The sequence below is a fragment of the Diospyros lotus genome, chromosome 4 (assembly GCF_014633365.1).
Source record: "Diospyros lotus cultivar Yz01 chromosome 4, ASM1463336v1, whole genome shotgun sequence".
Classification (NCBI taxonomy): Eukaryota; Viridiplantae; Streptophyta; class Magnoliopsida; order Ericales; family Ebenaceae; genus Diospyros; species Diospyros lotus.
In genome coordinates this window covers 32660951-32733039 of record NC_068341.1, presented here as the reverse complement: position 1 = coordinate 32733039, position 72089 = coordinate 32660951, and the positions used below count along the sequence as shown (strand labels likewise).

Genomic DNA, 72089 nt, shown 5'->3' with positions numbered 1-72089 from the left:
ATAAAAATTATATATTAAAATTTCAATAAAATTAAATTATTTTATCGTTAATCTGTGACAAGAAGCTACCCGTGGCTAATCAGCGACGGGGCTTCCCATCGCAATATTATTTGTAAAATAAAAAAAAATTATATATTAAAATGTTAATAAAATAAAATTATTTTAATTCCTAATCTGTGATGGGATGCCCGTCGCTGATTAGCGACGAGGCAGCCCATCACTAATTTTTTTAAAATAAAAAAATAAAAATTATATATTATAATTTATGTAAAATTAAATTATTTTAATTCCTAATCAATGACGAGGTTACCATCACTGATTAGCGACGGGAACCCCATCACAAATCAGCGATGGGGTTTCTCGTCACTAAATTAATTTTTATAATAAAAAATAAAAATTTATATTATAATTTAAATAAAATTAAATTAAAAATAAATTATTTAAAATCATGTAAGAATCTAAAAATTAAAATAATAATAATTAAAAAAATTAAAATTATATATTAAAAATAAATTATATTAAAATTTAAATAAAATTAAATTATTTTAAATATAAATTTTTTTAAAAAATTCATTAATTAAATTTAATTAAATATAAATAAAATTATATAAATTAATTTTTATATAAAAAGAACTAATTAAAATATAAATATTAAGCTTTTTATTTAAAATTATTATAATATATATTAACAAATAACTGCTTAAAACACTGCTTTTACAAAAAAAAAATTGTATATTAATTAAAATTGTTATATATAATTAATATTTATCTTACAAAAAAATTATTTTTTAAATTTTTTATGAAATTTTATAACATTATATTTTTATTTTTATTTTTAAAGTTTGTATTTAATAAATATCTAACTAACTAACAATATTTATAACATCATATTTGTATTTTAATTTTAAAATACAAATAAAAACTAGTTAAAATATAAATATTAAGTTTTTTATTTAAAATTATTATAATATATTTAATAAATAACTACGTACAACACTGTTTTAAAAAAAATTATATATTCATTTTATTTTTTATAATTACTTAATATTTCATTTACAAATGTTGATTGACATAATATTTTTTACACATTTTTTAAATAAATCATCAATAATATATACATAATACACAATAATATATACAAAATATACAACTATAGAAATGTAAAATAAACAATAACATACCTGCAATAAATATAAATAATAGAGACATTAAAATAAAATTGACATATTAATTAAAAATAATAATCTATAACTAACATAAATATTTTATCTTAGAAACATTCAAAATATATCTAAGAGTTCAAATAATAAAAATAAAATATAAAGACAAAAGCAAAGAAAAATACCTTATAAGAAAAGCTGTGATGCTCGATTAAACTGTCAAACATAGATTTATCGTGACAATAAGGGAGAGGCAGAAAGGGAGAGTGCAACAGAGGGGGAGGGAAAAGACAGGTGGGGATTTAAATAGGGGGAGGAGAAAGACTAGTGGGGATTTAAATAGGGGAGGGATTTCAATTTTGCGTCGAGGGAGACGTGTGGCAAGGAAAGGGGATGCATGGCAGGGAAAGGGGAAGGGTGGGTGGGTGGGGTTGGGGCAGGGACGGGGGACACGTGGGGGGGGGGGGAAGGGGACACGTGGGTGTGGGAATTAAAATAAATTTAAAAATGTAAATAATAATATATTATATAATAAAATATAATATTTTATATTATATTATAAAAATGAAAAATAAATATTATTTATTTTAATATTTATTTTTAGAATATTAAAATATAAATAATTTATATAATATAAATACTGATAAAAATAAATATTTTATTTATAAAATATAAATATAAAAATCATAAAATATAAATTAATTTTAAAAAATAATAAAATATAAATACACCAATAAATCAAATATAAATTTAAAAATTATATTTCTCATTGATCAAAATTATTTTTTTGAATCTTTATAGCCCCTTATTTATATTTTTGATTTTGCAGTATAAATGTTGAAAGCACTTGATATTAATTGTTAAATTTTTAATTTCATTTTTACTCGGTATGACATGTCAAATATTATCAAATGTACGATCTCTGATTGTGCTGATATTGGTGTTCTTCGTAAATTTTGGTCGATTGATTCATACATATAGAATTATAGAATATTACAAACAAAAATAAATTTAATATGGGTATTACTCAAAAAATTTGGTGCATCAATTCCAATGATAAAAAAAATTTCTTCTAGGAATTTCTATATATTTTTTAAGAAGTGCTTATTGATTTGTATACAGAGCATATATCAAAATTACTTAAGTAATATTATGTGTATATATATTTTTCCTCTAGGATGTGAATGATCCAACTGATCTCTGCAATCTCATTTAAATTTTAAAATAATAAAAAAATTAATTTTAGTTAATTATATGATTCAAATGTTTACGATAGATTTTTTGTATTGAATCTCTATCTATAAAATTATTGCAATGTTTGTTATTTAGGTGAATGAGAATTTTTCTTATTTTAAAAAAAAATGTTTACTTATAGTATTTGTTGGATCTATGATTGAACTTACCTGAATCAACAAAAAAGATGGCAATAAGATTAATAAGAAGAAAAACTTACATGAGATATATAGTGCGTAGTATGTATGCTCATATCAAATTAAAAAAGTGTCATATGTAATATCACATCTTAGTCTTTTAATCACTAGATGAGTGAGAAAATTGGTATTATTAAATATTAATTTATTATCAAAAAAATTAATGATACATCTGAGAAAATTTTCTATAAGATGCATGGTTTCATTTGGACCAAAAAATCATTCAATAAAAAATTATTATATGAAAACTTGTATTCAATTATATATAATCTTTTTTGTCACATAATCATATTTTGATTAGATGATGACCCCAACCCACATAAATAATGTAGTGAAAATTTTCTTCATGTTGCGCGCTACCTATATCTCCTTCTACACTTGTTTTATTTAAAGTGGATAAGATTTTGAATAATATAATTTATCAAATTGACAAATTATTTCTCATTTTCTAATACACTATTTTATACCAATTTGTTAAGTGATCATGATTTATATATATTCAGTATACAACTTAACTTGGTGGAAAGATTTATATATATTCAGTAAAAAATTTAATAAATTTTTTTATTTTATTTAATTTTGTATTTTTTAACTACAAAAATGTTTCGTTGCTAAATAATTAGTAGCCTTGTAGCATATAAAAAAATAAAGTGTGGAGAGTAAAGTTGTATCCTTATTGCATTTCTTAAAATTAATAAAGTTTTGAATCTTCTTTAGTTAAATATTGTTGGTAATTTGTTTTGATCTTTAAGTCTAACCTTAAATGTGGGATGACCAAACGACACTCTCGAAATGCTTTTGTGTATTATGGAAGTTATACTGTAACGACCCGTTAGGGGGTCTGGACGTTTTTGGGTATTTTATTTTGGGTTCAAAAATTTTTGTTTTAATTAATTGAGGTTTGAAAATATTTTTCTTTGCTTATTCAATGAAGAGTAAGTGGAAATGAGAATTTGATAGTCCATCTAAATGGAATCCAAAAATGTGGGGAAAGTCCAAGTAGATTGGGCCATTGAGATGTGTTTTGAATTTTAATTATATTATGAATGGGCTTGGATTATGATAATTTATTTGGGTTAGTAAGTTGGGCCATGGAATGGCCCACAGCATGGGCTGAGCCCAATTAAGAAATGAAATTTGAAATTTTAAAAGGAAATCATAATAAATTAAATTGGCTAGTAAATGTCAATAGTGCCCTTGGTCTTCCATTTGACCATTGTAAAGGTGAAAGGTAATCAGGTCATTTCGACCAAGTTGCAAGTGCAGACTGTGCATTTCCTTCTTCATGCTTCAGCTGCATCGGCGACCTTTAATTGCTGTGTGCATGCCTTTCTCTTTTTGCAACTCTTTCATCCTTCTTCTTCTTCTTCTTATCTCTCTTTTTCCCTCCTGGTTGTTGGTATTTCGTTTGGGTTGATAGTAACTTCAAGAATGGAGGATTTTTCTGCATAGTGAAGTTATCAGGCAAGTTCTTCTTGCACTCTCTCTTAATTTTCAGTGCGAGCTCCCTTGTTATTTATTCTCTCTTGCAAGTTCCCCTGTTAGTCTCTTAATTTTAATCACTATGAGGGGTTATATATATAGACATGTAAAATATATATTTATACGCTTGTTGCTGCGTATGGTTCACTTTCTGCTAGAGTTCATTGAGTCTTCATATCTGGGTATTTGTTGGAGTTTTCTTGTGGTCTCAAAATGGGGTTTGTTTTCACCCCAAGCTTTCTTTGTGAATGGCATTTTATATAGCTAGGTGAGGATGAGAACCTCTGTTCGTTCTGTATCCAAAGAAGCAGTGTTCAATGTATATATATATATATGTGTATATCACCTCTGAATGAGCTCGCAAATCCAAATGCTTCTTATATGTATATGTGTTGTGTTTGAATGTAAAATGTCCAGTCCATTCGAATGATTTTTTTGAGGTATTTGGAGGTCTCGCATCAAACAGCAAAAGCTGAACTGAAAATAAATATATATTGTTCACCCATATATGAGACCCACTTGTAAATACATATATACAACATACGTAACGAGCTGATACCCCTCAGAGATTTGTAAAGCTTATTAGAGCATGCCCTGCCTAGCTAATCCACCATATATTTATGCTTAAACAGTCATTCGAATGCCCCTGTTATGTTCTGTTCGGCAAACCCAATTATATATATATACACGTTCAGTTTCATTGATATTCCAACGAGCTCGTTCCAGTTCTTTCCGCGAGCTCGTTCTAGCTTTTTGCCTCGAGCTCACACCTATATGCTCTCTGACCGTAAGCTAAATCGCGAGCTCGTTCCCGTGAGCTCATTCCTCAAACTCTTAGCCGCGAGCTCTTGTCACGCGCCTAACCTCAAGCTCATTCAGCGAGCTTTTACCCAACCCCTTGACCGCGAGCTCGTTCAGCGAACAAATGCTCACCTCATGACCTTGATCTCGTTCGCTTGTCCTTCCTACGAGCTCTCCCAAGCTCTCTCTGTAAGCCGCGAGCTCATGACCTCGAGCTGGTCCCGAGCTCATCCCGCATGCCTTTGAATGGGAGCTATCAGCTCTCACCCTATTTATTTACCTTTCCTTAACTTAAGTAAATGTTTTCATTTTCTTTAATTTATATTTTACTTTCATTTACTTTAATACATAAATATAAATAAGAAAGTACCCCCATTTGGATTCAATAAAAATATCAAAAAAATCAAAATCCATAAAAATAAAAAGTTAGAATTTTGGTTTTAGTACAAATTCACAAATTTGCAATTTTACCACCATTGAAATACATAGTTTCCGTTTCTTGAAAAATTCATTAAAAATTATTTTTTTTTCAACAATGAATGCTAGTTATCAAATTACCGGGAATTAGTTTTTCAAAATGAAGACATTTTTAAAATATATTCTATTTGGTCCATTGCCTTAGAAAAATTTCAGGTTTATGTTGGTCAGTAATTTCGCGTGGTGTGGTCATTTAATTGCATGGGGACTAATCATAAATTTGAGCTATGAGCACGAATGCAAGTAAATGCATACTATCACTAGTTAAATGAAATCACAACAATCATATGGTGGGAAAAATAGTTATTAAATTTATAATATTCCTCAGTTGGTGAATCGATATTTAATATTAAATAACATCTCTCAGAGAAGTATTCTTGTGTTCTAAATTACATTAAGCATTTCTGTGTCATAAATTACATCTTGAATGTGGTCAACGTTATGAAGTAAGATATGTTGAATTTATCTGATGATGAAAAAATACCCGGTATGGGTAAGTAATGTTGAAAGTATGAATATCGCGGAAACAATAATTTAAATACATAAGGTTGGCAAATGCATACATGATGCATACATGTACATGTTACATCTATATATGTTTTGTGCGCCTACTATTTTGTGCGGAGGGAGAAAGGGTACCTTAGAGCACTTGGCACGGGACGAGGTGGTCATAGCCCGGCAGGTTGACTCTATATTTATTTGTGAGGTTTTATGAAACTTATGCACTTTTGCATGCATTGATTTATGGCTTGAGAGCAAGGAAAATTGATATTAGTAATGAAATGATGCACTCTTGCATGTATTGATTGATGGCTTGTGAGCCTGTGAGAATTAATAATGACATTGAAATTTTATGCACATTTGCATAGTGATACATGGTGACATGATATATTGAGTTAAATTGATAAATTCATGAATTATGAATCTTGTATATAATTGTGGAGTCCTTGATTACTCTTCTTGGTGTCATCATATTCTTGGATCCTATGTATTATTCATTGTTTCTCGAACTTGCTGATCCTTGTGGCTCACTTGATCTTCTTTGTCATTTCAGGTAAAGGAAAGACGGTTATTGAGGGCGAGTCCAATAGGACTGCTGCCAAGGGATAGTGGTGTACGGAGACGCGTTCTAATTTTAAAGATCCTAGTTAGTGATTTGGCGAGATTTGTAATAATGAGAATTTATTATGTTATTGGCATTTGAGCCTCTTATCATTTTATTTGTCCATCGAGCCTAGAGTTATGAGATATTGGGAATGTAATTGAACCTTGATTTAATTTCCGCTGCTAGAAATGAAAAGAGTTGTTATTTGAGTTCAATTTGTTCTATATCATCTATGTAAGGACCTTCTTTCGAATATTCGGAAGTGGGACCTACATATACCTACATTTATTTAAATAATTTTAAATTTTAAATTTCTTAAAAAATTTAATTTTTTTTAATTATTTAACGACGAAATATTTCAAGGCTAAATATTCCTAATTTTATTTTATTTTTTTAATTATTTAGCAACAAAATAATGAATTCAATTTTAATTATTTAACAACGAAATATCCAATCGCTAAATAAATTTAATTTAATTTTTATTTTTTAATTATTTAGTGACGAATATCCGTCACTAAATAAATATTATTTTAATTTTATGTTTTAAATTATTTAACGACGACTTAAATTGTCTCTAAATAAATTTTATTTTATTTTTTATTTTTTAAATTATTTAGCCTAATTATTTAGCAACAGGTAATCCCGTCGTTAAATAATTACATTTTTTTTATTTTTTTAAATTATTTAGTGACGGGTCAACCCATCGTTAAATAATTTCATTTTATTTTTATTTTTTCAAATTATTTAGCAACGGGTCAACCCGTCACTAAATAAATTTTATTTTATTTAATTATTTAGCAACGGGTCAACCCGTCGCTAAATAATTTTATTTTATTTTTTCAAATTATTTAGCGACGGGTCAACCTAGACATGACCAAAATTGAACCGGACCGGCGGTTCGAACCGGACCGGCGGTTCGAACCGGACCGGCGGTTCGAACCGGAACCGGATCGGCCGGAACCGGACCCGAAACCGGCCGAACCGGAACCGGACTGAACCGGCGAAATTCGGTCCGGTTCCGGTTCAAGGTTCTGGGGAACCGGAACCGTCGGTTCCGCGGAACCGAAACCGGAACCGCCGGTTCCGGTTCCGCGGTTCCGGTTCCGCGGAACCGGAACAACCCCCCCTCCCCCGTGCAGCACCCCTCCCCCCCACCACCCCCCCTCCCCCCCCCAACGGTCCAAAATTGGACCGTTGGCAGCCAACGGTCCAATTCCAATTTTATTAATTTTTTTTTTAATTTTATAATTCCTATCTATATATACCCCTCCCTCCCTCACTCATTTTTCACACTTTCTCTCTCTCTCTCTCTCTCTCTCTCTCTCTCTCAAGTCTCAAGCTATTATTCTCTCAATTTTGTCTCTCATTTAATATTTCAATTTCAATTTCTTCAATCTTCTCATTTTGTTATTTATCAATTTATTCAATTATATTGTTAATTATTTATTACTTGTTACTATATTATTTTATCATTATTATATTTTTTTATTATCATACTTTTTTCAAAAAAATGGTAAGTGAAGGTAGAAATTTTGAAAATGTTGAAAATGTTGAGTTTGAAACTCAAAATTTTCAAACACAAGAGAGTGAAACTCAACAAAAGGGAGGTGAAAAAATTTCTACTTCTGATATTTTTAATATTCATTTCAAGAAAACACCAAAAGGAGATGGTAAATTTGATGTATCTTGTAATTATTGTAATCAGGTATACAAATTCAAGCAAGGAGGTGGATATGGTACTTTCGCCCGACATTTGCAAACAAAGCACCCGCTCAAGGTTGGATTGAGCCGCGATCAAACACAAATATCCGAGTTTGCTACCTCTTCAAACTCTCCTCAATTATTTCATTATAATGAAGCTAATTGTAGGTCTGGTTTAGCTGAAATGGTAGCAATTGATCATTTATCTTTTAGTTTTGGTGAAAAATTAGGTTTTACTCGATTTTGTCAAAACTTTGTTAATCCTAGTTTTAAATCAATTCCTAGAAATACTTTGAAAAGGAATTTGTTAAAATTGTTTAAAAACTCAAAAATTGAATTGATAACATATTTTCAAAACAATAATATTAATGTTTCTATTTGTAGTGATATTTGGAGTGATCATTGGCAAACTCATTCATATATGGGTATTACTTGTCATTGGGTTGATGAAAATTATGTTTTACAAAAAAGAATTCTTGCGTATCGATGTTTTAATGAAAGTCATAATGCTGAAAATATTTGTAGATTAATTCAACAAATTTTACAAGAATATAGATTAGTTAATAGAATTTTTTCAATTTCTTTTGATAATGCATCGGCTAATACTGCTTCTATTAATGAATTGAAAAGAATCTGCCAACCAAATTTTGGTGGAAGATTTTTTCATGTTAGATGTGCATGCCATGTTTTAAATTTATGTGTTCAAGATGGTATTAAGTCACTTAATTCTTATTTAGATCCAATTAGAAATGTTATTTCTTATATTTGGGTACACCCTCGAACTGCAAAAGCATGGGCACATTTTTGCACCTCCAATGGTCAAACCCCAAAACGTTTTTCAAAAGATGTCCCTACTCGTTGGAATTCAACTTTTAAATTACTTAATCAATCTTTTGAATATAAAGATTTATTGTGTTCTTTTGCAGCAAATTATATTCCACAATATCCTATTTTTCCAACTATGTGGAATGTTTGTAGTTCAATTTTGAATATTTTACGAATTTTTAATGATGCTACTCATACACTTAGTAGTGTTTATAAACCAACTTCACATCAATTTTTAATAGAAGCAATGAATGTGGCCGGTGTATTAATGGAAGGAATTAATGTTGAAGAAATTTGTCATGCTGTTTTAGAAATGAGAGAAAAATGGTTACGTTATTATCAATTTATTCCTGAAATTTTTCTTGTTACTATGGTATTTGATCCTAGGTGTAAATTTGATGGTTTAATTGAGTGTTTGTCTAACTATTATTCGTTGTTAGGATTAGAAAATAATGAAGAAATTGATGTGAATATTATAATTTCTAAGGTTAGAACTTTATGCAATCAATTATATGAAGCATATGTTATTGCTCCTAGTAGTGAAGAATCATTTCCATCCATGGCTTCGCATTCCTCTTCCTCCCAACCAATGAAATGGGGTCATAAATTTTTAGATCAAAGGAGGAAAAAACCTAGATCGAGCTCACATTCGGAGCTCGAAACTTATCTAACCACAGTTTTTGAGTTTGGTGATGATACAGGTTTAAATTTTGAAATTTTGGAGTGGTGGAAAAGGCACAAGGAGACATTTTCAACTCTTGCAATTATTGCAAGTCAACTTCTTGCAGTTCCAGCTTCAACTGTAGCCGTTGAACAAACATTCAGTAGTGGAGGCAACATTTTGGACGAAAGAAGATCAAGATTGGCTCCAGAATCATTGGAAGCTCAAGTTTGCCTCGATAATTGGGAAAGAGCTAACATGCGACGTCAAGAAGAACTTATCCATTCATCATCATCTGACGAATGGGTTAATGATGGTTCAACAACGGCGACTTCCGACTCCAATGAAGATGCGTAGGATCCAAGTCCATATTTTATTTTTTTTCACATTTGTAAAAATTAATTACTTGTATTACATTTTTGTTGTAATTATTTTTTAATGAAATTAAGTCTAATTCTATTTTTTATTTTTTATTTTTCACATTTGTAAAAATTAATTACTTGTATTACATACTTGTTTAGTTGTTTTAATTATTTTTAATGAAATTATTACTTATATTTCTTCAATTTTTAGTAGTGTTTTTTTATTAAAAATATGGTTGAGAATATTTATATTTACAATTACATTTAACAATTAAAAATCGAAACCAAACCGAACCGAACAACGGAACAAGGACCAAAATTGAATACAACAATATTTAAAAAAAATTAAAAAAATTCAGTTTGAACCGGAACCGGAACTGTTGACCGAACCGGCTCAAACCGTTGACCGAACCGGTCCAAACCGTTGACCGAACCGGCACGAACCGGAACCGGAACCGAACCGTCCCAAACCGCCCTTGGGCGGTTCGGTTCAGGTTTAAAGATTTCTTGAACCGGAACCGGCGGTTCATGAACCGGAACCGGCGGTTCATGAACCGTGGCCATGTTTAGGTCAACCCATTGCTAAATAAATTTTATTTATTTTTTATTTTGTTTAATTATTTAGTGACGGGTAATCCCATCGCTAAATAATTTTATTTTATTTTTTTTTAAATTATTATCATAGCTATATAATTTTATTTTATTTTTTAAAATTATTTAGCGACGAGTAATCCCATCTCTAAATAATTTCATTTTATTTTTTATTTTTTTAATTATTTAGCAACGAGTAATCTTGTCACTAAATAATTTCATTTTATTTTTATTTTTTAAATTTATTTAGCGACGGGTCAACTCATCGCTAAATAATTTTATTTTATTTTTTTAATTATTTAGCAACAAGTATTTCCATTGCTAAATAATTTCATTGTATTTTTATTTTTTTAAATTATTTAGCCACAGGTCAACCCGTCTCTAAATAATTTCATTTTACTTTTATTTTTTTAATTATCGCTAAATAAATTTTATTTTAATTTTTGTTTTGTTTAAATATTTAGCGACGGGATTACCCATCACTAAATTATTTTATTTTATTTTTTATTTTTTTAATCATTTAGTGACGGGTAATCCCGGCGCTAAATAATTTCATTTTATCTTTTATTTTTTTTAATTATTTAGCAACGGTTAGTTCCGTCGCTAAATACTTTCATTTTATTTTTTATTTTTATTTTTTTAATTATTTAGTGGTGGGTAGTCCTGTCGTTAAATAATTTCATTTCATCTTTTATTTTTTTAATTATTTAGCAATGAAAAATCAGTCGCTAAATAAATTTTATTTTATTTTTTATTTTTTTAATTATTTAATGACAGTTAATCTCGTCGCTAAATTTAACATTTTAATAAAAAATATTTAAAATATTTAGTGATGGAATATTCCGTTGCTAAATTTAAAAATTTGGCGACTGAATTTCGTCGCAAATCCGTTGCTAAAATTTTCGTCGCTAGACCATCTCTAATTAGTGACAGAAAAATTCCGTCACTAAATCCGTCACTAAATAATGAATTTTTTGTAGTGATTCTGTAAGTGTTACAAGCAGATATTAGTCCAATCCAGGAGAGAAACACTGAATTGCAGTAAAAAATATCATTAAATACTTGAGAAGAACTAAAGATTTAATTCTTATTTATGGAGAAAGAGAACTTAAAGTTGAAGGTTACACAAATTCTGATTTTCAATCAGACGTTGATGATAGAAAGTCTATATTTGGATATGTGTTTACTTGTAAAGAATGAGTATTTAGTTGGAAGAGTTCCAAACATGATACGATTGTCGATTCCACTACAAAAGTTGAGTACATTGCAGCATCAGATGCTACAAAGGAAGTTGTTTGATTCAATAAGTTTGTGACAAAGCTTGGGGTGGTTCATTCGATTGAGTCTGTCGTGCCATTGTTTTGCGACAACAATAGAGCTATAGCACAAGTTAAGAAACTGAGGTCTCACCAAAAGTCCAAACATATTGAAAGACATTTTCATCTCATCAGAGAGTTCGTTGGTAAAGGATATGTAAATGTGCAGAGGATAGACACAACATAAAATGCAGCAAATCCGCTTACTAAGGCTATAAACTAGAAACATCTAAATTCTCATCTAGATAAGTGGGGTATGAGATACCACGTCGAATGGTCTTGGTGCTAGTGAGAGATTATAGGATATAAGCATATATGCATGCAAACTGACACAACCCTCAAGTCATAAGGTGTTAGTGGGAGATTATAGGATATAAGCATATATGCATACAAACTAACACAACCCTCAAGTCATAAGCACAACGTATGGGACCTACAAAAATCTCATTTCATTCATTACATAAAAGATTACATTATGCGCATGAAATGAGAAACTAGATATGTGTTGGATATGAGCCCTTGAGACCAATTCTAGTGACACAAAGGAACTCGATCTTATAATTCTTTAAATATTAATTAAATGACAAGTTTATGTTTTTATTTAAATTGTAATATGATTTAAATTAAATATAATATCAATTAGTATAATAAGGAGTGGATACCATTCTTAAGTTTTAAGAATATGAGTAATGGTTAATCCATGGTTTGTTATGCTATAAACAAGTTCGTAGCTATAAAGTTCCTAACCTGGATAGTAGCAACTCGTAAAGGCTAGCACATCGTCTTCCTCCCTGTTTAGTATGAGATACTAAAAGTAAAGATTGGTGAGTCTTGTGCTATTTTATATGAGATATAGAAGAAAGATGAGTGGGTGCTTATTGCAAGAACGAGCTCACTAAACAGGACTGTTAGCACTGAATCACATGAATTCTTTCTCTCGGGTCAATAATTCAATGTTAGCTGCAAATGTGCAACTAGTTCTTAGACATGAGATGATGTAGATATCTATGGATTAATGGATTAGGATATCAACAATATTATATGGTTGTTCTAATAAAAAACAATTATACGTATCTATGTGCTTAATTCAGTGGTGCATGAGGTATGTGTGCATTAGACATGAAATCTATCACCTCAAGATTTACGAGGAGGATATCATATGCGATCCGATAATCACTTGACGATAAATCATTGGCTAAGGTAATATGACAATAGAATGTGTATTCCATAAGTTTTATCATATTAGTCAAGAATGATTTTGGATTTGGTCATGTGACGAGATTAAGAAATTTGACCCGTTATCCATGATCTGGTATCTTATTGGAATATAGGATGATAGAGGGACCGCATTACATGGAATCACAGTAAAATGTTCACTATACCTGCTTCATATAAAATTAGGTAGCCATGACATATTGCTAGATGTCATTCATGATTTATGAGAATTAATAATAGATTATTCTCGTTACCAATTTAATTATGAACCTAAAAAGTTTAACCTAATAAGAAATCACTTTTAAAGAGAAAAATGATAAATTAGTAATTTTAAAAATTATTAATTTTGGCACATTTATTTATTACATAGATAAGAATAATTAAATAATTTTATTATGCATAAAATTATTAAGATTGTTCATAATTGGACTGGGTTTAATGCTAGCACATTAAGCCCGACCCAATAATGCTTACGGTTTCTTTATGGATTGTTATAAATAGGACCATAAATCTTGAATCAAGAAACCAAATATCAAAAAGAAATTTTTCAAAAAAAAATTCTACTTTTTCTCTCAAGACAATCTTGGATTAAAGGTGATTTCAGGTGAATTGACTCAATATTCTACGCGTGAAGGATTTTACAACAAGTGACTTAATGGTGAAATCAGATTTTGTCAACATGTATTCTTTCATTTTATTCTTCGTTTTGAAAATCGTAAAATTTTGAAAAATGTGATATCTGAAAATAATTTTTATTCCGCTATGCATGATCAAATCTAATCCAACAATATGCTACAGAAACCTAAGGCGTAACCAAAAAGAGCCCAAGCCATCGGTTGTGGAGGAAATGAGCTAAACGCCGATCTCGCCTTCCTTGATGTCTTGGGTAATGATGTTGATATCCCTTAAGGAACCAATCTACTCCAACTCTTGAGTTATGTTAGGCTCTTGCATATATGCAATCCATGGCCTAGCGAGATTCGACAAATTGTCTTCCTAGCTGCACCTTAGAAAATTCACAAGAAAGCAAGGGTCAAGATCATTGTACTACCGCCAATTCGAGACATCTCTGATAGAGACCTCTTTAGTGTAAACTAGCCCGAGGAATGACTTCCTAGGGAACTTCTCTTCCAAAAAGGCTTCGAGTTAAGTAAAAGCCATATTTCATAAAGCCTAGAGAATATTCTTACTTCTTCTTAAGCATTCCTTGGAGAATTGCTACTCTTTGATGGCCACTGAGCATATCAATGTCACATCCACCATCTTTAATCAATGTTCAACATCATCTACTTGCCTTTGAGAGTGTTAAAGTTGAGTGTGAAGCTGCTCCAGTTCTACCATGGCTTGGGTATGCTCTTGGGTCAGAGTAGTATTTGATTCCTTGAACGCTTCAATTATTTGTTAATGCTCTTTTTCTTTTCTCGGCTCGCGTGAGGGCTACTCAATTATAAGCATTAACAATAACCATCCTCTGAACACCCTGTGAAAACACAAAATATAGAATATCAGTTCAAGTTAAAAGTTCAATTCTCAACTTAAAATAAAGTAAGAAGGCTTACCTCCACCAAAAATCGCTCCGTGATGTCCATATTTTTCGAAGCTTGCCTCACCAATTCCTGCTTATTGTAAGGTAGAATTGATAAGTAGGTTAATCTTGCTCTATCCTTCGGGGTTGATATTGTGTCAGTGTTGACTAGCCTGGGGCAAATTCTAACTTGCTCCCTTCTTAGTCAGAGATGAGGTATATGGATTTTGCCATCATGAATAGAAGATAGTGTGAAAAAAGTGGTGGTTGTGTCGACAACTCCAAGCTAAGCACCTTTCTCGACTGATGTTCCGTTAGTCGGGGAAGGACAAAATTGCAAGTGGCCAGGTGCTGATTGTGGTATTTCTCCAAGGCTGCCACATTAAGCCTTGAAATTGTCTCCTCATCTGTTGCGACTGCAAACACATCTTCCTCAAACCTCACCTAAATGCTGGGGTCAAGTAGAGAAACGAGAGGGGGAAGAACTGCCCTGACCAAACCAAAGGTCTTGTCTAATGGTTGTGGAGACAGTGGCAGTTGAGGCAGTTGAATGGGTGGTAGGTCAGCCAATCTTGTTGGCACAGGGTCATTGGAGGTGCCAACTTTTCTTTCAAAGTTGACCCCCATTTTCTTATTTCACCTAACCAAGGGGGCTACCTCTTTTCCTTAGCCCTCGATAGCATGTTGACCTGAGGATTAACCTTATTGCTCCTGCTGCAACTGTTATTGTTGTTGTCGCTATTAGCATTCCTTTTCTTCTCTCTCATAAGCTTCGCGAACCAGTTGCTCCTTCTCCTCCATCCTTTCCATTGTAGTAGCCTTGAAGAGCTCCATTTCTGCAAGCACCAAAATAAAATCCTATCGATATTTCCATAAAAAAAAAAATAAAAAAGGAGAAAGCCACGGAAAAATTTGAAGATGAAAGTAGGAGGAAGCAAGCATAAGATAAAAAGATGGGAGATGTGAGCACCATTGGGATTCGCTTCCCCCTCACTTTCTCCCTTTTCTTCTTCTCATTCTTTGCCTCCTTCCTTACTATTGGAATTTTCCTTTTCATTTTCTTCTCATTCCTTTCCTTATATGGGAACATCCCCCTTGGATGTCATTGATTGAGAAGGGCTGGCACAATCTCTTGGTGCCACTTGTTGTGATGATATGACATTATCCCCCATAAGCCAATCGACATCCCTCAATCGCTCGTTCATGAGTAAGTTACTGAGGACGATCGCCCCTTCTCTCAAAATTCTATCAATATCAAGTTGGTGCTTCTTCGAGGCAACCCTAATGTTTGGCACCTTAGGCATGTCTTCCTTTATCTTGGTTGAGCGCTAGAATTGGGGAGCTTCCTATTCTATTGGAGGTCTCACCACTAGACATTGAGTTTCAAAATCGTCAATCTTTTTTAGGTTCTCCACAAATAAAGACCCATTGCTCAACACCTTTTGCATTGTGACGAAATATTTTTGGTCTTTCATCGTCCTAGGGGAAAAGAAGAAACCAAAAAGTCCAGTGATAGGGTTCATGTCTCGTTCCTTATAGAGGACCTAAAACCCCATGAGCACTGCCCAATCGTTGTAGTCCAATTGAGTTGGTGTTAGTTCATTCTCACCTAAAAACTACATTCCAAAGAGGCGGAAAAGAAGTCATAGGCCCATCCTTAAGTTGTCAATGTGAATATCTACTCCTTCCCCTCTGACGGTTGGCATATTTTCCCCCATTTTTTGGCCTTCTTAGTTTCCACAAGGACGAAATATCGAACGTCCTACTAATCTCCATATCATGGTCGTTTAAAACTTATCGCTGGCACCGAGAAGGCACTAATGCCTTAGCCCTAAGGCTCTTCCCAAACGCTTGGGTGAACTTAACTCGGACCATCGAAAATTACCTTAGTTTATTAAAGGTTCACAATCCTTCAGGAATAGGTTTTCGAGGTAGGTCCTCGAAGCAAACCCTTCCAAGTCAAATGGGTGAAACAAGCAGGGTCTTTGGGGCTATCAAAAGCTCTTCGCGAACAATTATTCAAGGAAATCTAAACATGTAAGACCTTTGGGTTCTTGGAAGAAATTAGTGGGGTTTCACATGTGGTCCCCTCTTTACTATTTATAGCCAAGTCTTTTGAAATGAAAAATAAGGCTATAATCATTACATGTATGACTTTTTGGGGTACAAAATTCACAAGTCTTTTGCAGCATTCAATGCTTGATAAGTCTTCTAAGAGCTTGATGACCAATGAGTCTTTGAAAATTGGAAAATTTCTTCTACATCTGGACTCTTCAAGGGACTCAATGTCTCAAGGCATTCTTTTAAGTGAGTTCTTTCGCAGGAACTTGGAGCAAGTCCTGACTTTTTTAGGGTGACTTCCCCGTATCTCTGAGTACTCTTCCCTTTGACTTTCAATAAAAAAACAAGAGTAGGGGAACCATTGTTGTAACTTACCCTCCAGAGCAGTTCCCTTGGAGAAGTCTTTAGGGAGAATCCTTAGGGAAATGAGATTATCCTTGGAAGCCCTTCTCTCAAAAGAGCTTTTTGGGGCTAATCCCCTAGAGACCCATCCCACTTAGTTGAGTAATCCTTTCGAACAAGCCTTCGGGGAGACTTGTCTTCCATATTACTTTATCCCACGTTGTTGTGCACAACACGACCTACCTCTCTTTGGGCTTTTTCTTTTGGGGGATCATTCTTCTAGAGGGTTTCTTACTAGGGTCCTTCCAAGCTTAACCACAGAACAGTCGCATATGACCAGGAGAGTTGTGTAACTAGAATTTGATTCGCTCATCCCCCGCATGTGCGTGTCATGTGTCCTAGTCATCCCTATAAATACTCCTCGACCTTTCACGGTCAAGATTCCAATTCCGATCTCCCGATTATTAGTCCAAATACTTCATGCATCTTTAGGCAACCCGAACGACTTTTCCGCATTGCTCTTCGAGAAAATCCTCATATAATTAGACCACCTACTGCATAGAACATCACACTGCATCTGCATACTTTCTCCACCATAGCAATGTTTGACTTAAATATCGGAAGGCCCACATGGGAGAAATTCCCACGTGCCTTCTAACTGCCTTTTGCCTTGTAAACCACATATCTGGAGCAACCTCTTCAGGGATATTTCTCTACTTCCCCTAGTAGCAGATTGAGCATTCCTACAACTATGTTGGCTTTTTTCGGACAAGCTTTTGTATCCACATTTGGCCTTCTCGAGTGTTTGCTGAGTTTTCTTGAAATAAATAAATGTCAATTGATGTAATCCAACAACAATTATATACAATCAAAAAACCATATCTCACTCAAATTGAACATAAGAGTAGAGTATGTCTCATCCAATTAGAGTTTTGATTTAGGTTTGATTTTGGGGGAAGGGGTTAAATTTTGATTTGGGGTAAACTTAACTCCATTGAGAAAATATAGATGTCTTTGGAAGTCGTTCAAACGACGTTGATTATAAGGGCTAACGTGGCTCTATATCCTGAAATACAAAAACTTATTTGATTATTTCAAATTCAACAAAGCCAATTTAACTCCTAAACTAAAATGCAAAGACTAATTTAACAATTCATTAATTTTGTTTTAAAGGTAAATTTCATAGACCACTTTTGAGGTTTGCCTAAGTTGGACCAACTACCCTTATATTTTTAAAAAAATGTCTCCAACCTTACTTTAGTTTTATAAACGAGGATCACAAATCCCTTTATTAACAAATGCTTATCAATTTTATCGTAAATTCTCAAAATGCTTATCTCCATTATTATCATAAAAATCAAAAATTAAAAAAATGAAATAAAACAAAAGTTATAGGTGGCCAACGAGGCATGACCATCATCAGTCACCTACTTTCTAGGTCAGAACCTAGAAGATTTCTTCGGGTTTGGTCGACTAGTTTCAACCCATATTTCTTCTAGATTCGAACAAACCTGAACCCTATAAATCCAAGTCCAACAAGGTTTCTTGAGCCTTAAAGCACCCAAATTTTGGGTTCGCTTGGACCCAAATCTTAGAAGAGAGAGAGATAGGGTTTTTGGCACAACTCTATTGAAAACACAATTGAACTCAAATCAAACCTAGTTGGAAACCCCATTTCTAATGGTTGAGAGCTAGTGAGTAGAAGGTTTTGTCAATCGCAAGTCATCCAAGATGAAAACAACTATCACCATCGAAATACATGAGATTGAGGGAGGGAAGAAAGAGAGTGCAAACGGTTGCTTAGGGGGTAAAATGATCAATTTCAATATTATGTTAGTTATATGAGAAATTTATATGGGGGGGGGGGGGGTAAAATGATCAATTTTTATATTATGTTAGTTATATGAGAAATTTATATTATTTTTAGAAATATGAAATAATAAATGTAATTCTAACAAATCTGGAAATGGTGCTTAAAATTTACCCCTTCCTTCTATAATTTCCAATACAATAAATGGGCGAAGATACCCCCCGACAAGTAACTTCATAGCTCAGGGAAAATCGAAGTAAAAAGAAAAGAAAACTGCGGTGGTTCCTCAAGAAAATGACTTCTTCGTCAAAGCAAGGGATAATGAAAGCTGATGATTGCCCCGCAGAAGGAGAAAAGAGAAGGATGCTTCCTCTAAAGCTGGTTCGCTCTCTGGTTTTGGGGGAAACCATTACCACTCGCCCTTTCCTTTCCCCCCAAAATCGCCATATCCAAGACCTTCCCCACAGCGACAGCGACGCCGATTCACCCAACTCTTCAATAACCCCCAATGCCCACTCTCACAGAAACAGGAAATCGAAATCCAAAGCCAACGCCAAAACGCCATTGTTGCTCTTTATGCCCGCCAAAGAGCTCGTCACCGACACCTACAGGCTCGCCACATTGGCCAGAGACATTGGCATGGACTTGCATCCGAACCCATCTCTCTCTCACATCATCTTCTCGTGGCCATCGTCTTCCCAACCGTCTGCTTCTTCGTCGTTTTCGTCGTCCTCGTACCCGTCTTTCTGGTCGTCGACGTCGCTCTCCTCGTCTTCCTCGTTGTGGTCGCTGCCCAACGACGCTGTTCCCCTACCCTTCCCTTCCCTCGCCGCCGCTTCCGTTTCTCACCTACGCTGCTTCGTCGGCCTCTCCAGAGGATTCTTCAAGTTGGTTTTCTTGAAATCGAGCGTCGCCCCAAGTGACAGAATCGGTGGACAAGCGAGTAACTGGGATTGTTGCTCGGTTTCCTTGATTTCGCGGCGGGGCGGGGATCGAATCGAGTCGATGGATGGGTTCTCTCGTGCTCTGGCCGGGGTGGGTTGGACCCTGTTCAAGACCACGAACAGCCCATCTCTGGATTCTGGAAACAACCGAGTTTGTGGGACGAAATCGGTTTATCTGTTCAGGAAGGTGGATTCGAATCGGGTTCGGATCAAACAGGGAAGTGGGGATGGTGCTACTGCTTCTGGGGAGTGTAGAATTAGGGAGCTGAGGTTGCCCGCTTTGGATTTTCGGAATGCCCCTTTGAGGATTTTGCAATATATCCTTTTGATGACCGGTGATATCTTCTATCTTGCCTAATCTGGTGTGGTTCTCTCTCTCTTTCTGTACATATATTGTGTTTGTTTTGTTTTCTTTGAGGTTGTTCTTCTTGTTGGTAGAACGTTAATTTGGTTGTTTTTTATTGGTATTTTGGTGCGAAAGTGAAATGAGAGTGGGGCTTCCTTATTTATTCTTGCCAACGTTTAAGGTTCAGGGCTGTAGTTTTGAGGAATCTAGTACTTCAAAGAAAATTATCAACAATAATTGTTCACTAATTTAAGTACTTGTAATTCATCTGTTCCAAATTGGCTGGAACTGATCCAAATCGCTTCATGGAATAGGAGGAGTAAGGCTTGGCGTGATGTTTATAGAGTCTACTAGTGTCGAAGTATTCTAGGAGAATTCCCTTATCACTCCTTACACGAAATTTCCCTAATGGTTGTATATATCTCAATATGTAGCACCTGCTTCCAAATACACCCCCCCCCCCCCTCCCCACTACATTTCAAATTAGGTCTTTTACAATTCCCAAATCTTACAAGGAGTTTGATTTGTTTTGGGTATTTAGATACTTGCAACTCAGAAAATACATGATGATTTTTTTAGTCAGGGTTTTGGGGGCTGAAAATACATGATGAGTATATAAATCATGATGACATTCAAGAAACTTAGAACTGTGAAACTCTCTGCTATGCTTTGATCAAACCCTTGCAGCGACGCCTTTCTCATTCTAAGCTTCTTACATAGGATTTCCAAAACTTTTGATTTTTTCTTTTAGAAAGTGACCCCATGTATGCCTACACAAATCATCAACTATGAGGAAGGTGTAGTGCCTGTTTTCTTTGTTGTTTTCAAGCCATTTTCAATTTTTAATTTTTCAAAACACTGAAAACATGTTTACTTTGCTGTTTTCAAAAATAAGAAAAAAATTTGTAAAAGAAACTCAAAACAACATAATGTTGTTTTGAGTGTTTTTAGCCAAAACATGTTGAAAAATCCAAAACACGGACCCCCCCCCCCCCCCCGGTCCCCTCTCTGTCTCTCTATGCACTCACTACCTACTCCACCATCTCCTCGTCCTCTCCATTCTCTAGGCGGCCAACCACCGCCGCTGCCATTGACGACCAAGGGCTTTGGTCATCACATCTACATCACCATCGCCATCGCTTGTATCGTGCCCACGCCCAGCCAGCCTCGGCCTTGAGAGAGAAACCCACTATCGTCGTCGCCTGCAGTCTCCCTTGCCAACATCGCTCGCACCCACCTTGCCGGCCACAGAAACTTGCCCCGCTGCTCGCACCGTCGTCGCTCCTGCCATCACTGTCTCTCTCTCTCTTCACCTTGCTTGACCAAAAATTGAAAACGTGTTTACTTTGCTATTTTCAAAAAATTTTGTAAAAGAAACTCAAAACAAGTGTTTTTAGCCAAAACATGTTGAAAAATCCAAAACACGGGCACCCCCCACCCCCCCCCCCCCCCCCGCCTCCTCTCTGTCTCTCCATACACTCACTACCTACACCATCTCCTCGTCCTCTCCATTCTCTAGGCGGCCAACCACCACCGCTGCCATTGACGACCAAGGGCTTTGGTCATCACATCTACATCACCATCACCATCGCTTGTACCGTGCCCACGCCCAGCCAGCCTCGGCCTTGAGATAGAAACCCACTATTGTCGTCGCCTGCAGTCTCTCCTGCCAACACCGCTCGCACCCACCCGATCGCCCCCACCTTGCCGGCCACAGAAACTTGCCCCGTTGCTCGCACCGCCGTCGCTCTTGCCATCACCGTCTCTCTCTCTCTCCACCTTGCTTGACCAAAAATTGGGTTTGGCTGAAAGTTTGAACTTAGATCTATGGCGATTCGGTCGTTGGATCTTGCTAATTTTTGGTATGTTGGTCGATGGGGATGAGGGTGTCGAGTGGTTGTCTCCGATCACCGGAAATCGGGTGGTGACTAACAGTGCATTTTTCAGTTTTGGCCGAAAATTAAAAATTAAATCTATAAAAATCCAGCTGTTAAATTTGGCTCATTTTTGTGTATGTTAACCCCCTTGGTTTCGTGTTTCTAATGATAGGCTTTGATTATGGGAATCTTCAACCACTGGTGGCGACGGTTGTGGCTGGTTTAGGAATAATATATCATAAAATAATTTTTCTCAAAATTCTAAAGTAAACTCGTTTTTTAATTTTCTGTTTTGAGAAATGGTTTTTTAGAATAACAAAAAGAATGCGTTTTTAAATATCTCAAAACAAACAGTCAAAACACAAAATTGAAAATGAATTCAAAACTCAAAATTGAAAACTGAAATACTCTTCGAACACCACCGTATTTTTTTTCACCTAAACTGTCAATGCTACTGGATCTCATCAAATCTATGCGTATCAACTCAAATGGTTGATTTGTGGCACTTAAAACAATTTTCTTACAAGAATATTTGATTTAATTTCCTAATTGACACTGCCACACAGTCTCTTTTAGGAATTTCTAATCTAGGAATCTTTTTGACAAGTAATTTCGTGGACTGCTTAGATATTGTATTACAATTCACACATTCTGACCTTTCATGCTTGTAGGTCTACTTATGACGAGAATGCAGAATTGCATAACACAAGTAATGGTGCAATACAGAGGAAATTATATGATGATCTAGGACCAGTCATGTTAAGTTTTACGTCATGAATTGATGACCAACCTTATAGAGCTAATAAAATTCAGACTCATCCTGCACTGCATTCACATATTTGACCGAACTATTGCTATTGACATTTAAGTGTTTAAGCATAGAGGACGTCATTCAAGTCTGTTCTTCCCAGGTGAAGTGAGAGAATATATCCCTCTATTCTACTAGATTGTCCATCACCAAAATTGACAAAAGCTCCATAACTTTCTACAGTAGTATCACATGACTTTTACATAGAGCATCCACTATCTAAATACTTGGTATTTCATTTATAATCCTTGAATGCAGTCAATGCAGTGTGAACTACATATGCTCTAAGGTCCTCTTTCCTAACCCAAGCAACTTTTTTTCACCGGAATATTTTTCTTTGAATAATTTCAAGATCTTTGAACATCTTTCTTCAAAGAATGTTGAATTTTCTTAATGCTTTGCTTGGATTTTCTCTCCCTATTCGAATTCTTTGGACCATTCTTAGATGACCTATGTTAAATTTCTAGATCAATAAGATTTTTGGTTGTTAATCTTCTCCTTAATTTAGGGCATATAGGTCTAATATGTCCAACAGTTTCATAATTATGACGCTTAAAAACAAAAGGAATATTTTGCGCCTTGGCATGAGCCCGAGTTACCATGATTTTGTTAACTTTGAAATTGAGCCAGTGTAGTGAAGACCCTTCTTGTCTAACATAGACTTTGGGATGCTCAAAAGCTGCTCCAATTTTTTCAATGCTGAATTGGAACTCTTAGTTGCGAGATTGAGTTGTTTAAATCCACTTAGAGTTTATTAACCTCATGCCTGAGGAGTTCCTTTGAGTCCTCCAAGGCATGAATCTTCATGTCTTTAGTGACAAACTTCTCGATCATAGTACAATTGCCAGTCAAATATAGAAACCTATTATTGGCATACTTCAAGTTGAGGTTTGAGAAGATCCGGCTCTTTCTTCAACTTTAGAGCAAACTTGAGATTTTCTATCTTTAATTAGGGGCTTCTAATAATCAAACTATCATAAGTAGTTAGCATGTGTTGATTCCAGCTACCAATAGAATTTGGTGAAGGGACAAACATAGTACGACTATGAGAATCATTATCCGATTGATTGTTGTCAAAATCATCTCAAGGAGCATTCAATACTTGACCTTTATGTTTCAACCTCTCTGAACATTCATTAGCAGAGGACCAGTTTGGATCAGCTTTTGTTTTTCAGTTTTTAGTTTTTGTTTTTATCATTTTGTCAATGAAAATGGAAAATGGCCTTTTGTTAATTGGTTTTGTTATTTTTCAAAACTTTGAATATAAGAAAAAGGTATTTTCATAATTTTCACTTTGTTTTCATTTTTCTTCCCTTACCTACTTCCTCACCTCCAGCAAACATGGAATTCAATTCCTTAGATGGGACATTTTCCATGTATTTTTCATGCTATCAAACACACTCTTAATGTCATTCATCTTCATCATCATCATCATCATCATCAACTGCACATCATCCAACCAAATTAGCATCTGTGGGACAACATTGATAATATCAATTAACTTCTACAAGTCACATTAACAATACAAATCCATGCAAAAGAACAATGTGAAAAAAATTTACCCTCGATACCCTTCTAACACAACCCTCCAAGGAAATGTTGAGATAAAGTTACATCTTCATATGAAAAAGCTTCATGAGTTGGCGGTGAATAAAGATAATTTATAAAGTTGTGTTCTATCACATAGTTGATATTGTGAAACCAACTTGTATAACATGGAAACACAACACTGGAATTTAACGCTGTTAAAAATGTTATTTAAACTACATCACGTAATAACTATCTCTTTGCCATTCACCATTTTCTTCCCCTCCCCAACACCTCTTTTCTCTATCTAGTTGGTCTCATAACATGAGTCACTTTTCAGGCAGATTTGGTGGTTTAACTCATTTGTTAGATTTTATTTGAGAGAGAGTTGACATCTGGTGAAGAAAAATGAAGCCAGGAAGAGTGTTTTTTGTTTCAAGTAAATTGCCAACTGCATTCCTACAGTCCCTTTGGTCGATTTCCTTGCCGATTAGAGATTTGAAGATTTTCATGGCTTCCAAGGAAATAAAACAAAGCAGAAGTCAAAAAAGAAGAGTGTGCATTCTTTCTCTCTAGATTGGCCCAAGAGAAGATTCACTAAGCTTTTGATGATCGTATTGATTTTGGTTTGCAATGGAATTGACAAAGATGCTAGCAGGCTAACCTTGCACCAGCAGTATCAATTACTGTTGTTCAAAGACAAGGAGAGGTATTTGAATGCCTCAATTGATGTTGGGGTCAAGGACTCTGACAAAGAATATTCTAGTTGACGTTTCCAATTAGCCTACAAAAGCAGTGCATTGAGATTTTAGAGAGAATAGGAGTAGGCATCGAAATCCATCTCTCTAACTTGGGAGGTGGATAGGCTTGTTGGCTGATATGGTTTATGTGCGATAAACCATTCAAATGGGGGTTGAATTGGATAGGTTTGCTAGGAAAGCGAATAGGATTGCTGGACTCCTAGTTATTTATTGGATTTTTTAGTAGGTTTTGGCTCTTGAATTAGTAGCCTCTAGAGGTGGGAAAGTTGCAAAGAATGATGAATGATGTTGAAAGTTGCAGAGAAAGAGACAAAGTAGAGGGAGGGAGGGAGTTTTAGATAAAACTGAAGTTTTTGTTGCTTATATACACGTTATTAAGAACATTTTGGTGGGATCTCAAGAAAATTGATAGGATTCCTATTAAGTAAAGGAATACATTGCTTGAATTTCAACTCCAGATTACAAGGAATGAAAAATAGAAGAAAAGAATGGGCATTTGAGAGGCCCAGAACTCTCCTAAAGAAAGTGGGAAATTGTTGTTGAATTAGGCTGTAGGGCTCCCAAGTAACTTCCAATAACGGTAACCCCTTCTATTGAATTAGAACATCCAATCCACGTAAGTTATTGCCTATTCCTGGCCTAACTCCCAACACCGCCTATGGCTCTACTAGCATCTCTAGATTTGCACTCAGTTAGCGGGGAATCTCCACATTGGCTTCAACGCCCCTCTTGCCTCACATAGTTGGGACACATGGAAGACGGGGTGAATAATGTGACGGTAGGGTCAACTTGTAGGCTACAAGCCTTACCTCCTTTTTCAATTTCGAATGGACCATAAAATCTAGGAGCTAACTTCTCATTTGAACTGGTAGCCAATGTTTTTCTGCGATAAGGCATTAGCTTCAAATCGACTAAGTCCCCTACCTTGTACTTCACTCTCTTCTTTTCATATATGCCCCCTTTTTCATTACCGTTTGGGCTCTTAGTAGCTGTGCCTTCAGTTCTTCCAAGATTTGATCTTTTTCAATCAACTATTGCTCAACCACCAAAATAGGAGTGGATCCCCTTTCAAACTTCAATAATGCTGGTGGTTCTCACCCATACACTGCCTGGAATGGGGTTAGCCTTGAAGCTATGTGGTATGAAGTGTTACACCATAATTCAGTAGCCACATGTACCAAGCTTTAGGTTTGGAGGAAGCAAAATAGCGTAGGTGTGTTTCCAGGGTCTTATTAAGTACCCCTGTTTGGCCATCTGTTTGTGGGTGGTAAGCTGTGCTACGGTGGAGTTTTGTGCCTTGGTGGCGAAACAATTTCTCCCAAAATTTGCTCATGAAAATCTTGTCCCTAGAATCGTGGTAGACCATGGAGCCTCACAACTTCCTTGATAAAAACCCCTGTCACCTCTCCTGTTGTACATGGATGCTTAAGTCCAATAAAATGTCCATACTTACTAAGTTTGTCCACCACCACCAAGATTGAGTTCATTTTGCATGACCTCGGTAAGCCCTCAAAGAAATCCATAGCAATGTCGTCCCAAATTTGATTTGGGATAGGAAGGGGCTGCAAGAGTCCTCCTGGCATTAGGGCCATACATTTGTTTTGTTGGCAAACATCACAATTACTCACATACTGGTGGATGCCACGCATCATTCCCAGCTATTAGACATTAGCTGCAATCCTCTTGTAATTTTTAAAAAATCCCGAGTACCCTCACACACTTCCATCATGTCCCTCATGAAGTAGTAGCGAAATGAGAGAAGATTCCCTTGGTAGGTACAGCCGACCCTTGTATAGGAGTTGGCTGTCCGCCAATTGGAAATTGGGTCGAGAGGAAGGATCAAACTAGAGGTCTTTGACAACCCTTTGCAACCTTTCATTTTTTTCTACTTCGCGAGCCAATTGTTAAGGCTAATAAGGTTGCGAAGTGGCTGATTTGGCACAGGCCATCTGTTGCCTTATTTTCCAATCCTGGGCGGTATTATATCTCAAACTGAAATCCCATTAATTTCACCATCCATTTTTGATATTCTGGACTCACTAGTTGCTGCTTCAATAGAAATTTGACTCTTTTGGTCAATTCGAACCACAAACTTCCTTCCTAACAGGTAATGTCTCCATTTTTGCACTACAAACATGATGACCACCAAATCTCATTCATAAACCAATTTCCTCCTTCCTAATTGACTAAAAGCATGGCTAAAATAAGCAATTGGTCTGTGATCTTACATTAATACTGCCCCCATACCTTGTCCCGATGCATTCGATTCAACCACAAATGGCTTGCCAAAATCTGGCTAGGCTAAAACTGGTAGAGACACCATTTTAGCCTTAAGCTGTTGGAAGGCTTGCTCGGCTGCCTCATCATAGGAAAAAATTGTTCTTCTATAGTTGCTCCATGAGAGGTCATGCCAGCCTACCATAGTCCTTAACAAATTGTCTATAATACCCCGTGAGCCCTAGAAAGCCTCTCAATTCCTTCAACGTTGTAGGAGTGGGCTAATCTAACATAGCTTGCACCTTGCTACGATTAGCGGAAACACCTTGCTGTGATATGATGTGACCCAAATATTCAATTTCTAGTTGCCCAAACAAGCACTTCTTCCTATTCGCAAACAACTGGTTATCTGCCAACACTTTCAAAACACAACATAAATGTTGTGCATGTTGTTAAAAATCCTTGCTAAAAACCAGTATGTCATCGAAAAATACCAACACAAAACGCCTCAATTGCTCCCTGAAAATGTCATTCATCAATGATTGAAATGTGGCTGGTGTGTTCATCAACCCGAATGGCATGACGAGAAACTTGTAATGACCTTCATGTGTCTGAAAGTAGTCTTTGGAACATCTTCATGTTTGACCTGAATCTGATGATAACCAGACTTAAGATCAAGTTTGGAGAAAACCGTGGTCCCATGTAGCTCATCAAGCAGTTCCTTGATTACCGAAATTGGAAATTTGTCGAGGACTGTCACCTTGTTCAAAGCCCTATAGTTCACACAAAAACATCACTTCCCATCCTTCTTCTTGACAAGCAACACCAGACTAGAAAAAGGGCTAGAATTTGGTTGTATAATCCTAGCAGTTAACATTTTCTAAAGGTATAATCCTACCGACCATTTTCTCAATCTTGTTTTTCTAAAGGTAAAGGTAATGATAGGGCCATACACTGATCGGTATAGTGCCTGGTAGCAGATTGATTGCATGGTCTTTTTCCTGGAAGGAGGCAGCCTCTTCGGGGTTGTAAACACCCCCTCAAATTCAACCAACACCTGCTTTAGGAACAAAGGAACTTCTGCTTGTCATTCATTGAATTCTGCTACCATTATCCCTAGTTTTTGTAGCATCCCTTCTCCATTCTCCTTAAAGGCCTTCATCATAGTGTTCAAGGATACCAAGGTTTTGCTCAAGTTGGGGTTTCCCTGCAAAGTCACAGCCATTCTCCCAACCTGAAACTTCATAGTTAAGGCCTTCCAATTCACGTTCATTTTTCCCACGGCAGCTAGCCACTTCATCCCAGGGATTATATTAGAGCTACCCAATTCCAGGGGTAGGAAATCTTCCACAATTTGCAAATTTTGGAGGGTAAACTTCACCCCTTTGCAAATACCCACCCCTTGCATTGCCATACCGATCCCCATTATCACCCCATACCTTGTCGTTCGTGTCTTTGGCAGACCCAACTCCCGCACCAACTTTGTTGCAATGAAATTTTGGGTGGCTCCTCCGTCAATGAGCACCACTATAGGCTTCCCTTCTATTTGTCCCCTAAGCTTCATCGTTTGTGGAGTAGTTAATCCCACACCCAATTCATTGAAAGTTCAATTACCTTGCCCCCATGCGCCAGCTCTTTTTCCTCCGTCTCCAATGTCTCCTCCTCAACCCCTATATCTCCTAACTCTTCATCAGAGATCATCATGACTTGGAGTTCCCATTTTTTACACCAGCTTATAGAGTACTTCTCATTGCAGTGAAAACATAAGCCCTTTTCACGCTTTGCTCTCCATTCAGCTTCACTAAGTCGCTTAAATGGGGGATTATTGCTGCCACCTGTGACCTGTGTCCCTGTGGGGTATCAAATTTGGGGGAAAAAATTGGACTCCTCACCTGAACTGAGGAGGGTCGAGTGGGGTTTGATGTGGAGATGAGAGGATACTTACCCCTTGATGATCCGACATAACCAAAACACTACTGTAGAGCTGCATTCTTATTCTCAATGTTTTGAGTCGTTTACATGATTCGCTCTTAGTCCCTGGGGTTGTAATACTCACATCTCAGCTCGTATCTCGGGTTTGAGACCATTGATGAAGTGACCTTCTAGAAACGCATCAGAGACTTTTGCCATAGGCACGACCAAGATCTCAAACAACAATCGATAGTCCCTGACAGACCCCTCTTGCCGAAGAGCCAAGAATCACTCCTCCAACGTCCCTTCTTGTGTGGAGCAAAAGTGGTTTAGTATCCCCTGTTTAAGCTCTTTTGAACTTCAAACTCCGTTTCGTCGAGTCTCCCATTGAAACCACGCTAGAGCCCCTGCTTCAAAACACAGAGTAGCCGACTTGATTTTCTCCTCCTCGGACAGCTGATTGATAGTGAAATATCTTTCGGCTCAGAAAATCCATTCATCTGGATCTTCCCCTTCAAAAATTGGCATCTCCAACCTTCTTCCTCGCATTTCCAACTGCCAATTTCTTCCTCCAATTCCACCCACAAACTCCTTGCCCATTCCAATTCCAGGAGATATCTCAGAATATTGGGTGAATTCCGAAGGCCTATCCCCCTCCGCTTTGTTCTTCCCCTTTCGTTCTTGATCCTCCCATTTAGTCCTCAAGTATGTGAACTGCTCTAGCATGATCGCTACATTGCTTACCATTGTCTGCACCTCCCCTCTCATGGTGTCGACTCCCATCTACATCCCTTCCATCTTCACCTCTAACTCCCCAACTCTGTTTGACAAATTCACCATTGGGATCGTTGGGCTCTAATACCAAATTGGTGGGATCTCAAGAAAATTGATAGGATTTTGATTAAGGAAGGAAATACACTACTTGAATTGCAACTCTAGATTACAAGGAATGAAAAATAGAAGAAAAGAATGAGCATTCGAGAATGAAAAATAGAAGAAAAGAATGAGCATTCGAGAGGCCCAGAACTCTCCTAAAGATTCTACTCAATATTTTTCTTCACTTCTCTCTCTCGTCTATTCCCTATTTATAGGTTGTTGTTTTCCCTCCCATAACCGCATCTGGTTATGCACATGCTGGTTATACACAAACTAGCCAAGTTCTGATTCTACCCCTTGGTGCACATGCCGGCTGTTATGCAATCCCAATTGTGTTACCATTCTGGCCTTGGCTCTTGAAACGCCTTTGATAGGTCCGCTGCACCGAAGGCCTATCACATGTATCATAGAGCAAAAACATATGTTAGAAGTTGAAGAGAAGATACTAAAGTTTTCCAATTACAATGGAACCATTATCTCTTTGTTTTAGTGATGGATGAACTTAGGAAGCATACCTAAGAAAATATGCTCTGATCTGTGTTGATCTGTGTTATTTGCAGATGACACTGAGTTCATGAATGAGAGGAAAGAAGGCATGAATACTAAGCTTGAGGTTATGTGGAGACACCTTAGAATTCAAAGGTTTTGAGCCATATAAAAAGCTAAATATTCATCGGCTTAGTAAAACTAGAAACATATGGTGTTATGGTGAGAATTGAAGATCAAGTCATTTCAAGAAAAAATTAGTTCAAATATGTTGGATCATTGAAGATGTTGCAAAACTAAGGAGGGATAGTTAAAATGAATAAATGCTTCTATTAAAATGGTTTAGTCATATGAGAAGAAAACCAATTGATGCTCTTTTGATAAGAGTTGATGAAATGAGATACATTCATCCTCTTGCTTCTGCTTCTTCTCTTGGTCAAAGTTAAGAACTTTGAATGAAAAAATTAGCCTTTAAAATTGTCAAACCTTTTTATATGTCAAAGGTGAAAATATGTTGAAGCTCAAGACTTGAAAAAGAAAACTAGATTGAAGATTCAGCGTGAGGTTCAAATATGTTGCAATGAGTTCAGAACAGATCAAACTAGTTTGAACAAGGAATTCAAATGGACCTGGAGACTATTCAAAGGTTAATGTTACAATTGTCAAATGTTATTGTTGTTGATCAAAGCTAGAATTTTTAATGTTTGTAAACATTATGATACAAAGGTAGCCTTCTAAATTGTCAAATCTTGTTATATGTAAAAGGTGCAAAATATGTTGAAGCCCAAGATTTGAAAAAGAAAAGTTAGAAAACTAGATTGAAGATTTAGTGCAAAGGCCAAGTATATCACAATGAGTTCAAACCATAGTTACCGGATTTGGATCACATGGTCTAGATTTTGATTCTTTTATGCCCCATAATTGCAAAGAATGCGATTTGAAACCCCAAGAATGGGGATCCCTACTCGATGCATTGAGTGTAGTTAAAACAATTAAAAACTAGGAATGAAACTTCAAATTAGAATAATTTTCAAATAAAATTAGAGAAAAGAAAGCTTGTCTACCCATTTTCTTGTGTATTCTATTGCATTTTGAATTATGTTCAAACCTAACTTTGTTTGCATAGGATCCTTCATTCCATAAGTTGTACAAGAACATAGAAAATTCAAAACAAAAGGAACCAACTTCTATAAGAGCAAAGTACCAATCTCAACTACTTTTGACTCTTAAGTGCAACTACAAAAGGTCACCGCGACTCAAAATATGAACCAATTTAGCCTTATGCTAAATTACCTTACCAATTTAGCCTATGTTAATTAAATCTGTTTGTTTAGATATTGTGTAGTTCAATATCTTTGTTAATTCCTGTGCTGATGGGACTCTCCCAGCTTCAACCTGATAAATGAATTTCCAATCTGGTTGCTTGTTGATTTGAAAAGTTACTATTTTTGTTTTTTATTTTCAACACACACTTAACACGAAGAAACTAGGGGTTTACATAAGCCATCTTTGATTGTGGAACAGGTCGGTTTATGGAGACAAAACGCCCTATAAATCCTGTGATTATCATCTGAACCTGGTTTTCGAGCTTTATGACATGAGGCAGCAGTAAAGGGATACTGGAAAGGTTCTGCTAACCACAAGAGAGAGTACAAAAGGAACTTGAATCAGGAGTGATTTTGAGTAGTAGCAGCGGCAGCAGCAGCAGCAGTTGTACAAATTAAGAAATATAGGTAGGAGCTGTTGATTGATCTGAACTGCTGTCACATACGTACATCAAAGGCCTCTTTGTACATGAAATGCAAGCTCTTGAAGAAATTTCTTTCATCTTAAGTCCCCACTCTCTACCAACCAAATAGCTTTCGCGGTCTCTTCTATGTTCTGTGGGTAATGATTTTCTTTTTCTTAAATTTGTAAACCGAAGGTAAAGGCAATTTTGTCCCCCTACGTTGAAAGCTGGCCTATCTTTCCTTATATTTCTTCGGGCTCATGTTCAATATTTATGGTCATAACCTTAAATTTAATTAATTTTTAAATATTATTTAATTTTATTAATAATTTAATCTAAACAACATAGGGCATATGATGACCACAAAGGTATAGTTGTATTGACTGGCTATTTTACAAACTCACTTAAAAGGGTAGGGCAGGGTAGGTAAAGATTGACTGTTAAAAGTTATATTATTATGGTAGGTAACATTATATCTTTACATGACAGTCATTGTACGTTAGTAAATAAATTAATATCTATATCAACATATAAGTAGTATTAATAATGATGTGTTGATATATTTGATAATAAAGTACTAACAATGGCATGGGTTTAAAATGTTAAACAGTACACAAATTAAAATAAAAAGGTTGACATTATAACTTAATATATAATATCAATGTAAAATATGTATTTCTAGTAGTATTTTTACAATAAATATTATATGATAATATATTAAATTAAGAATAATACTATTGATATACCTTTGTGTACACTTTGAACTACACAAAGGTATATCAATGACAAAAATATCCCTTATGAGGCACATAGAGACGCGTGAGGCGCATGGAGAGGCGCATGATATTTTGGTCATAATACCCCTTGTGTAGTCTAAGATGTACAAAAATAGTATACATGTAGCATGATTCTTAAATTAAATAAGAAATTTAGGCTGAAAAAGGTCCTTTAAGATCCAATTCTAAGGGTTAAATCCTAATGCCATCCTCATAGGGATTACATGATTGTTTAGCAAGTTTTTTCTATTACAATTATCGCTCTGCAAATTTTTTTTTTTCTTTTTTTTTTTTTTTTTTTTGGGGGGGGGGGGGGGGGGTATAACTCTAAAAATGAATTATTTTAACATTTAGATAGAAAACAATTTTCGTGTTTATGTTTGGTTGATGATGGAAGAGTATTTTTAACTGTCAAATTACCAAAAGGTGCTGCCAAAATTATTTTTTTTAGTTTTCTTATGGATAAATCACATTCAGCATCCTTAATGTTTAACTAAAATACATAAAAAACACTTCTAAACATTTGATAAATGACGTAAGCTCACTAAACTTTACAACTCTAATCAACACTTTTCTTCAGCTTTACTTCATATACATTAAAATTTTAATATGATAAAAATAAATTTATATTTTTCTCTCCCCTTGCTCTTCTCATATGACAAACTAGTCAAAATTCATTTGTTCATTAGTTTTCTCCACTCAAAATCAATGATGATTTAGCCATTATTAAATTAGAAAGAAAAAAAATTAATAAACTGTTAAATTCTAACCCTAACAAGGGTGACTAAAGGGATTGGATTGGAGGGCCCTAGGCCATTATTAATTTAAGGCCCCCAACCCCTTAATTAAAAAAAATTAAAAAATTATTAATCTTATTTTAATAATAAAATTAAAATAATTATTTTATTTCAGTAACTTTCTTCATTTCTTTTATTTTTAATTTTTTATAATTATTTATCTCTCTCTCTTTTTTCAATTATTAATTAAAAGTAAAACAATTCTGAACAACAGCAAACAAACATGGCTGACTATTGAAATATTTGTAGAGCCCTCCTATTTTGGAAACCCTAGGCACATGAGTCGACCTTGACCCTAACCAACTTGTCAAACATAGGAGAAAATATAAAGATATTTTAATCATTAACATATAATAATTTTAATCATGGTAGAGGAAAAAATACAAATAGAGTTGTAAAATTATAAAAGATCACAGTCATTTCTCAAATTTTAGTAACAATATTGAATGTAATTTACCTTAATTTTTTTATAAAAAAATATTTTTAACAAGAAATTTATTTTTAAAATATAAATATTAATTTTAAAATAGCAATCACAATCATTAATCTCATTTGCAAGATTGACTACATGAGTTCTAATTTTTCAGGCTGTCTTTACTATTGTAATATCTTTTGAAAGATCATTACATGATTTACATCTAACATCAATTTTTATCTATATCATCCGCAACAATGTATCTATATTCTCAATATATAACCATATATGATTAGACTGTAATACCATGCTAACACAATCATGAAATATCACAATTACATTAAATATTCAACCTAAATTCCAATATCAAAGGGCAAAAGACATAAAAATGCTCTCAAACTTTATCCAAATAGCCAATTGGGTCCCTCAACTTTGAACTGAACCTATTATGCTCCTCGATTTTTTAATTTGAAATAAACACACACCTCACTTTGCAATTTCATTCCAAGCATGCATCTTGAATTTTTGTGAGATTGGCACGTGAAACCATGCACGTATGAGGAAAGTGATGGGTGAATAGCCATGTTTCCTTCCTATCGATGACGAACGGGAAAGACGACCACCCACGTCATCAGACCTCTGCTGCCCGCCCACACCCACAACATTGCTATCGTCAACCCCGATCAACGTCGTCATTGGTCACCAGCATGAGGAAGGCGAGCGAGCGACCAACTACTCGCCTTCCATGCCGTTGCCATCATCGACTTGCCGCTGCCCATCTATATCCGTCATCGGCAATCGCTCGCCTCCTATGCCGCCAACAGAGAGTGAGAGAAAGGCAGCAATCACCGAGCGAGAGTGAGAGAGACACAACGACCAACGATAGACGAGAGCGAGAGCGAGAACGATTTGCAAAGAGGCAGTGACCACTGGTGACGATCCAAAGTTCCAATCCAAAGTTCCAACGAGAGAATTCAATGCGTAAGGTATGTAAGAGAATTTGATGCCGTCGTCGGCCACCACCAGAGAGGCAACGACCATTACTAGCGTTGTCAATGTTTAGGAGAGAAGTGTCTAGGACATGTATCTCATGCGTGCCCAATTGCAAAATCAAGTGTGTATTTGTTCCAAATTTAAGAATTGAGGAACATGATCGGTTTAATCCAAAGTTGAGGCGCCAAATGACTCTTTGGGCAAAGTTTGAGGACATTTTTATGCCTTTTTCCATATCAAAGGGCTAAGAAACCAAATGATAAAAAAAATGAACTTTAGATCAAAACTCAAGATGAACGTAACCTAAGCTTACCTTGACGGTAAATGATTATAATAGCCTTCAATATAACCTTGAGATTAAACCTTCCAAAAGTGAGTCTCAAACCGTGTTAGAGACGAGTCTAGAGAACATATTCATGATGATTGGACTGCGAGACCACGCTAATTTAATGACAGGACATCACTATTACATTAAATACTTAAACCAAACTCCATAATCCTTGTGCTAAAGAACCATCTCATAGCAGTAAAATGCCAGGAATCCAATAACAACAAAACAGAAACATTAGAACAAAAATCAAAATGAACTCAACCCAAGATCGACTTAATGGTAAAAGATTATAATAGCCTTCACTATAACTTGAAACCGAACCTTCCCAAAGAGAGTCTCAAACCTTCCCAGAGAGTCTAGACCAAATATTCATTATAACAGGGATAAAATGGCGAAGAGGGCAGAGATAGCAAATTATAATGCAGGGAAGAAATGTGGTTATAAGGGTGATAAAATGACTTGAAATAACAAGAAAAGGCACCTAACATTCAAGTGGTATGAGCGCCATGTGTCCTTGAAGCCCATATGCCAAACACAAGAAACCAGAACACAAATAAGATGGCCCAGTAGCGGGCAGGTCCATACTTGATTCTTGTTAGTACAATCTGCACGTTTTCAATAGCACAAACATTACGTTATTACTTAACCAAAAAACAAGAAAGAGCACAAACATAAGATCAACCATCCACATTTCCAGAGAAAAAAAAAACAAATATATATATATATGATATTCCTGGTTTTTCCCATAAAGCCACACCTCAAACTAAAAAAGGGTAAGTGAACTACCAATCCAAAACCATAATCACTTGCTAAATAGAGGGAGATGGAGCGCTTGTGCATTCAAGAGTGTCACTAGTGCATGAGACTCCTTGCTTTATGAGGGGAGGGGTGGGGGCGGGGGGGTTGGGTTGGGGGGGGGGGGGGGGGGGGGGTGTTGTAGGGGTGCATGTAACCTTCTCCTTGTATTTTTGCAAATAAATTTTCTATAACTTGAACCCATTACCGTTTTGGTCATAAAGGAACAACCTTATCTTTGCTTTCGAGCCTTGCCTCGAATTCTCACCCAGAAGATGCAATTGTGAAAGGAATTTTCACAACTAAAATCCGATTAATAAATATTAACAGTGTCAGATCAGCAGAAGGCCACATGAAAAGCAATATATCCTTAACTCAAAAAAAGAAATCAATATTCTCAAGGGAATCAAGAGGTAAAAACATGATAAGGGTAGTTCATGTTTAGCATAACTAGCCTTAATATGTCTTATCTAGTCCATTAGAAGGCAAGTATAATTGATGGATGCAAGGCCACAGGAAAAACTATGGAATAACTTACGAATCGAAAGAAGACAACAACAGTTAAAGCACAAATGCCTCCAAGAAGAATGTGAAGACCACTTTTGGCAGTTTTCTGCAAGCAGGAGATCATTGTCAGATAAAATATACTAAGGTGCAAATAAAAAAAAAAGGAAAATGAAATACAAGCATATCCAGACTCTCCATTTCTGTGGGTGGCTCTCTGATTCCACATATCTATCAGTTGGAGAATTCAGATGCCAAAACCAATAATAATTCAGAAAATTAATCAATCAGTTAAGAACATATATCAATATATGAGGTATTCTTTTCCTTGCTCATACTATTTCTCCTCTACAGATACCAACAGAAGTGGGCGTCATAATATTCTACTCTTCCTCACTTCCATTCTCAAGTTTTTTTCTTTTCAATTCATTGTCTTCCACAAATGATCTGTACCATATTTTCACACGTTCTAGTAGATAGGTGAATGAGTTTGTACCGAGTAAAGAAAGCTGCTCAGAATTTCCAGGTGTTCTCTTACAATGAATACAGAGATGCCTCATTGTTTTAGCCCACTAAACAAGATTGGAGAGGCAGTATTTTGATGTCTTTTACTACCAACAACCTTACACATTCATCTCTGAGTTTTTTTTTTTCCTTTTTCTTTTATTGTTTTCTTTTGTTAGCAAGCATTCACATTAGTTTTTTGGTTGGATTGTTAAAAGCCAGCTTAGAGACACATGTTTATGGATACAGAGATTCTTGCAGTCAAGCTTGAATTGGTGCATGGGGGAGGGATTTCACATCGAGTTAACCACAGCTTCCAACAGCAAATGTGAAAATCTTGTAACACTCAGGGGATGCAATGTGTTGAACTACATGGAAAACAATAGCCCATTCCACACCTTTCTTGTATCCATCAAAAATAGAAAATCCATTAGATAAAAGAACTGCCTTGACAAACTGCTTTGGTGCATCTGCATAAGCTTAGCAGCTACAAGTAGTGATACACTACATGAAAACTAAGTAGAAAAAGAAATGCTCACATGAAGCATCTATGTATAGTAAAGACCTAAATGCTTTGGCACACCTGCATAAGACAGCCTAGCAACTACAAATAGTGATACACTACATGAAAACTAAATAGTAAAAAAATGCTCACATGAAGCATCTATGTGTAGTAAAGACAAGATGATTCCATGTACCTTTCCAACATGAGGAGCTATCAGCCATGCAAGAGTGACAGTAAGAAGCCCTGTAGCAAGCAGGATCCCAGTACCCTCCACGGCCCATTTTGTTGCAGGATTTTCAGCAGGGACAATTCTTTCAGAGACAATGTTAGGGGCTTGTTCATCGACAAGCAGTGAAGTTGCGACAGTCTGGCTATTATTATGTAGATTAAACCAGAGTGAAATCTCACTTAGCCTTTGCCTTCGGATAGCAGCAACAGCATCAGGGTCCACACCTGAAGTCTGCACCACCGTAGGATTAGGCTCCCCATTGGCAGTCCTTTCCCTCAGCATTTCATAATCCTTCAATAAAACTACTATCTTTTTGAAATCTGAAGTTCTGATGTTTTTTGCAACACATCCACAAATTTCACAGATGGTGGATCCATGGTTCACAAACCACTTTAGTGCACATGCATAGTGTACTAGAGCAAGATCACTTTTACAGGAGCAACCTAGCTCAATTAATGTGTCCCGACGGTGACTAAAACCCATCTCTACATCAGTGTTACAAATGAAAACCTCCCCTTTAGGGCTGACAAACTCAAGAACTTCACATGCTCTTTTGCCACCTCTGTTACAAGCACTTTTAACATCTTTCAAGACTGTTTTGCAGTTAGGTTTTACATGCTCACTGCTTTTTGTTGTATCCTGTGATGGTGGAGTGATACCCAAAAGTCCCAGCACAACATCCCCCCTTCTATCAGATTCAGCACAATGGCATACACGACAAGTTGCCAAGCCTGCCTCATTGTCCAAACCATGATGTGATATTGGAGAAGTCCCTGAATCTTCACTCTCAGTGGATGATGAACCTTCATCACTCTCTTCAGCCTTAATTGCTTGTGGCAGATTCTCCTCACCCATTACACTACCATTTAATAAAGATGTGCTTTTATGCTCTATCATCAGATGATCAGAGCACCATCTTTCACTTATTAAATCTCATGACTCCAACTACCATATTGCATATTTCTGAGAAGAATCAGTGCATTTCTGAAGATCTGGGACCACTTTGAATGCACAATGCAGATCTCTTAGGATATTCCAAGGCCTTGATGAAGGAGAGAGAAAAGATTAATGTAATACCTGATTATTAAAAAAACAATACAACCTTATGCCTACTTTTAAGTTTTTAAATTTAGATGCATTTAATAGGAAATGCAATGTGCTTTCTTCTGAACTTTTAAAGCTGTACTAATGCTTACTTGGGCAATAAACAAAACATTAGTCACTGCAATGACAAGGGGGAACCTTCAGGAATCTAAAACAATAAGGCTCCTGAAGAAGCTGATTAGTTTATTTGCAATCAAAAGCAAAATCAATCAGGAATTTAAAACAAAAAGACTTCTAATGAATCTGAGTCTCTTTCTAAGCTAAAAAAATCTATCACATCAACAAAAATACCTATTCGTAAATCTATATAGCACAGAGGGCAAGAGAAACAGTTTTAATACCAATTATCAAGAATTAGATCTTTAACTAATCTCATGATGCACTTTTCTTACATATAAATTGCATTTCTAACTGTAGAATCTATAATTATGTTAGACAAATAGTCAAACCTAATGTAAATCTATATGAACAATTGAACATACTACACAATTCACTAAGCATAACTGTTTTATATCTTATTCAGTAGCAGCAAGTCCAAATGATGGTTTCAACCTGCTACCAACATAAATTGCTTCATATTCTATGCACAAATGAGGAGGGGGGGGGGGGGGGGGGGGGGGGGGGTGTTAAAGAAAGCTGTTTCACCAATCTTATATATTTTTCATTGTTAAATACCAAGTGGGCAATCTTGTTTGACTTTTTAACAAACTGCAAATGCCATTACTCCCAACACCCCCTCCCCCCCCCAAAAAAAAGAAAAGGCACAAACTGTCATTTCTTTGTTTAATTTTAGGTCAACTGTTTAGAAAAATCAACTCAACTAGTTCCAGTCAAACTCCAAAGCAACAAAAAAATCACTTAAACAATGGCATCTAGGGGGTGCTCGCTTGCGGAACCAACGAATTGAAATATAAAACAACAAAACTCATGCGTTAGTCCAATTTTCAATCGCAGAAGCAAGAGATGAAAGCTAATACGAACCCACAAGAACCCTAACGAGCAGCCACGTACCAGCCGATGCGCTCCACCGACACTAGGAAGTAACAAAAACAAAAATCAATAAATCTCTAATAAAATTTCACAGATAAGATGGTGAATTCTCCAGCATTACGTACTCGATCAAGAACTGACAAATTTCTGCAGAAAATTCACTAATGGCGACGATAAATTGAGCAAGTACAGGAAATCGAGAGCGAGAAATGAAGGCTCAAATAAACACAAAAATTGATAACTGGGGAGAGAAACAAACCTCGAGGAAGCGGAGGAAGAGCAAATGGATCAGAAAGCAAACATCGATCTCCCTCTCTCTACCAACTTCCAGATCAGTCAGCCTTTTTCCACTACTTGTGGATGTTAGGGGAGGGAGAGAACGTGTCGTCTACAGCTTGCTATGCTTTTCTTGCTTTTGTGGAAAAGAATTGCCATTTGCTTTTCTCTCAATTTCTCTTCAAAAAAGTTGACATTAATAATGTGACTTACCTAAAAAATAAAAATATTAATTAAGCTCACTTCTTTTAAGTAATAATATAATTTATTTTAAATCAATTACACCTATCACTTTTAAGATTTGAGGAAAAAATAAAAAATTTCTTGAGTTACCAAAAACAACAAAAATCTCCTCTTCTTAATGTCTATGTCCTCGTATATAAACCTAGACCTAGACCTAATGCCCTTGTCCTCTTGGTATGTTGTCTCTGCTTGTAGTGCTAATCACAATCTTTATTCTCATAGTCCAAGTCCTAGAATCCTTGTCCTCTGAATCCTAGTCCATGTCCTCATAGTTCAAGTCTTAGTCATACCCCAAGTAATCTTAAGACTCCTAGTCCTCGAACATGTTGTCTTAATCTCAATCCTAGTACCCATAGTTCTCATAGTCCCAATAGTCCTAGGTCTATGTCCTACTTCTAATGTCTTTGTCCTAGTCTATTTCCTACTCCTAGTCCAAAGTTCATGTCATAGTCATAAGTCACGGGTATAGATCCTAAGTCCTAGTCTTGGTCCATGTCTTAGTTCTAGTGTTTATACTAGTCCTTATCCTCATAGTACTATCCCTAGTTGAAGTTCTAAAACTAATAGTTATATCCTAAACTTACCCTTGTCTGCCTAGTCAAAGAGGACTAGGACTCATATTGTTCCTAGTCCTAATACTAGTCCTAGTCCTAGTCCTAGACTTAGTTAAAGGCCAAGGTCTTAAGTCTTAGTTTTAGTCTTGGTCCTATTCCTACTCCAGTGCTAATATTAGTCCTAGTGTTCATGTCTTAGTCCTAAACCTAGTGTCCTACTCCCTAGAGCTAGTCCTAGTCTTAGTGTTCACGCCTTAGTCCCAAAGCTAGTGTTTATGACCTAGTCATATTCATTATCTTCATAGTGTTAGTCTTAATCCCTATTTTCATAGTCTTAGTGTTAGTGATAGTGCCCTAGATGCTATATTTACTGTATATTGAATGTATGTGTATGTCATTATTGATTACTCTTGATATTAATATAAGGTTATATTTTCATTCATATCTCTCACTCTCATCTTATGAATGAGTCCCTAGACTTCCTAGTAGACTTCCGACTCTCAAGTTGTTGAGATTGTGGGACTTGGATTTCTAGTCTAACATATCTTAAAGATATTCCCAGTCCTTAGATTTATCAGAAAGAGACTATGATCTATCGATTAGTGGACTGACATATAGGCCACTACCATTGTTAGAATTGGATTCTAATGGGAATGGGGTGGTGAGTCACATGCCACATTGTATGGGATGCATCTAGTAGACATGTGGGTGAGTGTTAGAGAACATCCGCTAAATGTGATGCTTGTGACAGATCACATAGCTTGAGGATTAATGATCTGTCGCTGGCTCTTGATTGTGTATCTGGTCCTTTGACTAGAGGCGATATAGTGTCTTGTGCACTAGTGTCAGTGATTTTTCGTTGAGCGAAACAATTCGGTGTAAGAGGTGGGAATGTTTTTTGTGCGATTTTTGTACAGTGGTGTATAGAGACAGATGTTTGTTAATAAGATCCATTGACCTCCATTAGATGGGGGAAAACATCCTATGTCATCCATGTAGGTGATCGTGATTGGAAATCCCCTAGCTCGAGTGAGCATGAGATTGGAATAAGTTCCAATGTTAGATTGGATCTGACATGCTACCTATATCACACACCATACTGGATCTGTCATAGCTACCGAGTCCTGTGAGTTTAATCAGTCTATGACTCTCACTCGATCAGGATGTTAGTCAGTGGAAGGATTACAGTGCACAGTAATTGAGGAGCCTTAATAGGTTCATTTAAAGTTGGACTTCATTGCTATTAGGATCGTCCTGAGTCCTACTTAGAAGATATTCAGGATCTTTCAGGGTGCTCTGGAGATTTGGAGAGATCTTCTTAGTAGAATAGTGGGATCAGTCGATGTCAAGGAATTGGTGGGTCCTAATTGCTACATGGTTGTGAACCAAGAAAGTCACACGCATATCGAATAATAAGCGGATTAGTGATCCATTACTATTAGTGTGTTTCTCGTTGTTGTTGGACAGTGATATTGGTTGTTATATCATATGTGGGACAAATGGATCTATGGTTATGGGAGATGGCTATTGGATAACAGGGCCTTAGAGGCAATTGGACGAAGTTGGTGTTGGCAGACAAAATTGGTCGACAGGTTCATGGAGTAGTCGTCCGTTTGGAAATTGACAATCGGTGCTCGCATGTTGTCGACTGTTTGTGCCCTGTCGACTGGTGCTTGGGGAAGTGTTGAAAGCCTTGGAACGGTCCATCGATTTCCCCAAGTTGTTAACCATTTCTACTATTTAATATGACGCAACTTTGTCGCATCACAACATTTAATGCTCTAATGCAAATTATGAGAATGGGTATGGACATGGGAGAGGCATGGATGGTTGGGGCTGCAGAATGAATGGGATTTGAAGGGGTTTGGTGGATTGGAAGAAAAGGCCCGATTGTGTGAGCTACTCTCGATTTTTCTTTCTTCTTGCTCTAGCTAATTGTTCGCTTCTTCTTCTTTTTCCTCCTAGAGTTGTTGTTTTTTCTTGTTCTTGCTCCATGGTAAGCAAAAGCAGCTCCCATCTTCTTATTCTCTCATTTCAATGGCTGTTGGACAACCAAGAGGTAACTAAGAAGGGATTGTTCATAACTCTAAATCACCTCCATTGAGAGGGTCCTAGCATGGCTTCGTTTGAGGGTTTCATGGTAGCTTGGGCATGGACTGACTAGGTCTTTTATGCTTGTGGAAAAGGGCTAGTCACCCGGGTGTTTATAGGATCGGAGGAAGCTGTTGGACAGAAAAGAAGAGGAGCAATGCATATTCAACCTACACTGAATGTCACCTAAAAGGTATACCGAAAAACCCCATATGGCATGGAATTTTTCTGTTTTCCATGTGGTTGAAAGAAACCAAGTATTGCAAGGTCAATTTTGCTCTCTATTGTTTATGTTTTATGCTTCCACTATGTGTTTTTTTTTTTTTTTTTTATGAAAATGCCTTTAAAATAAAATCCATGCATAGATACGCACCCGGTTGGTGTTTTTGGCACGCCTTTGGCCATTTCCCTTTAGTGGCATTAAAGTCTCGACTCAGTTTTATCATCCCCTATTTGTGTTTTTTGTTTTGTGTGTGTATTTTCAGACGCGTACCGGTCTATGTCTGATGAAGGAAGCTAGTCGATAATCTCTTAGGGATCATTGACCTTTCCAAGGGACCTAGAAAATCGATCGATCGATTTTGGAGGCTGCCGACCATTTCAATCAACCAACCAAAACAATCGACAAATATGAAAATTTGTCGACTGTTCTCTTCGAGTGGGAGACACAGTTGATAGTTCCTTGGACTGTCAACCGATAAATGGAGAAAAAGTTGACCGTTTCATACTGCCTGTGTGCTAGTTTTCCATTTTCTGAGGTATTTGCTTAAATGTAATTGGATTACACGGGATAGGCATATACCGGAAGAGAATGTTGTTTTAGATGCCATAAGTCTGAATAATAACACACATTACATAAATACAAAATTATTTGAAATTGGATTTCAAAACTTAATGCCAACAGGATCAATTGGATTGATCGGGGTGATCATGGGTTTATTCAATGTGATTGAATGAATGAATGATTACAAGTATTTGGTCCCAAATATGAAATAATTATTTATTCATTCGGTTTGTAAAGAGACATAAGTCTCCATGTCTTTTGTTTCATTTTTAGAATTATTTGTATTAGAAAATTATTCTTGTAAAATTGAAGAATGAGCATTAAGGCATTGATGTTGATGGAGATGTCGAGTCATCTAGTGTTGGTGTAATGCCTCACTTTTTAATACTACAACGATACAAAATTTTATACTAAAATCTCACAGGGCGTTAGGGAAACGTTGAACAACGGAAGCAAAGGATCGAACCTGAAAATGGTAAGAAGCTAGGATTTCCCCACTATATATTTAGTACAAGTACAACAAGGACACGCAACCCTCTAAAAATTTTGATAAAAAAAAGATAACCCCACATCGTACAATAGTACTTAGCCACTTAGTATTGAAATACAATGCTTAAATTAAACGAGTACAAGGTTTCGTTCCGGATTCAATATCAAAAAGTAAAGAAATCAAGCTTCGGTGTCCTCTCTACCCTTCTGACTACTTGATTCTGGGATATCTGACACATTTGACATACCTGGAACGTTGAATGTTATAGGGGTATGAAACACCAAAGTTAGATAATTACATCTGAGTGAGATGATTCATAAAAGAAGAGTACATGCGTGCATATGCAAGTATGTTAAATGTCATGAGATCCTTCCCCTCTATGGAAGCCTTAGCTAGGAAGTTGCAATCATCCCCTCGCTATCATGTCCAAACACCTTAGCCTCATCGCACAAACATGATCTCAATCCCAGATATCTTGATCACACATGATAGCCCACAAGCTTGCCACAACCACTAATGTTATGGTGCATGAACAAATGACAGTATAATGCTTTTCAAAGAAACATATGTTATGCAAGCATGCAAGCCACACAAACTGCACCAAATGAACCAAAAATTGATCAACATGGAGCAAGAAGGATGCAAGAACCACTCACATTAGCTGTTTATCTTTCAAGTGTACTTTTCACAGTCTACGAGAATGGACTTTCTGTAAAAAAAACACATATTTTCATAAACCAGACTTTAAATATTTTTACATAGGATTGTTCAAACTTAATTAAACAAGATTTTTGGAAATTTCAAGTGAATATAATGGCTTCCTTTCTTTCCCATCTACAGGAATATAAGTTTAAATCGGACTTACCTCGCTGGTTTTTGACAGTTTTGGTATGAACTTTGAACTTTCTGGCAAATCGCTTGTTTCTCCCTTGTTTCTTCATCGATTTCTCTCTTTCTTATTACAAAATCTTCCTCCTTTTTTTCTTTAAAATATATCTCCTATAAATCTTCACCTTTCCTTCTCAAATGAATGCTCCAAAATCATCCCCAAAAGCCTTATTTATAGATATCTCTGGTGAATTATCTTTTGCCACATGTCGCCTCGAGATTCTAATCTCATTTTAACATACCACTTGTCCATGCCACTAGTGCCTTGAGATTTGTGCATGGCCAATAGTTTCTTGTCACCTATGCCTCAAACTTCGTGTCTCATAATCACCTTCCAAGTTGTGGCCAATCACGCTTCGCCATCTCAAATGTTTATGGTCAAAGTATTTTCCAATATATGTGTTATTTATGATTTAAGAGATTGGAAAAATAATACGTTAAATCTTAAAATCTTGGAAAATGAAGTTAAAAACATTTTTATAGCATCTGTCGACTAAGTGGCTATATTTAGTTTACTAAGCCTTAGGCTCTATCAACTAACAGAATCATTGTATTGGTTTTATCGACAGAAGACTTCAATTTGTCGACTAAGTCATATATATATATTGTATTATGATTCTGTCAACTAACTCATTCATTCTGTCGACTATGTCTTGTTATTGGCTTAAATCTGTCAACTAACCATTTTCTTATGTCGACAGTTTGTGTCTCTGACAGTTTTCAACGGCTAGTTTCTCAATCTCTAACAGCTCAAAAACAGCTAGTTTTGGGCAAAGCTTTTGGAAAGCCTATAAATACCAATCAAGGAGATCACAAGAAAACTAATGAATGGAGATGAAATGATTTGAGCTCACATCTTATACACATTTGTATTTATATTGATTGTGCTTCATTTTTCTCTTTTCAAGGCTTTGATTTTAACTTGTATAAATTCATTCAAGCCTTGTTTGAATTTTGAGAGATCTTATAACTAAGAGAATTAACTCTTAGATTCTCTTTTCATTATTTAATTCTTGTATTTCCTAGCTAGTGTAGCTAGAATGCCTACTTGTGTAAGTAAGAGGTTGTATTTTCCTAACTTGTTGCTAGAGGGCCTACTTGGGTTCAAGTAGGAGGTTTTAGTGAATTGGTTTAAAATCCTTAGTGGTAGTTAAGGTAGTGGATTAGGCTTGATTTAAACCGAACCACTATAAATCCTTTGTGCCTTTTTATCTTTCTTGCTTTATATATTTTTTAAGCTTTGCATTTGTTATTTTATATGCTTTATGTTTTAAATCACTAAAACCTCATTTGAAACAAAAAAATATCAAGTTTTTAAAATACCCAATTCACCCCCCTCTTGGGTGTGTGCCATAGCACTTCTATTTCAATACCACTTGCCCCAATCCTTATCTTGCCACATGTCCAAAACCATATTTGAATAGGATTTGGAATCCAAAGTTAAATTGGAAAGTTATTTGGAGTTCATAAGGTAGATTTAAATGTGATTTGAAATCCAAACCTTTCAAAGGCATATTGGAATGAACTTTGGAATCCAAAGCTAGATTTAATAAAATTTGAACTCCAAAACTAAATTTGAAATCCATAACCACATTGGAATGTGGACTCACATTCGAAATCTTTAAATCCCACATTTGCCCTTTTTACTTTCTAATATTGCATTCTCGTCCTGAATTTTTCGATAATTATACTTAAACCCCTTGCAACATGGTCTCTGGGCTATCTTAAAATTTCCTTTATACCCCTAATTGAAGAAAAGATTTATTACACTAATACTCCATAATTTTAGTAAATTACACTTGTGCCTTGAGTTTTTCAAAAATTACACTTTTACCCGGGCTCAATAATTACGATTTTGCCACTAGGTCTGAAACTGAACTTTTATCTCAAAACTTTCATAATCCTTTGAAATATTCTTTTCCTCAAACATTTAAAACTAAAAATCTTAAGTATTACAATTGGTGCCTTGAGGGAGTAAGTCAACCAAAATTTTGGTAGCAATTTTTTTTTTTAGTTGAATGTCTCTTGCAAGCCTTGTTAATTAAATCTTGAGGCTCGAGTTTAATTAAATGCTTAAAGACCCATGATCATCCATTTATATGTGCATGTATGCCTTATTGTTTTAATATGTATTGGATGCATGAATTAAAACTTAATGCATGTGCAAAGTGAGACCTAAATTATAGACCATAAAATGTTTCCATTTGTGAAAGATATATTAGATCTTAGCGGTAAATTGGATTCATTGTAGCCCTCTATCACCGTAGGATAACCATCAGTCAAATAGGTGTGCCCTGGCTATAGATACATGGGAGGGTACATTCCAGGAGAGTTGATTTGTCGACTTATTAAGCACTTTGTGTTGTTAGTGCCCCCATATAACTATTCCCAAGAATCTATTATGTAAGGGGTATGGGTTCGAATGGAAAACTGGCTGGTGTGATGGGTGGGGATCTAACTATATCATCGGTCCAAAAAACTATTATGTGAGGATTTGGTGGCATAGGGGCCGAAGATCGAGCTACACATTGGATGTGGAAAAGAAGCAAGGAGTTGTCTATTTGATCACCCACTATGAATCTTCCAATGAGATTCACGTTCATCACCCTGGGAAGTGTGGGTTCGAAAAAGTTAGTGGGAGGTACCTTTAATTTAAGACCAGAATTAATTGTATTTTTAAAATGATCACACTGACAAATTATAAATTCTTTTGCAGCTAAATCTCTATTTTTTGTTTAAAAAAAAAATAACAAACCAATCAAACTCTTTTTCTCGCATTCTAGACAAAAATGTTTTGATAAGACCAAATTTTAATAACTAGCTCAGAAATTTAAAACTTGTTTTAAATATGGAGTAGATATCATATGTCTTAGAAAGTTCACCACCTTTGGAACTCCTCAAGGGATCTAGTGAGGATGGGCATGTGGCATTTGAGAAGTGGCATGACCATGACTTTAGGGTTGGGAACTTTGTACTTGCCTCCATGAGCAATAAGGTTTAGAGGCAGCACAAGCATATGTGGACTGTTGTTGATATGGTATTAAATCTAAAGGAATTATATGTAGAGCAGAGTAGGACTGCTGGCTATGAGATTTCTAAGAAGTTGTTCTGGGCCTGGGTCTCTGAGGGCGCTGATGTTGAGGTTAATGTGTTGTCCATGATTGATTCCATCAATCAGTTGGACACACTTGAATTTCACATGGATGCAGATCCACAGATTGACTTGATCTTACAGTCGCTCCTTGAGTCACGCTCTAGTTTTATCATGAATTTTAATATGAATAAAATCCAAACCACGTTCCCTGAGCTACTTAACGTGTTAAGGTTAGCTTAGGCATAGATTAAGGCGAAAGGCAAGGAGGGTGTTCTTGCTTTTGCCTCGACTTCTAGATCTTTGATAATGAGGTCTAACTCTAAGAAGAAAAAGAAGTTGGTGGGGGCAAGGGAAGCAGATTTCCAAGGGCAAGTCCAAAGCATAGGCACTTAAAGAAACGTGTTTCCTATGTGGGCAGGTGAAGTATTGGAAAAGGAATTACCCAAAGCTTTAGCATGGCCCTAAGGGCAAGCACAGGGAAACTTAGGGGGTAGGACCTTCAGACAAGTAGGTTGCTTTAGAAGCAGGAAGTCGTCCTCAGAGTGTGGAATAGAGCATCTATTAATCCATTAGCTATAAGGACTTCTTCTATTACTTTGTTTACCAGGCATGTATTAAGACTTAAAGTCTATTTACAAGTACCGGAAGTTATCTAGAATGTTGTTTCCATTCCTAAGCTTGTAGAAGAAAACTATGAATTTTCATTTTCCAACAATATGTGTTATATTCATTTTGGTAATGAATGTGTTGGAATGGGTACATTGGTTAATGGTCTTTATGTCTTGGAAATACACGAGTCTATGAGAGATGATACTGCATGTATTGCAATTACAAACAACAGGAAGCATTCTTGTGATACCAGTATAGATTTTAAGCAATTATGACACCTCAGGCTAGGCCATATTGGAGATAAGAGGATTAGTGAGTTAGCCAAAAGAGGATTTATCGATCTAGTAGGTTTTGAACCGGGGTTGACTTACAAATCTTGCCTACTTGGGGAAATGGCTAAGTAAACCTTTATTGGACAAAGTAGGAGGGTTGATGATTTGCTAGGTCTGATTCATACTGATGTATGTGGGTTGTTTCTAGTGTTACTAATAGTGCCTTAATGCTAGATTTAGATGACATCTAGTGATTGTAATTATGGGATTAATGATGTAATTCTTGCAAATGTAATAAAATATGTTTTCATATTTTAAGGTCATATCTTCATTCATATCTCTCCAATTAATCATATGAATGAGCCCTTAGATTTCTTGACGATAGTCTTATTCTTAAGTGTTAAGAATATGTGACAAAGACTTTCGGGTTAAGGTTTTCTTAAAGATTAATTATCAGTCCTTAGATGTCTCAAAAGTGGGCTATGATTAATCGATTATGGACTAACACATGGGTTACTACCTTTGATTAGTATGAGATGCTAATGATAAATGATGGTGTCGCATACCATAATCCATGCGATGGATACTACAATAGAAGTGGTTGTAGAAAAAGGTTGTTGCAGAGATGTCTTCTTAGATCAACAGTTTGGCTTCTGCGGAGTTACTACAAAAGGCGTTAATAATTAATCTTCTCTCGTCGGCACTTCGTGCAGCTTTACAACTCTTGCCTCCACTTAAGTTGGTAGGACACCTTCTGCTTTTGAAACTCCCCGAACTTGGAAAAATATATCTGAGGAAGCTGGGAAGTTCATGAAAGTGCCTCCTGGGTTCATAGAACGCTCTTGCATACACATCCCAGGATGTCTTTTTCTTGTGGAATAGGCCTTTGCAATCTTCATTCTTCACAACAACACTACTCTACGGGCGTTGACATTGTTAGGGAGAACACTCCTTAGCTATCAAATTCATGTTTGGGAAGTGATGTGCTCCTAAACTTGGCCTTTATCAATAAGGGGACCATCCTCCTCACTTCCTACTTGCCTAGTGTAACACCCCATTCCCACCACCGGGCGCTACAGGCAAATAATCAATTGGATTGTTCACCCATCAACCAAATACTGAACGGATGGACTATGTTCAATAAGAAATGCCTTAGGCTGGCACTAGGCTTTGCCCTTCCCTTCGCTTTACTCAAGGATTCAAAAATAAAATGCCCGAGAAAACCCATCGAGAAAATTCAAAATCTTGAGTGAGCGTCATCCTTCTTCAGCTTAGACCAATCGAGCCAAGGACGACTCGCCCAGAATCCCACAGACAACGCTGGCATCTCGTTCAATAACTTGAGGCTTAAGGCCACCTCATGAAAAAGGTTGAAATTACTTTCATTTTAAAATATACTTTGGGTCTCAACTTAACTTCACAAATAGCCCAAAGCCTTAATCGTAAGAGGAAACATGATAGCTTGGACCACATCGAACCCATTTTCTTTTTCCAAAAGTTCATAGAAAATTTCAGGTCAAATCTCCTCTTTGAAAAATTCTCCAAAACTTTCCTTAACCGACAATTCCAAAATAACCCTAATTTCCCCCAATTTCAAGGGAAATATTCACTTATTTTATATTTCCAAAATTTTGAAACTTTTCCATGAAATTACCCAAAAATCCCATTATTCCAAAAATTCCTCTGGGGCCCAAATTTAATTCCAAAAATGGCCCAAATCCCAAAAATTTTCAATTTTCAATTTTTTTTAAAAAATTGGTTGGTGGGGCCTACAATGCACCCCGGGGCCCAACTTCACCCTGGCAGCATGTGCTAGTCGCAGGTCGCGCGCACTCACCTTGCGTGGTTGCTAGCGCATGCACCTGCCCGCGGCCTTGCTTGTGCACGACTGCTACCTGCACCTGTTGCTTCATAAAAAAAATTATTATTATATTATATATATATTTTTAGGCTTTTAAGCCCATATTTTCCAGAATATAAATAAAATAAATATACTTCAAAATTATTCAATTTTGCCTCCATTTTTCCATAAATAAGGCTTACAAAAACTCTTGATGCTTCCACAACATACATCAAAATACATCCAAGAATAAAATACAACATGCTTAAGGCTCCATCAAGCCATACAACACAGTTTTGAAGCTTCTCGTGCTTCCACATTGCTTTCCCATCTTTGCTACCTTTCCCCCTTGGCTTGAAACTTATATGAGAGGTAAATAAACCTCATGAGCTATAAAGCTCAATAAGGGTGCAATGCAAAGTAAATGAAGCATAAATAACCATGTAATGCAAGTGACATGCATGGTATGGATGGCCATCCTTGCCTTCACAACCAGCAAGGTTGAGGGATCAACCAACCCTTTCCCAACCTTACTCCTCCCTATGGCCGTAAGTCCACTAGATTACACAAATGCACATATGCTTGCAACTACATGAAATTCATAACTAATACTTACTAAGCATGCAAGACCACCACCCATGGGGTCATCCCTTACCTTAACACCATTTTGAAGTCTTCAAGAATCATTATAGCTCCTTGCACCTCTTCTCCCTAAGTGATCCTTGAATAATCAAGATCCTATATTCAACAAAAAGATTAAAAAAAATGAAAAACTAGCCTTAAAATGGCTAATATGCACACTTTCTTACCTTTCTTTCTTTCATTTTTCTTCTTCTCTTTCCTTTCTTCTTCAAGGCTCTTCAAATGGCAAAAATTTGAGAAAAAGGCTCTCATTATTATAAATACCATGATTAAGTGGATGTCCATTCATCTTCTAAACTCCTACCCCTTTACTCCCTTCATTATGATTGTAACATATGACTACTCCTTTATTCCTTCATTATAATTGTAACATGTGACGTTTGAATTTCTTTTCTTGTAAGCCTATAAATAGAGGCATTTTATGTTGTGAGAAGGACTTTTTGATAGCAAGGATAAATGAAATTTCTATTCTCTGATCTCATGAGTTTTTCCTATTTTTCTTGCCTTTATTCTCTTAAGTTTTATAAGACGTTATCAGCACGATTCTCTGCCAATTTGTTTATTCTAGCATACAAATTCAAGGTAAGTATTCTAACTTTTCTTTATACTTTATGCACGTTTTGTTCATAGGTCACCTATGGCTATTTTCTCTTATCATATTGTGTATATTATAAATGATGATAATGTATGGTTGATTAGTTTTCTTATTATTTTATTTCATTATTCTATAGTTATTTTCTTTTCATTGTTAATATGAATTAAGTTTATCATTTATCTAATTATTACTTTTTGTATAGTACTCTCCATGGTAAATCTTAAAAAACTGGAGTTTGTCGCACTTGACATTACTGGAAACAATTCTTTATCGTGGATACTAGATGCTGAAATCCATCTTGATGCTATGGGTCTTGGAGACACCATTAAAGATAAAAATGATGCATCTAGCCAAAATCGTGCTAAGGCTATGATATTCCTTCGGCGTCATCTTCATGAGGGACTAAAATCTGAATATCTGACGGGTAAAGGATCCCCTTATTCTTTGGAAAATTTTAAAAGAAAGATATGACCATCAGAAAATGGTAGTTCTCCCAAAAGCTCGTTTTGATTGGATGCACTTACGATTGCAAGACTTTAAATCTGTAAGTGAGTACAATTCTGCAATTTTTAAAGTTAGTTCTCAATTGAAATTATGTGGAGAAAAGATTACTGAAAATGATATGTTAAAAAAAACATTCTCCACGTTTCATGCCTTGAATGTGCTCCTGCAGTAGCAATATCAAGAAAGAGGCTTTAAAAAACATTCAGAATTGATTACATGTTTTCTTGTGGCTGAACAAAATAATGAGCTTTTGATGAAAAATCATGAATCACGTCCTACGAGTTCTACCCCATTCCCTGAAGTGAATGCGACAATGTATAACAATCGAGGACAAGGTCGTGGGCATAGAAAAGGACGTGGTCGAGGTCGAAATAATTTTCGATATCATAGTGGTCATTATAATACTTCTAATTTGAAGAAAATTACACCTAATGAAGAAAAGCATGAGACGGAAAAATTTCACAAAATAAGATCCCCAAAACATATTGACAGTGTATGTTATAGGTGTGGAATGAAAGGTCATTGGTCATGTACATGTCGTAATGCTAAACATTTGGTTGAGCTCTATCAAGCCTCCTTGAAGGAGAAAGGGAAAAATGTTGAAGCAAACTTTGCATCTCAAGGTGATTTTGATGGTGATCATCTTCACTCTTTAGGGACAACACACTTGGATGTTGTAGATTTTTTTGATGGAAATATTGATGATTTTTCTGATGGCAAAATTAACCTTTCAATTGGTGATGAGAATGTCCATTTCTAAATTTGTTATCTTCATGTTGCATTAGCATTGGTGTGTTTATTTTTGTTGGTGTGTTTCTTTTGTAATTTATTTTCTTTTACTTGAATCTTATTATGTTTTTTTTTTTTAATGAAGAAGCATGGATCTTTCACTTCCTTTTGTTGGTCTCAATATCCATGGTGAAGATGTATGCTTAGCAGATAGCGCCACAACACATACTATATTGAAAAATAAGAAGTATTTTACAAATTTAAAAATAATGGAAGCCACTGTCACTAAAATATCAGGCAATGTAAAAATCATTGAAGGCTCCGGAAGAGCAAGTATTTTATTGCCTAGAGGAACGAAACTCACTATTAATGATGCTTTATTATCTACTAAATCAAAAAGAAATTTATTGAGTTTCAAAGATATTCGACAAAATGGATACCATGTTGAGACTATGAATGAAAATAATATTGAATATCTCTATATTACATCAAATGTCTGAGACTATGAATGAAAATAATATAGAATATCTCTATATTCATCAAATGTCTCTGGTAAAAAATGTGTATTAGAAAAGCTACCCGCCTTTTCTTTTGGTTTGTATTATACAAACATTAGTACAATTGAAGTACATGCTACAATGAACCATAAGTTCATTAATAAAGAAAGTTTTGTTGTTTGGCATGACTAGTTAGACCATCCCGAGTCAATAATGATGCGAAAAATTATTGAGAATTCACATGGACATCCATTAAAGAACTAGAAAATTCTTTTGCTTAATGAATTCTCATGTGTTGTTTGTTCTCAAGGAAAATTGATTATTAGACCTTCATCATCTAAAGTTTGAAATGAATCACCTACACTTCTAGAACGTATACAAGGGGATATATGTGGACCTATTCATCCACCATGTGGACTATTTAGGTATTTTATGATATTGATAGATGCATCCACTAGATGGTCACATGTTTGTTTATTATCCACTCATAACATGGCATTTGCAAGATTACTTGCTCAAATAATTAGATTGCGAGCACAATTTCCAGATTATACAATCAAGACAATTCGTCTTGATAATGCATGTGAATTTACATCTCGAACTTTTAATGATTATTACATGTTAGTTGGAATAACGGTTGAACATTCAGTTGCTCATGTGCATACACAAAATGGTTTAGTAGAATCTTTTATTAAACGCCTCCAATTAATTGCTAGACCATTACTCATGAGAACAAAACTCCCAATTTCTACTTGGGGTCATGCAATTCTACATGCAGCAACACTTATACGCATAAGGCCAACATCATATCATAAGTTCTCCCCATCACAATTGGTTTTTGGTCAAGAACCAGATATTTCCCATCTAAGAATATTTGGTTGCGCAGTATTTGTTCCAATTGCTCCACCACAGCGCACTAAGATGGGTTCTTAAAGAAGGCTGGGAATATATGTGGGATATGATTCTTCCTCAATTATTAAATATCTTGAACCAATGACAGGTGATATTTTTACAGCACGATTTACTGACTGTTATTTTGATGAGACAAATTACCCAGCATTAGGGGGAGATAAAAAACAGTTGGAAAAAGAAATTATATGGAATGCATCATCATTATCTCATTTTGATCCTCGCACAAATCAATGTGAGTTAGAAGTTCAAAAAATAGTTCATCTTCAAAATATTGCAAATCAATTACCAGATGCATTTACTGACCTAAGAAAAATAACTAAATCGCATATACCAGCTATAAATACTCCTACAAAAGTTGATGTCCCTGAAGGACTTCTTGTAGCTAATGAATTTAACACACGTTTGAAACGTGGTAGACCAATCGGTTCCAAGGATAAAAATCCTAGAAAAAGAAAAGGAGTACGTGATCAAGATGGAACAATAAAGGAGTTTAGTACTCTTGACGAGACTCGAGACATAATTGATGAAAAAACCCTAGAAGAGGTTCAAACCCCATAAGAGGTTTAGGTACCTGAAAATAATGAAAGTGATGAGATCTCAATAAATTATGTCTCTACAAGAAAAAGATGGAACCGAAAAGAATAAGTTATTGATAACATTTTTGCATATGCCATAACACTTGATGTTATTAAGGAAAGCAAGGATATTGAACCAAATTCTATTGAACAATGTCGACAAAGAAATGATTGGCCAAAATGGAAGGAAGCAATTCAGGTAGAATTAAATTCGCTCACAAAACGTGAAGTTTTTGAACCTATAGTCCAAACACCAGAAGGTGTAATATCGGTTGGATACAAATGAGTTTTTGTGCTAAAACGAAATGAGAAAAATGAAGTCATGAGATATAAAGCTCGACTTGTTGCACAAGGGTTTTCTCAAAGACTTGGTATTGATTATGAAGAAACATATTCCCTTGTGGTGGATGCAATTACATTTTGATATCTAATCAGTTTTGCAGTTCATGAAAAGCTTAACATGCATTTAATGGATGTGGTTATAGCTTATTTATATGGATCACTTGATAGTGATATTTATATGAAAATCCCTGAAGGATTTAAAATGCCTGAAGTATATAACTCAAGTTCTCGAGAAATGTATTCAATTAAATTGCAAAGATCCCTGTATGGATTAAAGCAATCTGGACGCATGTGGTACAATCGTTTGAGTGAATATCTATTAAAAGAAGGATATAAAAATGATCCTATTTGTCCATGTGTCTTTATAAAGAATTCAGGATCAGAGTTCGTTATTATTGCAATGTATGTTGATGACTTAAATATTATTGGAACTCTGAATAAATTATCTGAGGCAATGGAATACTTAAAGAAAGAATTTGAAATGAAAGACCTCGGAAAAATAAAATTTTGTCTTGGTTTGCAAATTGAGCATTTGACAAATGGAATTTTTATTCATCAATCAACTTATATAGAAAAGATCCTTAAATGATTTTACATGGACAAAGCACATCCATTGAGCACTCCAATGGTTGTTAGATCACTTACTGTGAAAAAGGATCCATTTCAACCTAAAAAAGATAACGAGAAACTGCTTGGTCCTGAAGTACCATATCTTAATGCTATTGGTGTGCTAATGTATCTTGCTAATAATACTCGTCTTGACATAGAATTTTTTGTAAATTTATTGGCAAGATATAGTTCTGCTTCAACTAAAAGGCATTGGAATGGAGTTAAACAAATATTTTGTTATCTTTGAGGAACAAATGATTTGGGTTTATTTTACTCAAAGGAATCTAAATCATCACTAGCTAATTGGTTATGCAGATGCAGGTTATTTGTCTGATCCACATAAAGCTCGATCTCAAATAGGTTATGTATTTACATGTGGTGACACTACAATATCATGACGTTCTATAAAACAGACTATATCTACCATTTTTTCAAATCATGCTGAAATTCTTGCAATTCATGAAGCTAGTTGAGAATGTGTCTGGTTGAGGTCAATAACTCATCATATTCGGAGTACACGTGGATTATCTTATATAAGAGAAATGCCAACCACATTATACGAAGATAATGCTGCTTGTATTGCACAGTTGAAAGAGGGATATATTAAAAGAGACAGAACAAAACATATATCACCAAAATTCTTTTTTACTCATGACCTCCAGAAAAATGGTGACATAAATGTTCAACAAATTCAATCAAAGGATAACCTGGCAGATTTATTAACAAAGGCATTACCAACCACGACATTTGAGAAGTTAGTGCATGACATTGGAATGCGACGGTATAAAGATCTCAATGATATTAATCTGAAGTGGAGAAACATGCATTGTACTCTTTTCCTTGATCAGGGTTTCTCCCACTAGGTTTTCCTTGGCAAGGTTTTTAACGAGGCAAGTTTTAATGCATATTATACACCAATATAATGTACTCTTTTTCTTTCACTAGGATTTTTTTCCACTAGGTTTTTTCCTAGTAAGGTTTTAATGAGGCATATATTAGTGTAATGGACATCCAAGGGGGAGTGTTATAAATACCGTGATTAAGTGGATGTCCATTCATCGTCTAAACTCCTACCACTTTACTCCCTTCATTATGATTGTAACATATGACTACTCATTTATTCCTTCATTATAATTGTAACATGTGACCTTTGAATTTCTTTTCTTGTAAGCCTATAAATAGAGGCATTTTATGTTGTGAGAAGGACTTTTTGATAACAAGGATAAATGAAATTTCCATTCTCTGATCTCATGAGTTTTTCCTATTTTTCTTGCCTTTATTCTCTTTAGTTTTATAAGACTCCTTCCCTTTTTATATTTTTCTTATCTTGATATCTCAAATTCAAGACTTCATCTTAACTCTTGATTTCCCTTTGCTTTTAGAGAGGAAATCCCAACCACACAAGAAAGCACAATCCATGCGCTTTTGTCTTCTTTAATCTCATCCATTAGATTTAATTTACTTTTCAAGAGAAGATCTCAACCATTCAAGAAAGCGCAATCCAAGTGCTTCTTTAACTTTTAATCCACACCTTTTAATTTTTCAAGACAAAACCTCCACCAATAGATTAGCTTGTCTTCCATCCCATAAATAGATTTCTTATCTATTTATTTAATTTGATCATTTTTCACCCATCACATGTGAGTGACTAATTTCACTCACAAATTCCTTTTAAAATTAAATCTCAAATTCTTAACATTAATAGGAGACTAATTTATTTTCTTTTGGATTTATTTAAATCCTACATAATCATGACCCCCATTTATTGCTCACATGACCAATTTTCTTTTTCTTTTGAAATTATTTAATTCCACCTTTCTCTTGGAGGAGAACTTACCAAGTGTCACATTTAGACACAAGCCTTTGCCTTCAAGCTTCCATCTCAACCATCCATTAATTATAAACATAATTTACCAATTTAGGAAAAATTAATTATTTTTTCTCATAATTGAATATTCTCTATTTTTCTCATTTTCCATAATTTAATTCCTTTATGGAATTCCACTCCAAATTACTAAAAATGCCCTTTGTGAATTATTAATCCCATTTATCTCCACATAAATAAAAAAATAAAAAATTAATTCACTTCCATACTTAATTCCACCTAGGAATTATTTTCAATTTACCAAATTACCCTTTATTGGACTTCACTATCAAAATTATCAAAATACCCCTCTCATAGCGTATCATTATTCTAAAAGATCCATCACCTTCTCAAGGGCATTTTTGAAAATTTCTCACTTCCTTTCTCATTCTCTTAACACCAGTAACATGGGTTGTTACACCTAACCTAAATCCATGCCTTGATGAACAACATGAACGCCTAGCAGAGATATAGGGTAGGGAGGTTCGTTCTTCTCCCGGGGTTAAGTGTAATAATGGGAGAAGAACATTTGAAGGCTCATAATAGCAAAAGAAAAGCCTCATAAAAAGTTGTCGAGTGCCTTCCTAGAAGATTCGGAGTTTGGCTCATTGGGAGGAACTGCAGGATGAAGCAAGAGCGTCGCATCTTCACACAACAAATGCTCAAAGCAATCGGGCAAGGATGAATTTTTGATTGGATTCCCATTGACGGAGCCAAATTTTTGTTTCCAAACTACAACAATTAAATTTATTTGTTTGGGATCAGCCAAAGCAGAGTCCTTCATCAGAGTTGAGGGTCTGAGATGTTGCTGGCGAGGTCAACCGGGTCTAAACTGGCTTGGAGCCAAATGGGTGGTCTCTGGGGCCTTCGAGACAGGATGTCCAAAAGGGTCTTCAGGGAGCCGATGATGAGTGGCCCTGATGGGTCTTTGGGAAGCAGGGCTTTCGGTCTTTGGGAGAGCGGGGCTTGGACTTCGCCTGTGAGCAAATGAGTAATCAAAAAAGCACACAAGAAACTCCCTCCGATGCCTAAGTCAAACAACAATTCGAAAGAAATATTGAAAATATGTGTATGAATGTCCAATGTAAGATGTATGGGCACGTAGATATTCTATGTCTCGAAGGGAAGGGTAAGTAGTTTCTTGGATGGGTTGTAGAGAGAGATAACATGATGACTAAATGGCTTGAGAGAGTCAAAAGAGAAATTAGTTGGCCAAAAGATCTCTTTGCCTTCAAAAAAGCGCATATTTATAGACGAGCTTAGTGGAATCCATGGATGATTCTTCTAGGGAGTGCATAAAGAATATTAGAGGGCCTAAAGACGTCTTCAAGGTGAAACACTCCAATGTCTATCTTCGGATGACTTGAATAGACTTCGGGGCCATCTAATGGCTTGGGTTTGGGAGACTAGAAAGTTGTCCTTGGACTTATGCATAATGAATGAGGCCAAACTATTCTCGAGAGACCCTTTGGGGGCCCAGGAGGCTATCATCCTAGAGACTCTCCGAGAAAGGAATCATCGGGTATACTCTCAAAACTTAGGAAATTTTTGGGGCACCCCACAATGAGCCCTAATAGTTGAAGTTAGTTCTTCTGGGATAGCCTCTTCCTTTGGTGGCTGATATCATATGAGCTCTACAAAGCCATTCCTAATGGGGTTACACTCTCAGGCCTCTCGAATCAACATTCAAGGAGAAGAAGGCAGCTAAGCATACCTTCTACAAAAGACTCCCTAGCTTTTAAATGAGGAAGACACCCCGCAACTCTTCCTGGAATGTCCTCATGTTCTATGAACCAACTTGAAGGCTACTGGAGGATGCATCATGGAACATCAGGATCTCCCCAAGTGGGAGATAAAGCATGAAGATGGTCCTATGGTGCCTGACAAAGTTTTTGACCTTTTTTCTTATGGTCAACTTTTTCAGTCGCAAAGGTACTTGGCTATGGTCATCAGGCTTTGCACTCCACCACTATCCTTTTTGTAGACTACCCTTGCAGACCACATGCAGAAAGAGTAAGAAGATGGTGGAGAAGGATAAGAATGCCTCGGCACCCCTTAGATCACCATAAAGAAGATGTTGCCTACCTTTAGCCATTACAAGAAAATCCCTACTTCTTGTGGTCTCCCACAACCATTTCTTCTTCATATCCAGAGCCACGATGGAGATGTTGAACCAACATTTCATAAGGAGGAAAGATATTTACCATGATGAAGGCCTATCCAACATTCTATCTGCTTCATCTGGTTGGTAGAGTACAAGTAGAAAGCACTCGATAGGCGTAGCTTCTCAAGAAAACATACCTCTTCTAGGCACCTTGGATAAGTGTACTCTTTGCTGTCACTTCGGGAAGAAGACAAGCTATAATGACCCGTTGATGGATTTAGATGTCGAGTGGTATTTTCTTCGAGCATTAGAATTTTTTAGTCTTTATTGAATTAAGTGTTTGAAATATTATGTGTTAGTAATGGGGTAAATTAATGAAGATAATATTTTGTGAGAAAATAAATATAAGTGGACCAATGTCTTTGGGTGTATAAATGAAATGTGTGGAAAAGTCTCAAAGTTGTGGACTAAATGGGTTTGGGCTTTATTTCAATTAGGTCATTTAAAAGTATTTAAATTTTAAGTGTAAATGAATTGGGTTGAATCCAAATCTCAAGAAAAGTCCATTGGGCCTTAGTTGGATTGGGTCATATATTTTACTTGTGCTTGGGCCATGAGCATAGAGAATGGTATCTTAATTAAAAAGAAAAAAATATTAAGAAAATGGAAAAATGACCAAAAGGGGTAGGAGATATTTGAATTTTGTGTGTTATTATGAGGGGCAAATTAGGAAAACCAAAAGAGAGATGGATTGGAGAGAAAGTTGGGAGACAAGTCTCCCCCATTTCCTCCTCCTTTTCTTCCTTCTTACTTTCTTTCTCCCTTCTCCCTCTCCCGATTGTCTTCTTCTTCTTCTTCTTTTATCTTCTTCTCTTTTTCTTCTTCTTCATTGGAGCTTCAAGTGGAGAATTTCAAATTTTAAGCGGTGTCTTTGTCTCTTTGGATTTGCAACCATCTAAGGCAAGTTCTCCTTGCATCTCTCTTGTTATGCAAGATTACCTCTCCTTATTTTGATGTACAAGATTCTTGTTTAATCCTCTTCATTTTGAGTAGATCTTGCTTCTCCATGGAAAAAACCACCACTTTTGTTTTAAAATGTCTCTTTCTTTTTATGTACAAATATTTGTAAAAATTCTTCAAAATTAATAGGTCTTGCTGGATCTTCATTTGGGGCTTGATTTACCCCAAAATCCTTCAAAGAATGACATATTTTTGGTTAGATTAGAGCAAAACAATTATTTGTTGGCTTGTTTTGCATTATGTCCGTATGTCCATTTTTAGCTTGTGGCAACTTGCGCATGTTCTATTATTTTGGGCATAACTTATCGTAGAAATATCTAATTTAAGATCTGTTTGTTTTTTTGTAAACTAGAGTTGATGAGCTTCGATTTGATATAAGGTTTGAATTTTTTGGATTCAATTTGAAACCCCAGTGGCCTTGTTGATTTCTGCTTAAAAAATTCGTAACTTACAGCTCCATGTAATTCGACATTGCTTGGGTTTTTGTGGTATAACTTTCTGTGGTTATATCTGATTTACAATAAGTTTTTTTCTATATAAACTAAACATCATAGGATTCATTTTGATATAGGATTTGAAATTCTTGGTCATCGTTTGTATTCATAAAAGCCTTATTGAATTTTGTCCAGAATGCTGTAATTTTACTATAGCAATCTGCCTTGCTTCGGTTTTTGGGCAATAACTCATTATGATTATTTCTGATTTTGAATCCAATGATTGTTTCAAAAACTATAGTTCTGAGGCTGCGATTTGATATATATTTCATTAAATTTTACTGAGAAATAAGCCCAAAATAAGCCTTTGAAGTTGCCCTTTGAAATCTGGAAATTTCCTAAAAAAAATTATCTAATTAATCCTTTTTGTGTGGTATTTTTCTTAATCATTGATAATTGATATGAAATTGAGATATACTTATTTGATGCATGATTAAATTGATTTGCGGACCTATTATTTTACGCGGCGACTATGTCTGTGGGTGAGAAGGATATCCTATAAGCGCTTGACGCGGGTGAGGTGGCCATCAACCTAGTAGACGAGGCTCAAATTATTATTACTTGTTGATGTATTTTTATGATGAGTATATATTCATGTATAGATATATTGGTCGTGGGAGCCTTGGGAATTATGTGAAAAATTCCTTACTATTGGTGCATGTGCATGAGCATGGAAATGACTACATAATATGTATAATAATCACGGCATGAGAAATTGACATAAATGGAAAACTTATGAGTCATGTTATACTAATATCTTCTCATAGAGTTGTTTACTCTATCTTGATTATCCATGCCTTTGATTCTATATCTCCATACTTTATAAATATACTTGCTGAGCCTTGTGGTTCACCTTGTTTACTCTCATGTCATTCCAGGTAAAGGTAAAGCAGTGGTTGAGGGCCAGTCCAGTGGCACTAAAGCCCAGGGTTAGTGGCGTACAGAGACCTCCCAAATTAGATAGTCCATGTTAGTGTTTGTGAAGAGGGCATGTGTGAGGAAACGTTATGTTGTAAAAGTTGTTAATGCACTTGTATTTCATTTTTGTGTAGGCCATGGTGCCAAGATGTTGTAAACCTTTATGTTGGCTTCCGCTGAATTTATCTAAGGATTTTAATGTGGTGTTGTATGTTATTGTTTTATATTATCCTTGTGATGACCTCCTTTCGAATATCCTATACTAGTGGGACTATTTGGGAGTGGGCCACTACACAAGCAGTTTAAGACATGTTTTCTTTCCTTTTAAACAACATTGTATCTAAACAAAGAAGAGTTGTTGGAATAAAAGAAGGAACATTCAAAAAAGTACTTATAGTAAAACTTTCCCATAATTATAAGAAATGCCTAACATGTAGTCTCCAACCTCCTAGAACAATTCAAGGGCATCAGATGTAGTCCTCATCTCCCAAAGGATAAACTACAAGAAAAATGTCATCTCCATGGGACGAGCATTAACCGTGCCCCCCCAAAATAAGGTTATCCCTAGTACTAGAATCATCAAGCCGTCCAGAAGGAAGATATCCTGAAGTTGGTCACCCAGGGCATTCCCGGATGCAACCATCTTTCATCAAGACAAATGATTTCCAAAAAAAAAAAAGAAAAGGGATTCATCTCCTCTAGTGGAGGAAGCAACTCCTCAAGAGACAATGTAGTTGAAGACATGGGTCACCTTGGGTCATGTCACAAAGGCCCACAATCTGGGAAAAGCTTAGATTTTCTCCTGAATGAGGGTCTCTCATAAGCTTCTCTAACAATCTTGTGTTGCCCGTATGACCTCTTTCGAGTAGTCTCGTACACTCATAATCATCATCCCCAGACTGATGCTCAGCTCACTTATCTAGCTGCAGATGTAGGTGTAATGCGAAACTGCTAAAAAAAAATATTCAACCAGGGATGTAGGTATGGTGAACCACCAAAACAAAACATTCCAGATGCGGATGTAAGTGCAATGCTAAACTACCAAAACAAAACATGTAGCCAAAAATGTAGGTGCAATGTCGAACAACCCAAGCAAAACTCTACATACGGATGTAAGCCTATAGCTGAACAACGTCACCAAAACTATAGTTATCGCTCCAATGCTGTCGGTATCATCATCAGTTGCATAGTCAGCATCTACATCCTAACGTTAGGTCTCCATGCCTTGCAGACTAGGCCGTAAAAACATTCCATATCATGGATGTGGCTGTAATGTTGAACCACTAATCAAAATCTTGCGGGCTGGGTCACCTAAACAATCCCGTTTTGTGGACGTAGGAGCAATGCCAAACCAGCAATCAAAATTCTCTATAGTAGACATAGTTTGGCTCATACTGAATCACGTTACCAAAATCTAAAGTGGATGTAAGCTGGTCTTTTTGTTGAACCTCAAAAAAAAAAAAAAAAATCAAATCTATGGATGTAGGGCAATCCAAACTACAATAACAAAATCTCAGGACTTTGGCACCCCCATGAAGACCTCCTAATCACAATAACAATATGGAACCTAGTGCTTTTGTCTACTCTGTTGGTTCCCCACGTGGAAATAGGCTTGTTCGTCGAACCATGACATCAAAACCTTACTGCAGATGTAAGCTGATGGGGTCAAACTTCATACCAAAATTTCACTCCACGATGGGATAAGCCTCTCTGCTTATGTAACCCTACTATGCCACCAAAAGCGTAGACGTAGGTTCATTTTCACCGAATAGTATTGACAAAATCGCCCATCGAGAATGTAAGCTTCGTTCGAATCGCGTTACCAAAAGGTGCCTCTCACCATGGATGTATGGTTCTTTTGAGCTGCAATAAAAAAATCAGAGTAGGTCCAGGGATACTAACCATGTTACCAAAAGCAATCCCTTGTGGATGTAGGCTTCGTCCGAACCAACCCAAAATCTCTCGAATTGCGGAAGTAGTCATCACACGCTGAACCTCTTAAACAAAATATTCTCACAGTCTTATGGTTGTGGAAGTAGGCATTACATGCCAAACCGCTGAAACAAAATGATTGGCATTCTCCTCGCGATGTAGACTGAGTTGAATTAAGGAAACAAAATCTTCTCAAGGACTTCTAGTTGCAAAAGTAGACATTATATGCCGAACTGCCGGAACAAAATGGTTGGCATACTCCTCGCGAAAGTAAATAGAGCCAAACCACCGAAACAAAATCTTCTCACTATTTTTTGGTTGAGGAAGTAGGCATTACATGTCGAACCACCTTGATAAAACCTAGTTACAGAAGTAGGAATTACATGCCTAACTGCAAAAACAAAACGATTAGCATACTCCTTATGGATATGGACTAAGTTGAACTGCAAAAACAAAATTTTCTTATAGTCATTTGGCACTGTGTGCTAAACTTCCTTATTAAAATCTGTCCTAGAGTTCTTTAGGGCAATCCGAACAATAAGAACCAAATTCCCAAAGGTTCTATAGCATCTACAACAAAGGTACGCCTGGAGAAAATAATGTATGTTTTTTGCTTCTCTTTATATTATGACAACTTACCCTCTCATTTGCAAAGTAACCACTCGCCTTCCCTAGTTTGTAGTAAGGCATCGTGGTATTTTTTCTTGTTATTGTCATAATAGGGAAAAGAAAGTAGATGCATCCAACTACGAACCATGCCCTCATTCTATTTTGAGGTAATGCATCATTCAAACCTAGTTCTCCCATTTCCTTTTTTCCCTAACCTTCATAGTTTGACAAGATCAAAAAGAATTATATAGACAAGTGCCAGACATTTCTAACCTTGGCACTTGCATCACACATACATGCATACACAAGTCATGTATTAGGAGCAATTCCTTAACCACCCAAAAAAGGATTCTATTTATTGTGCCTTATTCTATACAGTTGATAGAATTTTTCCTACCTAAATAAAATAAAAACTGTAAAGGGAACCTACTTTAAAGGGTTAAGCTTGTCAAAAAAGTAAAAAGGTGCCTCTGGAATTCAAAACTAGTCCCTAAAATGGTCTGTCTCAGAAGGTCCCACAATTCTCGAGGAGTATTAGGATCCAACAAGTATGGACTCCAAGGCCCCGACAAGTTTGCCAAGTAACCTTAAGTATCTACTGCCAAAAGTTGTTTTGGAGTACATGGATCTAAATCACACCCTCACTAGTCCAAGGGCTCCATCCTCACAACTCCCTCCGAATAAACCATCTTGGGGAACATCTCCCTAGGACGCATCACTTCTAATACGCTATGTAGAGACAGTAGGGACTTTTAAGGACCACTGGCTATTTATAGACCCTCGCATCTAGTTTAGAAATCAAACAAGTGTTTTATCATTGCATGCGCCTCTTTTGGTTCCCTTTGAAGCCAAAAAGCTCTTCACTTTCTCTCTCCCCCTAACAATTACCTTAAGCCCTTTATCTTGAATAACTCCCATTTTCTTTTCGTAGTCAGGGTGTGCGCTCAAAGTGAGCCCTGCCTCATTCAAAATGACTTTCCTCTATTTTTTTTTCTACTATTCCATTTGACTTTCAATTCGAGCAAAGAGTGAGGAGTCATTGTTGTGGCATAGCCCCCTAGGTGAGTCTTCCTAAAGTAGCCAGTGCATATTTGTTATCCCGAAAGAAGTGATCCCTTTGGCGAAAGACCTTCTCAAGGTTAGATTCAATCTCCCCTAGGAAAGCCCTTGATTGCCCATCATTCACTTAAGACCAGATTCCCAAATTTGCTTGATTCCCCCCAATCAAGTTTTACTTGGGAGGAATCTAGAGAGATACAGCCCTAGCCTAGATTACCCTGTGTTTCCCTACAACAATGCAACTTGCCTGTTCCAGACCCATTCCTTTTAGGGGTTCATTTCCCATGGAGAGGGGGGTTTCTCCTGAAGGGACCTTCCTTTTTTGTTTAACCCCGGGATAACACCACGAACGAGAGAGATGCACTGCTCTTTCTTGGGAAGGAGCACCGCACCTCGCATGCACGTCATGTGTCCTTATCCCCCCATCTTGCCTATAAATACCCCCAAACTCTTTAGTTTTGGGGATAAGTCCAAACAAGAGAAGCACGTCAACATAACAATCTTAGAACAATATCTTTCTCCTTTATTACACTATTTTCCCCACATGATTTTTTGCATCTTATTTCTGCATCTTGTGTTACATGACAACCTCATATAACTTAAGCATCGGAAGGCCCTAACAAGAGAAATCCTTGTGTTCCTTGACTATTTTCTATTTTGCAAACCCTTTCGGAAGACAAAAGACCTCCTACCACCTCTTAGCAATCCTGACTCCTCCAACTCCACAGTTCTCCCAATTAGTGGATTGAGCCCCTTATGGGCTAGTGGATTAGGTCCATCCCAGACGCCCTTCTCCTTTTTCGAGTCTTGCGGTCAGGGTAGGAAACTCAAAGGGTGTCTCATGTTCCTTCTACTGCTCACTTAGTTTCCCCATAACAAAGAAATTTTAATTATTTTATTCTGACAACAACAATAATTACATATAAAAATATAAAAACTAAGTTTACATAAACTAATTATATATAAATTTTATTATTATGTATAAAGTATATTTTAACAAATCTTTTTATAATTTGATCAAGTTAATTTGTGTTAAAATATTAAATGAATAAAAAAATTAGTTATTAACATTTTTACTAAATTATGGAAAATAAAAGACAAAATATTTTTAATAAATTATGATCAAATTGAGTTGGGTATTTAAAAAAAAGATTATTTAAGAAAAATATATTATTTAAAATATAGATTTAATAAATTTGTGTATAACTTATAATTACAGGATATGAAAGCAATATAAAAATATATTTATTTTAACTGAAAGAAATAAAGAAAGAAAAGAAAGAAATTTAGGTAGCGTTTTTATAAGAATGAATGTAGAAGTATTAAAAATTTATTAATTCTCTTAAAGAGTAAAATAAAAATATTAAAGACAAATTTTTCTAACTCACCCAAGGCTCTATTCCGAAAACAATATTAAAGGAATAAAAACTTTATTTCTTTACCTTTAGAGTAGAAATATTTCGTTTATAATTCTATCTCTGAGACAAATTTACATCTTAGAGATGAATCATCTTTTGCCTCTAAAAAAATGTGTGACAATCCGCTCCCACCTACAGGTGCCACCAGTGAATAACCGATCAGATTACTCACACAATAAACCAATAACTGAAAAGATGGACTATGTTTCAATAAGAAATGCCCTAAGTGGGGATTAAGTTTCGTCATTCTTTTTGCTCTACTCGAGAAATCGGTCCCAAAACAATAAAAAGAAGCACAGTGGAATGGGACTCGAAACTTGAGTGAGCTTCACCTTTCTTCAGCTCGTCTCACAACAAGCCACATGTGAACCAGGCACAAAATAACATAACACAAATATGTTGAGTACTGGGAATTTACTGGAAATTTCATATCGAACCTTACACAATCTAAAACTGGCCTCCACCAAACTAAAGCCACATACAACATAAAGTCTGCACATTCATCGATGCACTATGCTGATTACAACCAACTAGATACATTTAGTGCCCAACAACACATACATTCAATACACATGAATATATATATATATATACAAAAATAATTACAACATACAAACTCGGGCAACAACGCTAGTCGCCATTTCATCCTTCCAACATCATCACTACTTGCATATAGACTTGCAACATCTACAACACAAAGACTCAGTAAGGGTGCAAATGAATGTAAACAAGATAATATATGAGATGCAATAACAAGTAAGTATGCATGAATAGAGAGGCATCACTGCCTTCCGAACCCATTTGTTCGAGGCAATAACCTCCCAAATTACCCCTAGCATGCATCTAGCCTCTCCCATGGCCATAAGACTACTAGACTACCTATAGAATGTGCACAACACACAACAATACACTACATATATTTATCGATTTTACCAGGCATTCATGGCCGCCACCCTTGGGGTCATCCCTTATTTAGCTCGAAGCCTCTTTTGCCAAGAGCGAGAACGTCTGATTGCACTTGAACTCTTTTAGGATCACCGCCTCTTCGATTGAACCTAGATGCAATCACACAAAAACTCACAGTACATCAAAAATTAAATTAGGGCCTAGGTTTTTGCCATACATTGCAAAAAAGTCACCCATCAACAATTTCTAGACCCCAAACCAAGGGTTTAATCCAATCAACCCTTATTCTACATTATCTCACATAATGCAATTAACTCGAAAAAATTAATTTAATTTACCTTAATCAATCTAGAGGAGAAAACTGGTAAAACGCTTGCACCAGCGATGCCTCATTGGTTGCCATCTTGTGTTCAAATTCTATTTTCGAGCCTCTAGTGTGGTCCTTGAGCCCCAAAATGATTTCCAAAATTTTCTCCAATTTTTGAAGAATTTTCTTGCAATTTTCTAATTTTTCTCATTTTTTTCAAATTTTCCTTATTTTTTCTTTTATTTTTTTCCTTATTTCTTCTCCATCTTCTTCTTCCCCGCGCACAACCCTTGCACGCCCACCAGTAAGGTTGGCAATGGTTTGGTTTTTGCCAAAACCATAACCAAACCAAACTTAAACTAATAAAAACCAAAACCAAACCATTATCCATTGGTTTTAAAAATTAAAAACCATAACCAAACTATTTGATTTCGGTTTTAACCATGGTTTTTTTAGTTTGATCCATACCAACAAACAAAGACAAACTCTTACAAATAGCATTCATAAAAATTTTTGACAACTCCACAACAAATAAAGACAAACTCTAATAAAGTTACATTCTTCTTGCTTAAAGTTATAAATTAACTTTAAACTTTTTGGATAGAAAATCATATCTCCATACCTACAATTGAGGAGGCGGTGGCAAGGCGGCAACAGCGATGGGTTGGAGACAGCAATGTTGAGGAGACAACAATGTTGAGGAGACATGGCGAGGCGACAGCGACGATGGGTTGGAGATGGGCACGTTGAGGAGGCAGTGGGAATGGGCTAGAGACGACGACATTGAGGAGGCGGCGACAAGGCGGCAGTGATGATGGGCTGGAGAAGGAGACGTTGAGGAGGCAACAACGATGATGGGCTGGACAGTGGACAAGCGCAGAAAGAATGACTGTGAGAGTCCGATTCAACAAGCGGCGACGGTGTTGAGGCGGTAGCACCGATGAGCTAGTATCGTGGTAGGGATGAAGCAAAGAGTGAGCCGATGCTGGAGATTTGAAATATTAGGGATTTGGTTCCTTTGCCTTAGGGAAAGAAGGAAAATGGGGCATCTCCCTCCAAGTTTTATTTTTTTTAAATATTTAATTAGTTATTGTTATTAATAATTATTTGATTGATAAAAATAAAATAATTTAAGATTAGATTTTATTTTTATTTGTTAATTGCTTTATAAATGTTAAATATTTTATATATTTGTAATGCATTAGTTAATATATATTATTTGTATATATAATATATTAAATAAATAAATATATTATATATATATATGATATTTGGTTCAGTTGGTTCGGGTTTTGGTTTGGATTTAGTGAAAACCATAACCAAACCATATCCATTAAAACAGTGTTCGATTTTTCCCAAACCAAACCATTACCCAGTCAAATAGTTTTTAATCGCATTGACCGGTTCGGTTCCCCACGATTTTGGTTGTAATTGCCATCCCTACCCACCAACCACTGGCAACCCTTGGCCGCCACTTACCTCCTGCCGCCCCGCAACTTCTGACACCGGTAGCCTCCACTATAGCTTGCGCCTCACACGCACAGCCACCCCTGTGCGCTGCTGCCGCCGTCTGCTGTTATCGCTGCAGCAGCCACCATTGCCGATCAGCTGTTCACCGCCACCACTGTCGGCCACCTCTGTACGCCACTGCACGCTTGCTTGTGCTGTTTTACCAGCCTCAACTCCGTAGTCGTTGCCACCGCTACTTTCCGTGCTGTCGTCGTTGGCTCAAGCTACCTCTTTCAACCGGCCATAAGCCAGCTATCCACCTTCTCATCTCTCCCGATCTCTCTCTTCTCTGCTCTAACTCTTGATCATTGCTTCAAATAAGATAACCAAATTTCATATTTTTATTTTGCTACTTACTATAGCACACTTGACCCCCAAGCCACAAACCCACATATATAATTACACATTTACCCCCATTAACTTCTCATTAATTCCACTTAGAAATTTTAATAATTGCACTTGGACCCTCCAAGGCTTAATTAATTATCATTAAGTCACACAATATCTTGATTTCTTCGAAATTAATAACCGACATTTACTTGATAAAGATCGATTTCGTCCTCGCGTTTGCACCAGACCTTTATTTCACCGGAAAAAGCTTCAAGGTTGCCTCACTTATAAAATTGAACCATCTCTAGGGTCCATTTGACTTCCCAAATATCCCTTATGGCCATTTCGTACCGTCAATAATTCAGGCTTATACATAAATTATTCCCGATCTGATTGCTTTCAGCGTCATTAGCCTCACCTCAAGACTCTCACAAATCTCAGGCCCTCTTTCCTAAACATCCAACTCCTGGGGCATTCTATGTCATTGATTAGATAATTTTATTAATTAATTTCTCCAAATCAACCTTTTGGGCTCTTCGGACCACCCAACGTCCTTTAAAAATAATAGAAAATCTTATATTTTCCAACACCATGTAATACGGGGTATTACTATGACACCCTTAACTTGCATGAGCATAAAAACATAAGGCAGGCGGTCATAGTTCTTCATATATTTGTTTTTACTTTTGTTATATATACATATACATACATATGTGTTAATTATAACTCTTATGGTTTATGAAAAATAAGAGGTATAGGTACATCTATAGCTTTCAGATATCAG

General features: G+C 36.1%; 2 protein-coding genes across 6 annotated transcripts; one reads left to right on the top strand and one right to left on the bottom strand.

The window, feature by feature from the left end:
- Positions 1 to 19143: 19143 nt before the first annotated feature.
- Positions 19144 to 32591, top strand: LOC127800438 (uncharacterized). The gene is made up of 2 exons (XM_052335046.1): positions 19144 to 20170; positions 32142 to 32591. The coding sequence occupies exon 1, from the start codon at positions 19159 to 19161 to the stop codon at positions 20164 to 20166; it is 1008 nt and encodes a 335-aa protein (XP_052191006.1). The 5' UTR covers positions 19144 to 19158; the 3' UTR covers positions 20167 to 20170; positions 32142 to 32591.
- Positions 32592 to 35910: 3319 nt separating this feature from the next.
- On the bottom strand, positions 35911 to 40732 carry LOC127800499 (uncharacterized). Of its 5 annotated transcripts, none has more exons than XM_052335129.1 (5): positions 40549 to 40732; positions 40281 to 40332; positions 38160 to 39272; positions 36992 to 37066; positions 35911 to 36263 (listed from the first exon to the last, which is right to left on the bottom strand). In XM_052335129.1, exons 3-5 carry the CDS (start codon positions 39090 to 39092, stop codon positions 36147 to 36149), a joined length of 1125 nt encoding a protein of 374 aa, XP_052191089.1. In that variant the 5' UTR covers positions 39093 to 39272; positions 40281 to 40332; positions 40549 to 40732; the 3' UTR covers positions 35911 to 36146. The 5 variants fall into 5 exon arrangements, with proteins under 5 accessions (XP_052191089.1, XP_052191087.1, XP_052191090.1 ...); XM_052335127.1 differs by having other exon boundaries at positions 38160 to 39237; XM_052335130.1 differs by having other exon boundaries at positions 38160 to 39237; positions 40311 to 40332.
- Between the last annotated feature and the right edge of the window lie 31357 nt (positions 40733 to 72089).

Coding starts and splice junctions, on each gene's coding strand:
- LOC127800438 (XM_052335046.1), top strand. CDS start 19,159: ATGACTTCTTCGTCAAAGCAAGGGATAATGAAAGCTGATGATTGCCCC.
- LOC127800499 (XM_052335129.1), bottom strand. CDS start 39,092: ATGATAGAGCATAAAAGCACATCTTTATTAAATGGTAGTGTAATGGGT. Junction 37,067..38,159: donor TAGCTCCTCATGTTGGAAAG/GTACATGGAATC, acceptor TCCTGCTTGCAG/AAAACTGCCAAAAGTGGTCT. Junction 36,264..36,991: donor TTGTTGTCTTCTTTCGATTC/GTAAGTTATTCC, acceptor GAAAACGTGCAG/ATTGTACTAACAAGAATCAA.